The following is a 63,783-nucleotide window of genomic DNA, read 5'->3' as shown; positions in this document are numbered from 1 at the left end:
AATTAACTAGTCCCCTATTAATGGGCATTGGATTGTTTCCAGACCTTGTGTATATGTCATTTTACACCTACATAAATATGTACTTATAGAATAAAGTCCCCAAAATAGAATGTTAGGGTCACAGACCATGATAGAATATTTCCCTCCCTAGAGGCAGTTACTGGTCCTCATATCCACCTGCAATTAAAGACCACACCTGCTAACCCACCCCCGTACCTCTGTAGATAGGGGTTTGATGTTTGCCATTCTGAGTGATACAAAATTACATATCATTGTGTTTTAGTTTTTTTCTTACAAATGAGGTTGACTCCCTTCAACATGTTTAAGATCCACTTGTAGTTCCTTGTGTTCATAATGTTGCCCATTTTTCTACCGCACTGTTGATCTTTTATCAGTTTCTAGGAGTGCTACCTACAGATAGTAATCCTTTGTGACAAGCTCTAATTTTTTTTTTTTTCAGTTTGGTGTCTCTTTTGACTTGGCTTATGATGGTTTTTGTCATGCAATTTTTTTTTTTTAATTTCTCAGTTTCTCAGTGGTTTCCGGACTTTGAGTCATAGTCCGAACACCTTCCTTGCACGGCAGTAATTCACCTACAGTTTCTTTTAGAGCTTTCATGGTTTTTTTGGTCTAAGTTTTGATCCCTTTGGAGTGTATCCCCCAGTGTAGGGTGTAAATTATGGATCCAGCCTAATTAGGTTTCCTACGTGGTCACCCAATTATTCCAATACCATTGACTGGACAGTCTGTCCTGTCCTGCCTGGTTTGCGATGCTACATTTATTGTATATGACATTGCACACGGCGTTAGCTCTGCACCGGGGTTGGTTCTCTTTGTTTCACTGGTCTATTCACTCAGACACCAGGACCACGGCCATTTTAATTACTCGGGGTCCACGTTTAAATATCTGGTTTGCTGGTCCCCTCTTCTCTCCAACCCCTACCGCCCTCTTTAAAAGCAGTTTTCTTTAGCTGGGCTTGAGCGTTCCATATGAGCTTTAAAAAAATTCTTTAACCTATAGTTCATGCTGGAACTCTGCCCAGTCGTGTTTCCTCTTGAGAGTTGCACTTTTAACCACTGTAATGTTTCCCTATTCTCTTAATTTTATACTTTATCAGATAAATATCTACTTTTTACTGCCTGTTGTGTTATTTCAGGATTCTGTTTGCCAGTGCCCAAACACACGAGGGCAGAGACAGGACGTGAGGTGCCTGTTTAGACAGAATTTTATCTCAGTGCTTCCCTTTTAAGATTGAGTTCTCAGATCATTCCCAGAGACTATCCTTGTGTAAAGGCCTTATGTCCTTTTTTATTCCATTATGAATTCTCTACCCAAAAGTTGGATATCTGAGAAAACAGGGATAGGCCCTTACATATTATAGTTGCCTAATCCATACTCAGTGGATGAAAGTGCAAGTGAAAATTACCTTTAAAAAAAAAAAAAAGAGTCCCAGTCTACCACAAGAACAGGATTTGACCATTCACTGTTGTAGACGCTGGGAACATAGAAATGAATAAAACACAGATATCCCTGCCGTCAGGCAACTTATGAATTCTGTAACCGAACTAGCTGGGTGGTTCATAGTGGGAACTCACCAGAGAGGAACAGACCAGCTGAAGAGGAACAGCTAATAGAAAGCTGTTCAGTGGAGACGATGCTCTCAGTGTGAGCGAAATTTAGTGTCAGCTTAACGCTGCCAACCCGTTGTCACAGAGTAAAACCATCCAACTAACACACCTGGGTCAGAGTGTGCAGTTCTTCAGCCAGCACCTGGATGCATTCTGTCACTTTCCATATGGATTTCCTTCATAGACTGTACCTCTAAATGTGTTCTCCCTTGGGTAGGTATTGAGTCTACAGACCTAAAGCCTAGACTCTGGGCTAGTGAATTCAGTATGGGAACAGCCAAGGATCCTCAGCAACACAAAATGGCCCTGACAAACCATCTGTTTAACCCAGACATGCCTTTTTATATCTCAAGTACTGCCTTCAAGGAGCACCATGACTAGGGACCGGAGGGACCGTTGCAGGTTAATAAGATTCGTGGGAAATTGAGGTTCAGAGAAAGGGAAGGACTTTGAGGCTCACATGGACGAAAGAGAAGGAGGTCACAAATCTAGATGCGGTTGGCATCTGCTCTGTCCTGACTACACCAAAGTTCAGAGGCAGGAAATATATTCTGGAGATAGTGTCTAATGTTCCAAGTAGTCGGGCAACCAGGTTGCAAAAGGGAAGACCAGTCTGGAGGCTACAGGGGAATTAACCTGTTTCTGGAAAAGTAGAGGACAGGTTTCAGTCGCAGGTCAAGGAATAGATGAAAGAAATCGGACTTCAGAGGAAACGGGCAGATACCATTAGGAGCTTCTGAGTCACTGGATTTTAATCTGAGGACTCTGATCCCCTCCTTGATGACCCAGGCAGAGCTCCACACTGAAGGAACCCGCCTCAGTGCCCAGGCCCAGAGAGCCGCACGGAGATCTAGGTTGGGGGCTCGGGTACAGCTTTAGCATACTTCCTGGTGTTCTGACCCATCAGTGCAAGGGCTTTCCACATATCCCTAGGCTCTAAGGTAGGGTTAACCGTAGGGTTAACAGAAGGATGTGGCTGAATTTACAGACTGGCAAACCCCTCGTCGTCCCAGCATCTGGCATGAAGTAGGCACTCGGTAGACACTGACCGAACTCCACTCCCTTCATTCCTTTTTAAATGTTTCCTCACTTGGATTCGAGTTTTTGATGAGAATTCCGCTTTTTAGCCTGATCCTTTCCAGCAGCTCCTCTGGACCGTGAGAAGTCTTAAATAGCATTATGCACAGTTAGAACTTTTTTAAATAAAATTCTCCCCTGGGACAAAAATGGAAAAACGCAGTAGATATGTCTTCAATCAGACCTACACTTGCCTAGATTTTATCATACAGTCCTCTGAAGTGAAGACTTTAATAAAGTTTCTCCAGTTGGAAATGCTAAAAAACCAAATATTTAGACCCATTTAATTCTAATGTAAGTTTACCTTTATTAAAAAGATTCATTCTAAAAAAAATTCTAGTAATATCTACTATGTGAATATAAATGAGAACCTTTTTCTCTAAGCACTTTTCATGCTCTGGAATTTAGTCATGCTTGTTCTCCTCTTCCTAAGAATTAAATGTTCAAGGAATTAAAGAGCAGTTCTATTGGATTTGGGGAAAAGAGGGTATTTGGGGACACCCTAGTGAATGTGCCTGATGATCTACACCGCTAGACATGGTAACCAGCATAGTTTTAGCAACACACCTGAAGCATCCAAGAAAGAACTGGCATAACCCTGATGTGTGGACTGTGAGAGTCAAAAACACTCCTTACAGTCCACAGCTCCCTGTGTAACGTACTCCGGATGTGGCCATCAGTGGCTCAGTTAAATGGGTGAACTGTAGAAACAAAGAGCCGGCGCAAGATAGCCACACAAATCAGCTGGCACTTTCAGACAATTACCTGCAGAAGAAGACCCCTTTTATGCCTATTCCCAGCAGGTGCCCAGAACTACTCACATGCAGCCTTCAGTGTTGAATCAGATTGAATCAGACCTAGTACAAAATTTCCAGTGACACTGCCTCTTCCCCATGTATTTTTAACTTTCAAATGACCAAGGTTTTGATTTCATTATGTTGCTTTAAAAAAGGACATTTTCGGTGTTTTATGACCAGTAATCCCTGTTCTTTGCCTTCTTTGAGCCTTTAATATTTCACAGGAAGGAGAAGTTTTGTTAGTGAACCTATTTAACACCGTAACACAATTAGGAAACTGAAGAAATTTTAATTTCCCTTTTCATACCTCCCATACCTGTGTTTCACAGGGTACACATGGTCATTTACTATGAGAAAAAGATTAATACAATCCTATTAATATTCTAGATGTGTTTACAATACTTGTGTTTTAGCAGAACTTTTTAAAAAGGGAAAGAGAAAAATAGGCTCTTAGAACATTTTTATCCTTTCCAATAAAAAAATAGTTCAAATAGTAGCAGCTTTATCATAAAAATAGATTATGGCTTTTATCACTTAATGCTGGTTATTGCAACTTTCCTGCTAATAATAACAGGATAATGTGTTGATACAGAATGAGTATAATAATTGGATGATTTTAGTGATTTTATTACTGCATTTTTAAATATACCTACCCTTGAATGACCTAATTGAAGTACTTTCTGAAAGCATGATTTAAAGTTTTTAAGTCTATGCTTGGTCTGCGTTTAAATTCTCCTAAGTATTAGTAACAAAGATAGCATGACAAGTAGGGTGTTCTTAAAGCTATTTAGAATGATAACAACTTACAATATTTTAAGGCAACCCAAGTAATCAGTGCAAATTTTGCTTCCGTCTAGAATTTGCTCTGACACTGTTTTCAGTGACATATGACCCCAATTCTTCCACACACTGAAAGGCAAGAACACTTTTGTGTTGGATGACGTAGGATAAAGGCATTCTGTACAAATGAAAAACCCAGTCACAAGCCATTTTTTACGACTTGAGATGGCAATTTTAATTACCATCAAGAGAAGTAGACTTGATCTCTGGGAAATCAATGCCCAGAGAGAAATCCTTTCTGAAGACCATAATGAGAAATAAGAGATACTGGCAATGGGTTTCATCCTGAAGGCATAGCATAACTGTCCGTCCATCTGTTCCTCCTCCTCCTGTCCCGAGAGGAGAGATTTCCTAGGCAGAGCAGATCATGTCTCTCTGGTAACCATCCTTCCTCCAGTACCTTCTGTTTTACAGAAAATCCGAGCATTTAACCTCCCTGACAGAGTTTCCCATCGTAGGCAGTGGTACCTGGATAGATCTTGGAGGTTTTAGACTTGCACCGTGGCTGGAGTCCCAGCTGAGTTCACTGAAGCCGTCGTCTGGAACGTGTCTCTTCATGTGGCCAAGGGACAGAAATCGTGCTCCTGGGTCCCAGGGAGCAACTCCCGTTTTAAAGCTGCTATTGCCAGTAGCCTGATTTCAGAGCTTTTTAGAAATGCAGGCAGTTATTTTAAATACGGTGGGAAAGTGCAGAAGACTGAGGACTGCATACAGCCTGCCGGATCGAGAGCGGAGAACCTCTCCTCCGCTCCTGGACTGGAATGAATGGCCCGTGATTGGGAAAGGTGCCGTCTTGGGAAGGACTGAGGTAACAGAGCCTAGGTTTCCCTGGGCTGAAAAACTAGCCAAAGATTCTGAATACAGCAGAGGAGGCTTAGCAGTGTGGGTCAGCTCTATCCATGCTTCTAAGGGATCACTTATGGCTGAAGGGTACACATTAGGGCCCTGCTCAAAGGAGTACCACATTTTGGTCAAAATTTAGATTCTTTGAGACAACCACCGTCTGGGCCTTAAAGAACTTGAAGGAAGGAGCCAACACCTTGTCTGTAGTCTGCTGAAAATGTGCTACAGTAGAACAAGACTGGAGTGGAAACTGGCTTTCTCGATGTCAGCTGGGTTTTGAGTCTACCTGGCTCAGCACCTGCACAGCCTGAAACAACCATGAGACCATGTACTGTGGACTTTTAAAGTGAATTATGCATCAAAGTCTGTGCTAACTACAAACATATATTGCAATAACATTCTCAAAAAATCCTAGTATATATTTTAGCATTATTATTTAAGTTATATAAAATACATCTTTATAAAAGTACAGAGTTTTTTAAAAAGTTTAAATTATACCCACTGAAATAGGCAGCCAGGCTCACTTTTTAGTACTAAAATAAGATTTTATCAATCTAAATTATTGCTTAGTCCTATGGAGCCATTAGAAACCTGTAACAAAAATCAAGTCCTATTTAAGGAAAAGTGCCTTATAAAAGTTCAGCTGTCATGAAGTTAATCTCTTTGAAGGTCTTCACTTGAGGAATCTTCCACAGAATTGTTGACTGATGCTACCCATGGCTTGGTTTGTCAGGATCCAAAACTGGGTCTGGTTGGAAAGTTCCCACTGGTGCCAGGAAGCTGTTAGTTTGTTGTCCCCAGTCATAGTAGTCAGGAGCAAAACTTAAAAAAGAAAAAAGAGATAGTTCGGTGACTTGAAACATTATACTTTCTATCAATGACATCTCTATTTTAGTTGGACGGAACTGGGATTTTGTATAAACTGTAGACAATCCTGGTTTTTAAAGTGGCTTCTTGAAGCCCACGTGCAGTGGCTACAAGTTCACCTACTTAGTGAATTCAGGGCGCCTGGGCGGCTCAGTTGGTTAAGCGTCAAGCATCTAACTCTTAATTTCTGCTCAAGTCCTGACCTCAGGCTTGTGAGATAAAGCCTTACGTCAGGCTGTGTGTGTGGAGCCTGCTTAAGATCCCCCCCCCCCACTCAGGCTTGCGCACTCTAAAACAAAACAAAACAAAACAAAAAAACACTGAGCGCCACAGAGCCCAGAAGCATAGTATTACTAGAACCATAAACCAATCACTACGTGTAACAAAATATTTGGCCAAAAAATCGTATCTGGTACGTCTGGAAAAGTAACTTCTGTGCATCGGCTTTATCAACTGCAGAATACCAGCGATCTCAGCACCTGCCTGGCTGGGCTTCTGTGAGCTAATACCTATGGAGTGCTTAGAGCGGTACCTTAATACACAGGAAGCATCGCTAATGTGCAGCTCCTTATTTTCCTCCTGTAGGGAGTGGAAGGGGCTGGTCTTCTACCTCAGGAGCGAGGGCACTCAGCTCTAGGCTGCCTTGGGCAGATGGGGGGCTAGGGCTGCTCCCGCGGGCCCCAGAAGGACGTGCAGTGGGGTAACTGGGGAAGAGCAGTGCTGGGGTGAGGGTTCGAACAGCTCTGGACCTCAGGAGTCCTTGTATACTGGCCTGCTTCCAGACCTCTGTGTTCTGCACCTCTGCCGGCTTGGTCCGTGCAGGGCTGCATTTTCTCTTCCCCAAGCACCACCTTACATTCTTTCTTGTTCCCTGCTCCCCCGTCCACTGAGAAAGCAGGATACCCTCCCAACTTCTCTGTTCTTGGTCCCCAAACAAGGGCTCTTTTCAGAGCCCTTTTAAAGTTTTCCAAGGACATTTACTGTTTGTAATAAGGAGCAGAAAAGCCAGATATCTTCTCTTGTATCATTCCACCTGGAGGGGGGTAGTTTATATTAAAATGTTAATGATTGCTTTTAAAGGTACAAAGGATGACCAACAATAAGCTTTCACTTCCAAGAAACACAGCCGGAAGCCTCCCTTGCCCAGGAACTGCGCCAGAGCCTGCGAGCACAAGCTGAGAGAGGAGGGGGTTCAGGGAGCCCCGGGTCAGCCCTTGTTGCTTCTGTCCACTCTGCCCACCCTAAAGGCCCAGCTTCACAGGCAGGAGGAGGGGACATAATGACCATTGGGCCATGGAGGGTGGCTGAAGTGTCACCGGAGAGGGCGGGGAACCCCAGTAGCTCCCACCCCGCCTGTCCGCCACACACCTATGGAAGCAGAATCCTGGGAGTGGGGCGCTACTCTGGCGACACTTTGTCTCGTTCTCCGGGGCTTCCCCTCCATGTCCTGTGCCTCACCCCCACCTCCCGACTCCAGGGGTTTTCTCTTGGACTGAATCGATTCCATGGGTGCCGGGCTCGGCCTCCTCCCCGTGCCTCTCTACCACCAGCCAGGGCCTTACCTTCCCTGAGGTCCCTGAGGGGCAATGTTCCAGGCAAGGTCATCATCACTATCGTATCTTCGAGGGTTGTCAAAGAAGTAAGATCTGGGACTGAATCCGTGGCTGGGGACCATTCCAGGGTTGCTCTAGAAAGACAATTAAGTGTTCAGTGTGCTCGAGACAAACATAAACAAGATCTCTCTTGCAGGAGACTGCAGTGTTGTTCTCATCTCAAAGGAGGATGGACAGGATGGACCTGTTCCACTATGGTGCTCGCTTCGGTTGCATTTATATTTAAGAGGTGTTATCTTTTCCTTTTCTCAGGATGGGCAAAGTCTTCTTTCAGAGTTCCGTGTGCAGCCATGAATTACCATTGTTTTAATCCCTTACTGAAACAAGAGGCCATGCCCAAATTAACCAAATTAGATAGTCCCAAATTAGCTATAAAACCATATAGTAATGTAGATATTTACAAGCTAAAATAATGAAATCATCATAATGATCAAGTAGGTTTCCATTTCCTGCTTCTATAATCATTTCCCCCATTTCTGTCCTCAAGCTGAGTTCACCATTCAAAAAATTTCAAATGGTTTCAAGTAAGAAGAAGATCAGAACTGTCTTATAAGGCAAATCAAAGCTGGCATAAAATCCAGAATTTGTTTGAGGACCTTGGACCTATCATCAGTGGTCTATTTTAAAGTTAAACAAGGGTAGGAAACAAGGTTGCTCGCTATACCATGAGTATCGATACAGAAACTCCTCCTTTTCTAAGACTAATCTAGCCAAATACAGGAAACAAAATAAACCTAGATAAGGTCGGATGCCTGAAAATTTATGATTTGCAGCAGTTCAAGAATGTCTACGTAAAAGAAAGAAGTTGGATCCTAACCTCATTACACCTATACAAAAAGTAACTCAAAATGATCAAAAACCTAAATGTAAGAGTAAAAACTATAAAATTCTGGGAAGAAAAATATAGGGACAAATCATGTCCCAGGATTCTTAATAGACACCAAAAGCATGAACAACGAACATAAAATTTACCAAAATTAAAAACTTCCAAAGACTCCATTCAGAGAGTGAAAAAACCGCCACAAGAAGGGGAAAAAATATTTGCAGAATCCTATCTGACAAGGGACTTAGATCTAAAATACATAACATAAAGAACACTTAAAACAATACAAAGACAACTCAATTTAAAAATGGGCAAAAGATCTGGATAAAGATACAAATGTCCAAGAAGTGCATGAAAAGATGCTTGACCTCTTGAGCGATCAGGGCGAAAGGCACAGCCATCCGGGACATCAAGAATCAAAACCTCCATACCAAGTGCAGGGGAAGAGGAGGGGGACCTAGAAGCCTCCGCCGGCCCAGCAGGAGCAGACGGCACCCGGCACGCCCACTGTGGGAAACAGTCTGGCAGGTTTTTTTTTTAAAAAGTGCAGCCCTGACTTCCAGGTAGATGCAGAGAAGGGCCCGACGCACACCTCAGTGCAAGGACACAAGGATAACGCGTCTACCTAAATAGCCCAGAAAACGACCCGAAGACCACAACGCCATGGAGAGAAGAGGACACGTGTGGGAGCGTAGGGAGAGTGGACACGTGGCTGGGAGCTTAAGGGCCAAGGCCACCTGCAGCCAGGACGGACCGGAGTGCGCAGGGAGGGGAGACAGACAGATCCTCACACCTGGGAGCCTGCAGGGCACGAATTCCCATAACATTTGTCTCTGCAAACCAGGGGGCCAAATTCTCCAAGTTCCTACAACAACCTGGAACTTTAAAAACCAACAGGCTCCGTTCTGGAGAGGCCGGAGGGAGAGCGGAGAAGCAGCTCGGAAGGGCAGTTTGAGAGACGCCTGGGGTGGACAGGAGAGTGAGTTCCTCACTGATCTCAGAGCCTGGACCAGAGGGACAGACTTCCCCGGGAGACTCCGGGAACAAAGGAGCTGGTGGGCACCACGGCCCCGCCCTCCCCCATGCAGAGCCTGAACGGAGCCAGCATTCAGTACGTAACTTGCTTACGTGGCACCCTGCCCCCTCCTCCGCAGCTGGGCCTGCCTCAGCCCTGGTGCAGCGGGTCCCCTCCCCAGAAGACCATGCAAACCTTGCCAATGCGCCTCGTTCCTGCTAAGGGTTTTGCAGGGCCTCGGTCCCAGCAGCAGCCGTGGGTCACCTCCCTTGGAGGACGCTCGCTCCCTGCTAAAAATGCACACCCTGTGCATGCCCTGCAGAGTGGCCCTGGCCAGCCTGTCTCCTCGGGGCCATGGGCACCCCTGGCAGAGCGCAGGTGCAGAGCGGGCACCACCCATCCCACTCGCACACTTCGTGGAGTGGCCCGGGCTTGGCGGCAGGGGCGCCACCCCTCTGTAAGAGGACAGGGCCACCTTGTTGAAAGTGTGCACCCCACCTACTACCTTCAAGAGCTGGAGAGGTCGCGGACTATCTGCACAGAGACAGACACCAAGAATTACATAAAATGAGCAGCGGACTATGTCCCAAATGAAAGAACAGGACAAAACCCCGACAAAAGACCTAAGTGAAACTTATCAGTAGTATGACCAATGGGAACTTAAAGTAACATCATAAAGAGACTCATTGGACTTGAGAAAAGAGGGGAGGACATCAACGAGACACAGAGACTCTTTAGCACAGAGATAAAAAAGAACCAGTCAGCGAGAACGCATGAAACTTAAAACACACCTGGTGTGACACGCCGCAGGCTAGAGGAATGACCTGGAGGCAGAGCAATGGAAAGCAAGCTGAGCGGGTGAGGAACAAATACAGAAAATGAGAACAAATTCTGAAGCTCAGTGACTCCATCAGGCCTAGTACCCAAGGCACTACAGGGATCCCAGGAGAAGAAGAAGAGAAAAGGGAGCAGAAAATTTATTTGAAGAAAGAATAGCTGAAACCTTCCCACTCTGAGGAAAGAAACCGAGATCCAGATCTGGGAGGCACAGAGACCCTTCAAAACAAATTAACCCAAGGAGGTCCACACTATGACCCATGGTAATTAAAATGGCAAAAAATACTGCTAACCATTTTTTTAAAGCAGCAAGAGAAAAAAAGACCATTACATATAAGGGAAACCCCATAACACTATCAGCTGCTTTTTTTAGCACAAACTTTGTGGACCACAAGGGAGTGGTGTGACATACTCAAAGTGCTGCAAGGGGAAAGTCTGTAGCCGAAAGGACAAACACTCCTATAATTTGAGTGGAACCACCAATGACCCCAAACAGTCAACGCAATCTTGGAAAAGAAAAACTGTAGGTATCACAATTCCAGACTCCAAGTTCTATACCAAAGCTATAGTCATCAAAACTCCCTTAGTTGTAGTCATCAAAACTCCCATGGGACTGGCGCAAAATACACATATGTTGGGGCACTCGGGTGGCTCCGTTGGTTATGCATCCGATTCCTGGTTTCGGCTCGGTCAGATCTCAGAGCTGCGGCATCAAACCCCACATCAGGCTCTGCCATCTGCCCAGAGTCTGCTTTACACTCTTTGCCCTTCCTCTCCTCCCTTTCTGCTCCTCCCCCGCTCACAGGTGTTCACCCTCTCTTCTCTCTCTCTCAAAAAAAAAAAAAAAAAAAAAAAGATCACTATAACAGAAAATTCAGAAATAAACCCACAATTTTATGGTCAATTAATCTCCAACAAAGAAGGTAAGAACAAGCAATGAGAAAAAGTCTCTTCAATAAATGGTATTAGAAAACTGAACCACTTTCTCACACCATACACAAGATAAGCTCAAAATGGATTAAAGACCTAAATATGAGACATGAAACTGTAAGACTCCTTTAAGAGAACACAGGCAGTCATTTCTCTGACACCAGGCATGATGACATTTTTCTAGACATGTCTTCTTTGTCAAGGGAAAGAAAAGCAAAACTAAACTTACAGGGACTTCATCAAAATAGAAAGCTTCTGCACAGCAAAGGAGACCAACAAAACTGAAAGACAGCCTACTGACTGGGAAAAGGTATTCACAAATGACACATCTGATAATGGGTTACCATCTAAAACATATAAATAATTTATACAACTCAATGCCCCAAAAAACAAATAATCCAATTAAAAAATGGACAGAATAAAGAACTCCTCAAACTCAACACACACAAAACAGATAATCATATCAAAAAATGGGCAGAAGATATGAACAGACACTTCTCCAATGAAGACATACAAATGGCTATCAGACACATGAAAAAATGTTCATCATCACTAGCCATCAGGGAGATTCAAATTAAAACCACATTGAGATATCACCCGACACCAGTTAGAATGGCCAAAATTAGCAAGACAGGAAACAACGTGTGTTGGAGAGGTTGTGGAGAAAGGGGAACCCTCTTACACTGTTGGTGGGAATGAAAGCCGGTGCAGCCGCTTTGGAGAACAGCGTGGAGATTCCTGAAGAAATTAAAAATAGAGTTTCCCTATGACCTTGCAATTGCACTACTGGGTATTTCCCCCAAAGATACAGATGTAGTGAAAAGAAGGGCCATCTGTACCCCAATGTTTATAGCACCAATGGCCACGGTTGCCAAACTGTGGAAAGAACCAAGATGCCCTTCAACGGATGAATGGATAAGGAAGATGTGGTCCATATACACGATGGAGTATTATGCCTCCATCAGAAAGGATGAATACCCAACTTTTGTAGCAACATGGACGGGACTGGAAGAGATTATGCTGAGTGAAATAAGTCAAGCAGAGAGAGTCAAGTATCATATGGTCTCTTTTATTTGTGGAGCATAACAAAGAACATGGAGGACATGGGGAGATGGAGAGGAGAAGGGAGTTGAGGGAAACTGGAAGGGGAGATGAACCATGAGAGACTATGGACTCTGAAAAACAACCTGAGGGTTTTGAAGGGGCGGGGGTGGGAGGATGGGGAACCAGGTGGTGGGTAATAGGGAGGGCACGTATTGCATGGAGCACTGGGTGAGGTGCAAAAACAATGAATACTGTTATGCTGAAAATAAATTAAAAAAAAATGGACAGAAGACATGAACGGCCATTTCTCCAAAAAAGACACAAATGGCCAACAGATGCGTGAGAAGATACTCAACATCACTTATGCTCAGAGAAATGCAGATCGCAACCACGATGAGCGATCACCTCACACCTGTCGGAATGTCCAAAACCAACAACACAAGAAACAACAGATGCTGGCGAGGATGTGGAGAAAGAGGAACCCTCCTATACTGCTGGTGCAGCCACTGTGGAAAACAGTGTGGAGGTTCCTCAAAAAATTAAGAACAGAACTACTCCACAAATCCAGTAATTTCACTACTGGGTATTTACCAAAATAATACAGAAACAGTATTTGAAGGGATACCTGCACCCCTATGTTCATAGCAACATTATCTACAATAGCCAAACCATGCGAGCAGCCAGGTGTCCACTAACGGATGAGCGGATAAGGACAACGTGTGTACGTATGCAGTGGAACATTCCTCAGCCATCAAAAGAGTGAAATTTTGCCATGTGCACCCACATGGATGGAGCTAGAGAGTATAATCCTAAGCAAAATAAGTCCAAGAAAGATAAATACCACGTGATTTCACTTGTATAGAATTCAAGAAACAAAACAAATGAGCAAAAGAAGAAAAAAAAAGAATGACAACCCAAAAAACAGACTCTTAACTACAGGGAACAAACAAAGGGTCACCAGAGGTGAGGCTGGGGGGGATGGGAGCTTCGTGAGGAGAACTGGGAGCCACTTGTCCTGATGAGCCGTGAGGGGTGTGTGGAAGGACAAGTCACTACCGCCCACCTGAAACTAATACAACACTGCATGATAACCACACTAGAATTAAAAAAAAAATTTCAACATAGAGTTACCATATGACCTAGCAACTGCACTCCTAGATATATACCTAAGAAAAATACTTTTTTTACGCTTGATTTATCTGAGAGACAGTGAGAGAGAGAAAGTGTGCCTGTGGGGGGAGGGGCAACATGAGGGAGAGAGAAACTCCAACAGACGCCACACTGAGCAGGGAGCCTGAGGCGGGGCTCGACCCTGGGACCCTGAGACCATGACCTGAGCCTAAATCCAGAGTCCGATGCTCAGCTGAGTCCCCCAGGTGCCTCGGAAGACATGTGCACACAGAAACCTACACATGGATGTCTAGACCAGCGCTGCTCCTAGGAGCAGAGAACTGGAAACACGGTGTGAACCGCCGTTCGACAAAGTATTATTTAGGCGTGAAGAGGAATAAGGTACGAATACATGAACCCTGCACAAGGAGGCAGTCACAGGAAGCCACACAGCGCACGGCCCATGCCCGTGGAATTCCAGCAGGGAAATCCACAGACAGACAAGCAGTTGCCTGGGGCTAGGGAGGGGAGTGACAGCTAATGGGTACAGGTTTCCTTTTGAGGTGATAAAAATGTTCGCAAAACTACAGTGAAGCCCGTGCATATCTGAAAACACCCCAAGCCACTGAGCTGCACACAGGCCATGGGGGAGTGTACGGGACGGGAATTCTATCCCAGTGAAGCTGTTTAAGCAAGAACAACAAAACCAGGGAGGTTCTCAAACCTCACAGCGCACTCAAATCACTGGGGATTCTTCGTATTTAAAATGTGGATTCCCAGAACTGGCCCCGGAGATTCCGACCTTGGCATCTGCCCTGACCCCAAGGGCCCCGGGACTCTGATGTGGATGGCACAGAGCCGCACTCTGAACGGGGTCACACTGGGCTCGGCCGCCGAGGGGAGAGGCATGTTCACACCAACTGCACTGCGCATCCAGACGGTCGATCACAGTGGAAGAACGTCCCCCCCTGCAACGGGCTCTTTTAAAGCCCAGGAACAGGAGTTGGGTTATAAATCCCCCCACCCACCCACGCAGAGGAATATTAGACTGTTTCCTCCAAGCAATTACAGGAATTACAGACAGCGGTAAGACTGTTGCCGAGTCACACACGGCAGCAACTTAGTTTCTCCAGACCTTACGCCAAGGAAAGCCACAGCACAGCCCAGTAATTATCTTTATGGACTCCGGAGCCAGGCTGATGGCGGTGCGATCCCAGCTCTGTCTCTGACAAGTCCCATGATCTGGAACCCGTTTCCTCATCTGAGTGTGATAACAGTTTGCAGCTCAGAGGCTGAGTGTGAGCATTAGAACACGGAATATATCAAAGTGCCATTCCGCATCATGCCTGGCACACGGAAGCCCTCCACCGTGCCTGGCTCACTCGACCAAACTCTACGTGACCAGATGCCCTTCCCTCTGGGAGCCTCGCCTAAGGAGATTTCACGAACACCCCGAGCTCAATCTGACACCCACGTTCCCTGCTAATGAGCGTTCCTTCCTGATTAGAAAAGGGAAAAAGGTTTTCTATTTAGGATGATGCCTCCCTCCTACTGAAGTTACTTCCTTGTGGTAAATCAGGAGAAAACATTGTTCAGGGCATAGAGAATCATTTTAATTCACGACTAAGCTGCTGTCCATGGGGGCTTAGCCTCAGTGTGTCCCTGAGATCTGTTCTGGCACCTGCAAGGCTGTAACTATTTTTGTGATTTGCAGGTTAAGACGTGACTTGCCCTTTCCACGGTCTCAACACCAGCATGGATGGTGCACAAAAGCCTGCCGCTCCGTTTGTTCTGCAATGGTGGCGCCAACCACCCCCGCCGACCCTGGATTCCCCACGGCTACACCATCAGTTAGAGGCCATTTTCCTCAAGAACTCCTGGCTGGCGCCGTCAGTTAAGCGTCTGACTTGGTTTCAACTAAGGTCGTAACCTCAGGGTCATGAGATCGAGCCCCGCACAGGGCTCCACACTCGGGGAATCCGCTTAGACTCTCGCTCCCTCCCTCTCTGCTCCTGCCCACCACCTGCCTGCATATGCTCTCTCAAAAATAAATAAATCTTAAAAAAAAAACAAAACAGCTGTAACAAAGCCCTAAACATTGTTAGTTATATTAAGTCTCAGTCCCCGAGCCTGTGTTTTTTTTTTTTTTTTTTTTTTTTTTTTAAAGATTTTATTTATTTATTCGACAGAGAGAAATCACAAGTAGACAGAAGCAGGAAGAGAGAGAGAGGGAAGCAGGCTCTCTGCTGAGCAGAGAGCCCGATGCGGGACTCGATCCCAGGATCCTGAGATCATGACCTGAGCCGAAGGCAGCAGCTTAACCCACTGAGCCACCCAGGCGCCCCCCGAGCCTGTGTTTTTAACAGGTTACGTGATAACACGGGAAGTACGCACAGAGCACACCTACCGTGCGGAAGCTGTTTTCAGAGAAAGACCTCACGCAGCTGTTGGGGTCGTAGCCACTTTCTTCATGCCACTTCACAACTCTTACAAACCAGGCTTTTTCAGACATGAATGTCTGGCAGACCCTGTCTCGAAAGTATCTGAAGTGAACTGTCAGATGGGTGGACAGTATTTATCATTGATCAAATATGAGCTTTTCAGCAAAAATGAAAAAGCTTTGGAAAACTGGTATCCCCCACCACGAGCCGGAGGGCATCCCAGGACTTCAAAGATTCTCCTGAAATGTTCAGTGGTGATATTTAATGAGTGAATTTTAATGTCTGAAAGATCTGCGTAACTCAGTACGCCAGTATTTTCCAAGTGACCAATATAAAAGGCCATGTGTGCGTAAAAGATCCATTCCAAATGCAAGATAAACTGAGGGATGTTAGTGTTTCACACAGTCTGAGGAGTTTACTGCTATGGTTTTAGATTCCGCACTGCAACTGACTGTTACGAAACCACAACTCGTTCGCCTTTGATGCACTTCAAAGAAAAATATCCACAAGTATGTTAAAGGGTTTTAAATTACCCCACTTTATTGCAAATATGTATTTCTGTAAGGCTGGATTTTCCTCACATACTCCACCAAAACAATGTATCACAACAGACTGAATGCAGAAGCAGACAGAACCCAGCTGTCTTCTATTAAATCAGATACGAAAAAAATCTGAGAATTTTACAACAATGCTACTCCCCTACTTTGTTTTGGAAAATGTTCTTTTTCAGAAAAAATTTTTATGGTAACATAATAATGGGTTTACTTTTTATAGAGAATTAATTTTTTTAATTTTACACGCACACACGCATGCACACACACACACGCACGCACACCCCTCTCCAAACAAGAGCTTCTGCAGGTCCTCAATGATTTATCAGTACAACCCTGAAGAGTCAGAGAATCTTGGAAAAGAAGCACACAGCTGGAGGCATCATGCTCCCTGGTTTCGAACAATATTGCGAAGCTACAGTCATCCAAACAGTATGATACTGGCATAAAAACAGACACACATATCAACGGAAGAACAGAGTGCCCACAAAGAAATCCACACTTCCATGGTCAAGTGCTTTACAACAAAGCAGCCATGACTATATAATGGGGAAAATGACAGTTCTTTCAATAAAGAGTGTTGGGAAAACTGGACAGCCACATGGAAAAGAATGAAACTGGACCACTGTCTTCTTTTACCACACACAAAAATTAACTCAACAGGGATTAAACACTTGAATGTAAGAACTGAAACCATAAAACCCCTAAACGAAAACACAGGTGGTAAGCTCCCTGACGTCCGTACTGGGGATGATGGTTTGGATTTGACACCCAAAGTAAAGGCAACAAAAGCAAAAATAAACACGTAAAGCCACATCAAATGAAAAAGCTTCCACACAGCAAAGGAAACCATAAACAAAATGAAAAGGTAACTGACTGACTAGGAGATGTTTGCAAATCATGTATCTGGTAAAGGGTCAATACCCAAAACATATGAAGAACTCCTACAACTCGACAGCAAATATAATCCAATTAAAAAACAGGCAAAGTACCCGAACAGACATTTTCCCAAAGACCTACAGACGGCCAACAGGTACATGAAAAGGTGCTCGACGTCGCTCACCATCAGGGAAATACGAATCAAAACCACAGTGAGCGATCATCTCACGCCTGTCAGAATAGCTGAACTCAAAAGACAGGAAATAACCGGTGTTGGCTGGGATGTGCAAAGGAACCCTTCCTTTCAGACTCGCTGCCCGTGGGGATGTAGATGGGCGCAGCCACAGCGGGAAACTGTGGAAGGTCCGCAGAAAAGTAAGGACAGACCCAGCCTATGATCCAACAATTCCACTTCTGCATTTCTCTGAAGAAAGTGAAAACATTAATCCGACAGGATACCTGCACCCTCATGTTCACCACAGCATTATTTGCAAGAGCCAAGAGACAGAAACGACCCAAAAGTCCGTCAGTGGATGAAACGATAAAGAACTATACTGGAGGATTACTCAACCACCAAAAAACAAACAAACAAACTCCCAAATCCTGCCATTTGCAACAACACGAATAAACCTTGAGGACAATATGCTGAGTGAAATGAGTCAGAATAAGATAAACACTGTATGATCTCGTGTATGTGGAATCTCGGAGCATGCAGAGAAAACCCCAGCGGGGGTACAGAGAAGAGATGGTGGTCGCCTGAGGTGGGGGGTAGGGAGTGGGCGAACCACGTGGAAGGGGTCAAAAGGTACAGGTTTCCAGTTACACAATGACTAAGTCCTGGGGACCCGTGTACAGCATGCTGACCACACGTAGTAACAGTGTGCTGCATGTCGGAAGGTAGTTAGAGTGGACCTTGAAAGCCCAAGAAGAAACATCATAACCATGTCGTGAGGATGGCAACCGGGCTTGTTAGGATCGCTGTGTAACAGCTACAGACACCCACTCACTACGCTGTACACCTGAAACTAGTATATCAATTACAGCTCAGTAAAAAAATTAATCACAGGGCGCCTGGGTGGCTCAGTCAGTGAAGCGTCTGCCTTCAGCTCAGGTCATGATCCAGGGTCCTGGGATCCAGCCCGGCATAAATCTCCCTGCTCAGCGGGGAGCCTTCCCTCTGCCTGCCGCTCCCCCTGCTCATGCTCTCTGTCAAATAAACAAATAAAATCTTAAAAAAAAAATTAATCTGTGTAAAGTGCCCTGAGACCACCATGTTCAAGAACTATGGCTCTAGAAAATACTCTGAACACCTTGAACTCTATTCAAGCCCAATAACCAAGTAACCGCATCTACATGGAGCGTGTTAAGGAAGACCGGTGCCCCTGGATAATGACATCTGCGAGTACACAGCAGACATTATTCTGTGTTCATTTAGTAGAAGAATGTGAACACTATCACATTAGCCTTCCTCTTGTTAAATCTGGACATCTACTCTGGGTTTTGGGAGCCCAGTTCTGAAGCCTCCGAGACACGAGCTGATAAAAAGGTACACACAGAGGCCGGCGGAAGCCTCCACAAGCTCCCGGAGTCAGCTTCAGCGACCCCTCACAATCCCCTGGTCCCGCAAGGTGCCCAGAAAACTTCGGAGAAGGAAGGAAAATAAGGCACCTGGTCTCTCAGCCTAGAATCTGGGGCCCACCTGTCCCATTTCTGCGTCAGGGAGCCTCCGGCATTTAGGATCTGACTCTACAGATGCCTCCAGCTGTTTCCACGGCAAGTGAAGGTCAGAAGAAGTGCACGGCCAGGGTCCTGCAGCTACAAATAATGGAAGTGGAGGAAGCGGATCCCACGGTCTAGAAAACGCTACCCACTGCCTTCTCTGCAGAGGCCGCATTCAGGCTGGGCTGACCCACACACCCCAGGCCAGGCAAGCTCCCCCCTACCCGTTTCTGGCTCACTGGTGACTATCCAGAGATGAATAAGAGAAAAGAAAGGAAAAACCAGGGTCAGGGTGCTTGAGTGGCTCTGTCAGTTCAGCAGCCAACTCCTGGTTTGGGATCAGGTCATAATCTCAGGGCATGGGATCGGGCCCCACGTTGGGCTCCGCACTCAGTGGGGCATCTGCTTGGGGTTCTCTCTCTCTCCATCTGCCCCTCGCTGCCTCTAGCATTCTCCCTCTCAAATATATAAATCTTTAAAAAGAAAGAAAAAGAAACAGGGTAGAACACAACTGGTTGGTGATTGTACCTGCTTTCCTTGCTGTCCGCCCACACTTGGCTCGCATTGGCCAAAAGCCATTCTCTATACTTTTGTGGGGGCTTCACAGATCAGCGACTCAAAATACTACCCCTTGTTAGTGTGGCTAGAATAATTCATGGAGCACAAGTGCCCAGGAGTTTCCTCACTCTCGCAAGCTGTGCATTTTCTGTCATGTCCTGAGAAAGACACTTATGCAAAGCTGGCCCAGCAGAAATGGGACCGAACCAGGGGAGTGGGGTTAGCAACCCTCATGATGTTTTTATTTCCCTGTCACCGACTTCCCAACTCACTGTCCAGCATAACATGGGGCTGAAGAACTCAAGTACCATTTTCTATTTCCCTTTCCGAAAATAAAAGTTTATATATTTGGTTCACCCAAATCAAGGCTCAGATACCAGTGAGATTTGTTTCACTAGGAAAATAAGTCACTATCTTCAGGCCTTGAGAGGCAACTTTCACTTCTTTTCAAAAAACAAAGCTGAAAAAAATGAATTTCCTTCAAAAAGAGTTAAGGGGAAAAAAAATAAAAATAGATAAATATGCAGTGGAAAAAAGACAGTCTATTCAATAAATGGTGCTGAGAAAATTGGACAGCTATATGTAGAAGAATGAAACTCGACCATTCTCTTACACCACACACAAGGATAAACTCAAAATGGATAAAAGACCTCAACGTGAGACAGGAATCCATCAGAATCATAGAGGAGAACACAGGCAGTAACCTCTTCGACATCAGCCATAGCAACTTCTTTCAAGATATGTCTCCAAAGGCAAAGGAAACAAAAGCAAAATGAATTTTTGGGACTTCATCAAGATCAAAAGCTTCTGCACAGCAAAGGAAACAGTCAACAAAACAAAGAGGCAACCCACGGAATGGAAGAAGATATTCACAAATGACAGTACAAAGGGCTGATATCCAAGATATATAAAGAGCTCCTCAAACTCAACATCCAAAAAACAGATAATCATGTCAAAAAATGGGCAGAAGACATGAACAGACACTTCTCTGATGAAGACATACAAATGGCTATCAGACACATGAAAAAATGTTCATCATCGTCAGCCATCGGGGAGATTCAAATCAAAACCACATTGAGATACCACCTTACACCAGTTAGAATGGCCAAAATTCACAGGACAGTAAACAACTTGTGCTGGAGAGGATGTGGAAAAAGGGGAACCCTCTTACACTGTTGGTGGGAATGCAAGTTGGTGCAGCCACTTTGGAAAACTGTGGAGATTCCTCAAAAAATTAAAAAGAGAGCTTCCCTATGACCCCACAATTGCACTACTGGGTATTTACCCCAAAGATATAGATGTAGTGAAAAGAAGGGCCACCTGTAACCCCAATGTTCATAGGAGCAATGGCTATAGTCACCAAACTGTGCTAAGAACCAAGATGCCCTTCAACGGACAAATGGATAAGGAAGATGTGGTCCATATATACAATGGAGTATTATGCCTCCATCAGAAAGGATGAATACCCAACTTTTGCATCAACATGAACGGGACTGGAAGAGATTATGCTGAGTGAAATAAGTCAAGCAGAGAGAGTCAATTATCATATGGTTTCGCTTATCTTTGGAGCATAAGGAATAACACGGAGGACATGGGGAGATGGAGAGGGGAAGGGAGTTGGGGGAAATTGGTGGGGGAGACGAACCACGAGAGACTGTGGACTCTGAAAAACAATCTGAGGGTTTTGAGGGGCTGGGGGTGGAGGTTGGGGGAGCCAGGTGGTGGGTATAAAGGAGGGCACGTACTGCATGGAGCACTGGGTGTGATGCACAAACAATGAATTCTGGAACACTGAAGTTAAAAAAATAAATTAAAAAAATAAATAAAAATAAAAACAAACAAATAAATAAATAAGAGTTAAGGGAGAAGACTGTCTCAGGCAGACAAGGGAACTTTTTACATCACAACAGGACGAAAGAGGCGTGCTCCTGAAAATCTAAGGTCAAGCCCCACTGTCATGCATTGTGATGAGAAGCAGGAGACAGTTTCCACAACTAGAAGATGGTTTACTTACAAGGTCCTTCGCAGGGTTTCTGACTCGGAAGAAGTAAACGACTAAGGTGGTGGGTAAGAGCTCCCACACGAAGAGGACCACCCCGAACACCACGTATCCAGCGTCCCCCAGCTGGTTCTTCAGATCCGCCTGGTGAGAAGCGAGGGGAGGTGCGGAGTCAGCACACAGGTTTTGCTCTGGTTCTTGCTAACGTGAACAAAGGCTAACTCTAATCGGTGCCATTCCTTCCCCCTGCAACGTGCATGTGGAAATCAGGTGATACTCATGGTCAGGAGCCCAGGTGGGGAGTCATTCCAACCACATGGGGCATAGAATTTTTATCTTCAAAACAGTCAAACATGGGGAACTGCCAATCTCTGAGGGTTATTACTTCACCCTCCAAAACCTCCTCACATCCAAGCTAAGTCTCTCAAACATAAGTTCTCTTTCCTTCAACAATCAAATAGGGAGATGTTAGGTCACTCCCTCCCACATTTTTTTCAAAGATTTTATTTATGTATTTATTTATTTGAGAGAGAGAGAGAGTGTGTGAGAGAGAGCACGAGAGGGGAGAAGGTCAGAGGGAGAAGCAGATTCTCCACGGAGCTGGGAGCCCAATACAGGATTCGATCCTAGGACTCCGGGATCATGACCTGAGCTGAAGGTAGCTGCTTAACCAGCGAGCCACCCAGGCGCCCTCCCTCCCATATCTTTGAGGACAGCTTATAACCATCGCCCTCTGTCTCATCCCTGGGATAAACCCATCAATTTTTAAATTTCTCTTCCTGTTCCTCATATCCTATTCTTTATCCTTTACAGCTGGTTGCAGGGGAGATCACCTGGGAAAAGACTGTTTCGAGTCCAGGATGTTTGTCTGGACCAGTGGGATGGCCAAACGGGCCTGGTGTGTAGTCTGTCCCCCGTCTGCAGGGCCCAGGATGAGTGCGCAGGGTCGCATCTGGGCAGCTCTCCCACAAAGCGCAGCATTTCAGACAAAGTGCACCAAAACCAAGCCACGAAAAGCCGATCACCTAAACAGAACCCTTCTGCCTTCTTCCAGTGCATCGTGTTTGGGGGCAGTAGCCCGAGCGGATCAGGCCCCTCCAGGAAGCCGTCTCCCCATCTCTGCATCTCACTTCCCTTCTCTAACTCAGCTGGGTAGCACGCTGGCCCCTCCCATTCTACGTGGATAACGTGTAGCTTGGGGCCAGCTGTTAGGTTTGCTCCTTCATTATTTTGGTTGCAATACACAGGTCTAGATATTCATAAATAAACATTCCCCCTAAAAACAACAGAATTTTAAAAATTGTGTTATTTTAAGTTTGTTACCATTATAAGCCCTTACTGGAAAGAAACACTGAAATAATTATTTTGTTAAAACCTAGTGTTTATGGTTTAGTGTTTAATGGGTATGAGGTTGTGGTTTGGGAGGACGAGCACATTCTCGAGACAGACAGCGGTGACAGCTGCTCAGCAAGGGGACGGTGCTGAGTGCCAGGCTGCTGCCGTCCGCCCGGAAGTTGTTCCGACAGTAGCCACGACGGACATTTCACTACAATGAAATCCTTCAGGTCTTCTGAGTAAGTCTCTCCTTTATTGTCCCAAGATTCAGTTTTTATGTACTTGATTTTCTCCAAACAGGGCACACCTTTGGCAGTGCCTTGCCCAAATCTCTCCCATCCCATACAGGTGGGATTGGTCTGGGCAGTGGTGGTCTGAACCCTTCCGAATTCTAGCCCCTTCCCCGTGCCCCTTCTGAATTTCATCTTGGCCTCCACTGCTTCTCAGGGTTACGTAATGTCTTCTTCTAGAGTGTGACTCCAGCTCAGGGAGGGAGCACCGCTGGGACCGGAGACGTGTGTTTGATAGAGTGGAGCATTCGGTGTTTTTCCAGGGACAGTTAAGGAGCGTTCTGTAATTCAGTCCAGTAGAGCCCTATTATAAAGCAGAAGTTCTGCGTGTTGTAATGGCTTATCGTGTGTCTGTTTTCCTCAGGGCACATAAACTCCTGCTGTGGGGCGGGGAGGACGTCTGTGTACATTTGTACCCCCAGCGCTCTGTCCTGCACAACAGAGACGAAGAATCGATATTTCTGAAACGAGAGGATGCGACCTCATTCCCATTCTTCTTTTATTTTTGGCTTTTGTGAACAAGAATGCCAGATGACATGTCACTACCGTTGCTCACGGCTTTACAACTTACGACTCACGAGTTTCCAGCGTATATTAAAAGGGCGAGAATATCATGGGGTGACCCCCCAGGCATTTTTGTCTCAATCTCCTCAAATGTTGTCTCCATGCTCCATTTTAAAAAAGCCATAGTTTTAGGGATGCCTGGATGGGTCAGTCATTAAGCATCTGCTTTCGGCTCAGGTCGTGCTCCCAGGGTCGTGGGATCGAGCCCCGCATTGGGCTCCCTGCTCCGTGGAGAGTCTGCTTCTGCCTCTTGCACTGCTGCTGCTTGTGCTCGCTCGCTCTCTGACAAATAAATAAAATCTTAAAAAAAGTAAAGCCATAGTTTTATGTATTTTCTGAAATCTGCATACGATCGGTTTTACCAAGGCAAACTTCACCCTTTAATAAAAACCATCTTACATTTACAAGGAAGCACTGAAAAATGTTTTAAGTACGGTTTGTCAAGAGCCCCAGAAATCTGTGTGTGTGTGCACGCACACGTGGGCACGCGAGTGTGCGTGTGCACCCCCAGATGCTAGTTGTCTCAGAAGATGTGAGCTGGGACAAGCCAGGTACTATGATCCCATCTGACAGAGGCGGACGCAGATACCACACAGGTAAGTGACAGTCAAGGTCACCCAGCAATGCAGCAGCAGAAGCAAGGAGCCTCTCTCTGCCACATGGGGTGCTGTGAAGCACAGGGTCGCTGTTGGGGGGACATGTCCCCGGTGCACACTGACCTGGTCTGAGACATTGTACCAGTCGTAATCAAAGGAATGGACATTCTTGCTCTGGGAGAATGACAAGATGAACAGGTTGTAGCAGGCTCGGGAGGTGTAGAGAAGGATGATGGTCACTCCGATGGCCGTCACTTGACACACAGAGGAGCCCTGGAAAAGAGGGAGCCATGAGGGGAGCACCCATTCCAGGTCCAACACACCAGCCTCATCCTAGAACCTGCCCTGGCTTCAGATCCGGTAAACCTTCAGCTCTCGGGGGCACACGCCACGGTGTCCACTCTCACCGGTAAACCCACATCCAAACCTCACCTCACCCCACACCCCTTCCTCAAATGTCAAAGGATCTCCATACAGACGCCTCCAAATCTGGGAGTTGGTTTGGAAAAGCCTTAAAATAGGGCCATTTGCCTAAAGCCCAGGTTTGTAAGAATGAGAAAGTCAGGTGGTTTATGCTGTTCAATCTCCAGGACCTCCCGACTTGGGAGCCCCCTGCCCAGCATCCGGCCCGGGGACAACCGAGCCCAGCAGGGTGGCGACTGGGGGAGGGGTCCCACGGACCATAGCCCTGGGCAGGGAGTACCTCCTCAAATTCCAGACTCTTCTAGACTGGAAGCCCTGGTCTCACTCCAGACTTGAAATTACATGGAAATTGGTGATTTGTACCCCCATTTATGAAGCTATCAATTTACAGTCCATTAAAGGGCCCTAACCTAGAAACGTATAGTTAACGTCACCAAAAAAAAATGAAACAGGTTTTTGAAATTTGCATTGAGAAATCATTCATCAACAAGATACGATTTTATTTTGCCAGCAGCAGTTTAACAGCCTGTTTGCCACAGGGCTGATCTAAATGGTTATTTGGCAACCGAAATGTAACTCTTCCCATAAAAACCACGATTCTGTTTTTTTAAAAGCCTTGGATAGCCCTCACACGGAAGACAGGACAAACAACAGACAAAACTTAAGGCAAAATCAAGTATGAAATCTGTCAAAACTCATACATGAAAAAACTACTCCTGCCACACTCAAGTCTCGAGGGACCTCGCCAGAGTCAGCCCGATCACGGACGCCTTGCGAAGGCTTGGGGTTTCCGAGGTCAGATTTTAGTCTACTGGTCGCTACTGAAGACACAACACCGTGGGCGACGGAGCTCCCCCCAGTCTTCAGACATAGACTAATTATAGCCAGGTGGGCCGTGCAGCAAAGAAGGCAGACACGGGGGTCGGCCAGACACGGGGGTCGGCCAGACAGGGGGTCGGCCAGACAGGGGGGTCGGCCAGACAGGGGGTCGGCCAGACACAGGGTCGGCCAGACGGGGGTCGGCCAGACACAAGTTCGGCCAGACGGGGGTCGGCCAGACAGGGGGTCCACCAGAGGACATGGTTAGAAGCAAAGGAATGACAGGAATCATTCAATCAGTGCACGAGTGCGAAAACCAAGGCGCCCTCCCCAGCCTCCAGACTTCTCTGGGTTTCCCAACGAAGGGAGACTCGGGGTGAGGCCGATCGGGGGCCCACGAGCATGTCAGCCCTTCCCTAGAACTCTGGGGAAAGGAAGAGCAAACGGGCATTCTAGGGTGTGCAGCACACCGCAAACCAAGCCGGCCTCCCCTCCCGGCCACCTCCATCTCTGACCGAGAGCGCAGTGCAGGGGCCGGCCTGAACTCCAGGGGGCAGTGTCCTCACTGGAGTGTCCACTGTCCTCTCCTGGGTGCATCAGTCAGTCCTGAGGTGAGCCTCCATCCAAATATGCAGAGCCTGCGGCCAGACCGTGAGCCCAAAGCCTGGCTCTCCGTCTCCGGGCTGCATAGGACAACGCCGGGTACTGACCTCCAGGGCCTGGTCTCCCAGAGATCTGGGAGGACGCCAAGAGCTTACGCAGGCCAAATGCGGATCTCAAAGTGCCTGAAACACTGGGGACACTTGGCGAGTGTTTCTACTAGTCTCAGCGGCACAAGCAATCGGCGAGTCCTTTAAAATGTTGGTTAAACACTGTGTCTATGCACAGGCCGCCTCCCTGCCAGTAATTCTCACACTCCCACACATCAAAGCAACCCTTCTCACGTGCGAAGTTCAAGGAAGGACACAGCTCCGGGTTTTGGCAGCCACGGTGTGGCCAACCATTCGCAGAAGGCCACTTGTGGAAGGTGTCAGCTGAGTTCTGTCTGCAACCAAGAAACTATATTTAGAGTCGGCTTAGCAAAGGGATCTTGACCACGCATCCACCAACCTTTGACTCCAAGTAAATGTTGGCCAAGGACATCTTCGAGATTTTGTAGAGACAGACGGAGAGGGAGACGGCACACAGCACGAAGAGCGTGTCGTTGATGGCCACACGCACCGAGACGATGGCCTTCCTCTCCCAGCCGCCTGTCTTCACCAGCACCGCGCAGGTCAAATTCACCAACAGGAAAACAAGGCTGATGAAGAGCGAGGCCAGGTAGAGGGGCAGCCTAGGGAGAAACAGAGAGAGCGGTCAGCCCCACGCCCTGCCTGCTGGCTGTGAGTCTGGATCGACCCGCAAGGAAAGCGCGGCCCGTTCCGTCAACGGCTGGAAGCGGACGCGCCAGCGCGGACCCGCGGAGTGCGGGTTTGCAGAGCAGCTGCTCTCGCACGCGGATCACAGACCAGCTACAAACGGTGCCCTCGGGAAGCTGCCAGCCGAGCCCTGCTTTTCCTGCCTCGGGGAGGTGGTCAGATCTGCCGCAGACCCTGCCGGGGGCTTAATGGACACCACTGGCTGGGTCCCCGCCGTTTGTGACCCGCAGGTTCCTGAAGCTGCCCACTTCCTTGTGACCGGCGCACGGCCAGCGGGCTTCTCGGACCGAATGAAACCCAAGGCCGCAGCCTCTGGCTGCTTCAGGATGGCCCGTGCTGTCTACCTCCTTCGGTAAACACGCCAACAAGGAACAGACGTGCAGGGCTCAAAATCAGACTGGCTCTACGTTGACTATGTCTGTAAATCCAGAAAAAGAAAACTCTCGACTAAAAGCGGTTTTGAGGGGCACCTGGGAAGGCACAGTCGTTAAGCATTTGCCTTCAGCTCAGGTCATGATCCCAGGGTCGTGGGATCGAGTCCTGCATCGGGCTCCCTGCGCAGCGGGAAGCCTGCTTCTCCTCTCCCTCTCCCCCTGCTTGTGTTCCCTCTCTCGCTGTGTCTCTATCAAATAAATAAATAAAACTTTAAAAAAAATAAAAATAGAAAAAGTAAAAGCGGTTTGAAGCTAGAGTGTCTTCTAAAGCTGTAACAGACGGGGACACAAAAACCTGGATGACAGGGCGCCTGGCTGGCTCAGTCATTAGGCTTCTGCCTTCGGCTCAGGTCATGGTCCCAGAGTCTTGAGATGGAGCCCCACGTCGGGATCCCTGCTCAGTGGGGAACCTGCTTCTTCCTCTCCCTCTTCTTCTCCCCACTACTCGTGCTCCCCCTCTCTCTCCTATAATAAAATCCTAAAAAAAAAAAAGACTCCTGAATGATAGTCCCAGCTCTAGACACTGTCATTGATAGGACCCACAGCAGGGGTGAGGGGACACAGGGAGAGAGAGAAGCGTAAGGGAAGTGTGAAGCCAGGCATAACTCGATGCCAACCGTGTGGTGCCCACGACAGCTAGTACGGTCAGTGTCCCCAGCTCCCTGCTGCGCCTTTCCATCTTGGATTTTCACACAATGTCAACCCAGCCTCCATCCCACCCTCCTTCCTTCCCTCCCACTACCCTCATCTCCCCGGTGTGACCTGGAGACACACAGAGCCAAGACATCAGGCCAGTCTCTCATGGCCACTCTGGGCTGCATGTCCTTATCTATAGAAAGGAGATGAGGTCTCCCAGCCTGCCTCAAAGGGCCGCCGTGAGAATCCATCGGGCTCTGTGGCTTCTTACCGCATCATTCCTCTGTCCTCACCCCATGGGGCCTCACGGTCTCACCCCAGCTTCCCCTTTGGTCAGCAGCAGCTCCTAGAAAGTCTTCACATCATCCCATCACCCTTTCCTCCGAGGTCGTCCCCTGCAGACACCCCACTCTCCCAGGTCCCCATGACCTACTCCCAAACCAAAAGGTGTCAGCTCCTGGTCGCCGTCTCTCCCTGCCTTCCCGGAGCCCCCCTGTCCATCACTCCATGGCCCTATGCTTGCCTCCTATTCCCCTGTCTGACCTGCCCCTGGACAGCCCTGGTTCCTCTTCCTCCCCCAAAGTGACGACACCCGAGGCGCTCTCCTCCTCCACCACCGGGACACGCGCTTACTCGTGCAGCCTCAGTTACGGCCTCAGACGCTCAAGCTCCTACTGCTCTTCTAAAGCCACCGCCCTGTCCTACATCCCGACTCACATTCCAAACAGCCTGTCACTGGCCCCTGTCCCCTCAGACCGTGTCCACGCCTAACTCCCAAAGTTCCTCTTCCAGTACTCCTCTCCGCTTTCCTATTTCTCTGAAAGGCACCACAGTTTCTTGGATTACACCCCAGTTTAACCAGCTGTCAAATTCAACAGATTCTTTATTCCGGCTCCCCTTGTTGTGGGCCCCCCTTTCCCATCGTCACCGACTGCATGGCCTCGTGCTTCTGTCTAAAACCAACGTAACGGTGTCCAGACTGACCCCCCACCCTCGACGGGCACCCTCCAGTCCCCGTACTTCGGTCAGTCTCCAGAGCCAGGTCAACCGATGGGCACCCCCCATCCTAATCAGCCGGTCTGTGCTGGCCGGAAGCCCGTCCAGGTGTCCCCACTGCCCCGTCTTTACACAAGCAGAACTTTCTGCTTAAAACCTTCCTGCCCTTCCCTTTCTAGCCTACCCTACTCCGTAAGCCTCTAGGACCACCTGCTAAACAGAATCCTATCCGTCTTGTATTTTTTCTTTTTTAGATTTTATTTATTTTTTTCAGAGAGAGAGGGAGTGCTCACACTAGGCACTTCCTGCCTAGCACGGAGTCTGATGACGACATGGAGCTGGATCCCAGGACCCCGGGATCATGACCTGAGCTGAACTGCCTGGTTTTGTCTCAAAGAAATCAGCTGTGTTGTGAGGCTTGAGACAACATGGGCAAAGTACTTGTAATCCAACATTAAGGTCAATGTCAGAAAGCAAAATCATAAATGTGGCAAAATAACTCTGTTCTGGGAAAGACAGACGAAAACCGACAATGGAAAACATTACTGTGTCTCCTCAGAGTTGGACGGGGTTTCTGTAGGGCGGGGGGTGGGGGTGTACTAGATTTGGTTTCTTTCTTTCCACATGTCTCTATTCACAAACTTCCAATCCTTTTCTATTATATGATTTTTATAACTTTCATAATGAAAAAAAAAAAAAACCTTGCAAAACTTAACTTTTCCCCCAGGGCCTGCAGCTGTGGAGGACGGGGAGAGATCTGGAGGTGTGGAGAGCGCGCGGGGTGGGGGGGGGGTGCAGAACAAATCCTATGGCAAGGGGGCATTTCCATGGCAACACTGTTTGACAACCTGCCCCAGAATGACTACTTCTCAGCTCAAACACAGGGTCAGGATAAACAGCCTATAAGGAGAAAAAAGACCAAAGGAAAAGAAAATCAGTGGGACCAGGCATCAAGGACGATGACTCTGCTTGTGAGCCCACAAGGATCGGCTTCGGGCGGGTCTGCAAGTGGAGACAGTCACTGAGGCTGCTGATGGCAGGGCCTCGGGGCCGAGGTGCCCAGCTTGTGGGCCGCCCACGAATGCCCACGAATTCCATGCACAAGAACCCTGCTCCCTCTGACGGTAAGGGGATGGTGTCAGTGGCTTGTAAAGCGTGGTTTAAATTTCTCTTCTGAGATTCCTTCCAGAATGGGAAAAGTGAAGCCTGGTTCGTTGTGTTTTTTACTCAAAGGTGGTGGGAAAACAGTTAAAAATGCTTAAAATCGAAGTGTTCTTGAGCTCCCCAGGCGCGGTATTCATGCCTCCTAAGCCGAAGACCAAAAACCAGAGCCTGAGAAAGTGAAAAACTGAATCACATGGGCACCGACTCCAGCAAAGCCGAGAGTGTGCGGTGTGTCAAGGGGAGAGGGGACTTCAGGGGAAACGAAGTGGTTTTCGGCGGGGCTGAGTATAAACCATCCTCAAAGACATGGAGCGGCTACCGGAGGAGCTTGGGGGAGAAGCTGCAACCACTTCCAGAGTGGCAGCTTGTGCTTCTTTCCAAGTGAGCTGTGGTTCAGTCAGGGAAGCCGGTCTGTTCAAAAGCCAACATACCAAAGCACCTCGAGGGATAAATCAGGCCTGAAATGTCTGCAAATGGCTTAAGAGAAGTGGGGAATTGGGGCGCTGGGGGGCTCAGTCGCTGGGCATCTGCCTTCGGCTCGGGTCACGATCCCAGGGTCTGGGATCGAGTTCCACATCGGGCTCTCTGCTCTGCAGGGAGCCAGCTTCCCTTCCTCTCCCGCTCCCAGTGCCTGTGTTCCCTCTCTCGCTGTGTGTCTCTCTCAAAAAATAAATAAAATGTTAAAAAAAAAAAAAAAGTGGGGGATCGAACAGAGAAGATGGAAGCCAGGCATGAATACGAGTAACTCTGAGGACTTCTGTCAAGAGGCTCCTCCCACTGGACTCTAACCCTCCTGCTTTCAAGAAACTCTTCCGTCTCCTCCAGCCCGAACATCTCATCCGGCTGAATTTCTCCTGGTGTTCTCTCTCCATCTCCACAAACCCCCTCCCACTGAAAACAGCCCATCCTGGTGTCTGCACTTCGGTTCCAGGAGCAAGAACTGCACCCACACACACCCCCTCACATCTAATGGACCCCACCCCCCCAAGGGCTCAGAGGCTGAAAACTTCTGAACCAGCCTTCCTTTCTGACCAGTGCTTTCATATTCCACGTCTAGAAGACACCGCATTACCTCAGCTTCAACCGACCACGTCCAAGATTAAGACCAGCTCCATGATCCGATCAGAATATCTTATTCCTCCCCAGTCTTCAACCATTCTTGGCTCCCCAGTCCCCGGGTTGATCCATATTTCTAGTCAAGAGGCTGGAGGCTTACATTATGGGTGTGGAGGAAAGGCCAGCTATTTTCTTACCAGAGAAGGGAAGGGATTGTGTACTTGGAATTGCTCCTTTAAAGGGTTCTCCTTCAGACCAACATATTTTCATGGTAGACCGTGAAGTCCCAGCTGAGTAGTCTAGTAGAAACAAGCACCAAACTACCCAAAAAGTAGTGAACAAAGACTTCAAGTTTAGGTGAAAAAAACAAACATGGCACCCTGTGTCTCATGACTTCTCTCTTGGCCCGAGTACTGTCATATTACTTTCTGAATTTCAGTTTCTTTGGATATAAAATGGAGATCAAAATATACATTTTCATGATCTTAAAAGTTCTCATCATAAGAAACAACAAATTTTGTAACCATGTTCGGTAACAGATGTTAACTAGACTTACTGAAGTGGTCATTTTGCAATAGGCCAATATCAAATCATCCTGTGGGATACTGCAAACTAATATAATGTTGTATGTCAATGATATCGCGAGAAAAATACACTTCTAGAATTTTAAATAAAAGAGTGTTTATAAATTTAAAATTATATATTTAAATAAAATACAATATGCACACATTTTTCCATATTTTTAAAGCTACAAAATAATTTAATTTTCATTTTGATTCAAGAAGGTAAGTGGCCAAAATTACCTTCCCAGAAATGTCTGCTCATGCCATTGGAGCTCTCCTGGGCAGGGACATCAGAACGCCACACACCTGCCCCATGTCTTCTGAATGCCTTGTGTCCTTTCCTCTTTGACCAAGTCTGACCATTCTTTAAGCCACCAGTTTCTTTGCTCTTGGGGGTGCTGGGGTCACAGACCTCTGAAATTTGGGGAAACCTACAAACCTTCTCTACAGGAAAAACAAGCCTATCCGCTTCTTCATGTAAACTTGCCACGTAATTTAAGGTGCTCCCTTCCAGGTTACGAGCCTGCCCTTTCAGCCCAACACTAACTGACTTTCCACGAAATTCCCGTGGCCCTCAGAGTACACAGCAGCCCAGGCCGGAGACTGCCCAATCCCCCCGAACACCACCTGCTTCATCGGATTCGGGGAGTTTTGGCATTCTTCCGGACATCTGCACAGGGTGTCTGCTCCTCGAGGACACAAGCTCCATTTCTGCCTCAGGCTGCCTAACCAAGTCCTAAATAGTTGAAAATGTATTTTGCAAATGAGGATGGAAATCCCCCCGGGTACTTACCGGTATTTGAGTAATTCTGGAGAATATTTTGACTTGGCTTTGAAAATCACCTGCAACAACAGACAAAATCAGAGTTGGGACACAGTACACCATCACCAACAAACCAGCACCGTCCCTTGCAACTCCTCTTTCCCTTTGCACCCGGCACCAGGCCCCTGGTTCTGAAACCGAGCTGTTGGCTTTGTAAGAGTGTTATGCTAAAGACTTTTCAAGCCCTCCACACAATTCCAAAAGTAAGGATATTTATTAAGCTTCTGCCTTCAGCATCCTGGGATGGAGGCCCGCATCGGGCTCCAGGCTCAGTGGGAAGGCTCCTCCCTCTCCCGTTCACCCTGCTTGTGTTCTTTCTCTCGCTGTCTTTCTCCATCAAATAAATATTTTTTTTTAAATAATGGAAAGGGTTAAAAATAGGTGGGGTGGGGGGGGTAAAAGGTATTACTGGCCTACCACAGCCAAGTACCTCTCTTAGTATGATTCACACCTGTACTTCCCCTAAAGATCAACAGTCCGCCCTCGCCCTTCCTTAGAATCTTCACTGGCACCAAATCCGTGTTGTTTGAATAGAAGCGTCCACCCACCCAGGTCTCAAGTTCGGCAGCCCACTTCCAACATCTCCGGGCTATCGAAGCATCAAACGACCATTATTTACAGGAGAAAACATCATGTGTCGGAATCTCTCCACATCTTTCGTGTCCTGCCCCATCGCCGCTATGTCCACGCAGGGCGCAGCGGCCAGCCTGGCAGAGCCTCTGAGGAGGCAGAGGAGAGGGACTGTAGGTGGCAGCTCCCACTCCAGCCCCAGCTGCAACTCGGCCTCTATGGCCACAGCACGTGCACATGGGGGCTTCTGAGGCAAACGCAGGAGGCCCCCGGGGGTGTTGGGGGGCTGGCCGGGGGACTGAGATGGGGTAAGGTGGAACAGTAGGACACGTGCTCATGCCTGTGCTCTCCCCAGATCCCTGATGTCCACGGGGCGGGGGCAACCCTGGAAGAAGGGTGAAGCCCCTGCTGTGGGTGGTATCGGGACCCGCGTCCCTTGCTGCCCAGCAAGGCCTCTGCACCGAGTTCCCAGACCCGCTCCCAGCCTTGGCCTGGCCCGCTGGCCCACTAAGGCCCACCCCTCCCCACCAACCTTACACACAGTCTCCCACACGCTCTCCCACTTCTCAGCTCTCTTTGCGTTCGGGGCTTCTCCCACATTTTGCTCCATGCCTGAAAACAGCTAAGGGGCTGACACATTGCCCGAGCTGGATGGAGGGAAGGACAAGGCAGAACAGGGTGGGCAGCGCGAGCATGGTTCCTGGGAGAGGGGAGGAGCGAACAGGCAGCTCTGGGATCTTTGAGGCTAGACGGGAATTGAATATCGTTGCCCCCCTGCTGAAGGAAGACGCAGTGAGAAATCCATGTGCACAAGGGATATCTGAAGTAACCCCAGGAAATGCTTCAGTGGATCCCAAGTACGTAGCTAAGTGTGCTGATGCAGAGGTCACAGCGAGCCTCCGTGGGGGCTGTTTGGGTCAGTTCCCAGAATACATGTGCAACAGGAGAAGCCATTTCCCTCAGGAGCCTCCTAAAAGGCATTCCCCTGAGGACCCTCAGTAGGTTATTCTGACTTTTATGTGCAGAAGAGGCACTGTGAAAAACAGTACGGAGAAGCTTTGAAACATTTAAAGAAGAAAGATCATATGATCTGGTAATTCCACTACCAGGTATTTACCCAAAGACAACGAAAACACTCACTTGAAAAGATATCTGCGCCCCTATGTTCACTGCACTATTATTTCCAACAGCCAAGATATGGAAGCAACCTAAGAATCCCTTGACAGATGACTGGATAAAGAAGACAGGGTATGTATACCCAATGGAACATTACTTGGTCTTAAAAAAGAATGAGATTTGCTATTTGCAACAACGTGGGTGGACCTATGGGGTATTATGCTAAGTGAGATAAGTCAGAGAAAGACAAGTACTATATGATTTCACATTGATGGGGCATCTGGAAAAAACAAACAAACAAACAAAAACAAACAAGCAGACTCTGAAATGCAGCCAACTGGTGGTGGCCAGGGGGGTGGGGGGATGGGTAAAATAGGTGATGGGGTTTAAGACGTACAAGCTTTCAGTTATAAAATAAATAAGTCACAGAGATGAAAAGTACAGCATAGGGAAGATAGTATTGCAGTAACATGGTACGGTGACAGATGGTGACCACACTCCTCATGGTGAGCACGGAGTAATGCACAGACTTGCCCAATCACTATGTTGTACACCTGAAACTATTACAACACTGTGTGTCAATTATACTTAAACTAAAAGGAAAAAAAAAAAAAAACGGAATCACCCGGGGAACTTGCTAAAGATGCAAATCCCACAGCCCCACCTGGGGAGGGGCCCAGGAACCTGCATGTCACTAATTCCCCAGCCCAGGTGATTCTGACTCAGCTAGTCCAAGGACCACCTCTTGAGAGATGCTGCTCCTCTTGAATAGCTTTGCAACCATTCACTTAAGACATGCTGAAAGAGGTGATCACAGCAATCGGATGACACGGAGAGTCAGGGCACAGCGCAGAGACCAGAGATCAGGGGATGCTGGGGGTCCACGGACAGCCCCCCAGCCAGACACACTCCTGCCCTCCCTCCGATGTCTAGTAACGCGCTGCCACGGGAGACTCTCAGGAACAGACTCCGTATCTGGGGAGGGGGACACGCAGATACTCCCACAGATTTACAGGAAGCAAATCTACAATCCCCCTGACCCCACTTAAGTCACACTTTCCAAGCTTCATGGGTAAGCATTCTGAACTTACAAATGATTTTGCTTCTGACATGAGTTCTGTATCTGTCCTAAATTGGTTTTGGAAGGAAGTAGGAAGTAGGAGTTAACATCACAAATAAACTGAAATGTCTGGTAATTAGCCAAATATGTGGCAAAGGACACTGCCCTTACTGTAAAGGGGTCCTTCCTCCGGCTTCACCTGACAATCTTCCCTGGGATCTTAGGCAAGTCCCATCACCTTTGGTGTTTCTCTGTAGCCTGTAAGGAGAAATGTTACAAAACCAACTCTCTTGGGAACAGATTAATGCGTGATTCCAAAAATTTCCTACAAAATATGACTGTTTCACCCAACACAGAACAACGGTTTTGGAAAAATTCTCCTTAAATGATACTTGGGGACTTTGCTTTTAATAACTCTTCATTATTTAAAAATGTTAGTAGTTTTTAACTAAGAATTCACAGATATTGGGCAGCTAAGTTGGTTAAGCATCTGCCTTCAGCTCAGGTCATGATCCTGGGGTCCTGGGATCAAGCCCCACATCGGGCTCTCTACTTGGAGGGGAGCCTGCCCCTCCCTCTCCTCTGCCTGCTGCCCCTCCTGCTTGTGCTCTCTCTCTCTCACTCTTTGTAAATAAATAAATAAAAGCTTTAAAAAAAAAAAGAATTCACAGACATCGAAGTGTAGAGAAGAAACTACAGTATTTTTAAAGTGTTTGACCTTGTCAACATGCAAATATTTTTAATACTATGTCACACTTAGGGGACTTGGTTGGTGGCAGGTAACTTCAGCCCGAGTGACTCAGTTTACTCATACCCAGCAGGCCTACCCCGGTGCTCCCGGGCATGGCCCAAGCACACTCCACGGGACAGCATCCCCCAGACAGGGGACAACGAGGTGGTCACAACCAACTCAGCTCTCTGCAAAGCGCTGGCAGGACTGAGAGAAAACTGTGGCAGTCCTGCCTTCAACAGGCCTACAGCTAGAGAGGAGAGACCTAGAGGTGATGAGGCGGGACGCAGACCAGAAGGCTGCAGCCTCCGCTGGCCCAAGCTCAGGCAGCGAGCGGGTGGGCACCACCTCGTGGGGGGTACCTCGGCCTCCTCTGACCCCTGACCCCTGCCCATCTGCACATGTTCCGCTGGGAGTGGACTGCACAGAGGCGGGTGCGGGAGGCCGGTGTCCAAGGCCAGCCCGGACCCAGAACACCCTTCCTGGAACACGGGGAAGCACAGGGTTCTCGGCTGTGACGGTGAAGTACGCGGTCTAGCATTTAAGCCTTCTCGGCATTCATGCGCTCTGCCCCAACGCCTCCACCTGCACACGCTTACTCCGAGCCAGGGCTTCTCAGGGCGCTCCTACAGAATTGAGAACTAATAAATGCTACTGGAAATTAAGCGTCAAATGATCAAATAAATTTAGAAACTGCTAGGTTACATGGTTTTCCCCACAGGAACTTCCCAGTCTTTAAAGGACTGCTGCAAATCATCAAGGAAACGTAGAGCATGCGGCAGTTTTCGGAACTTACTTGGCCACTGAGTGTTCCAAGGAACAGAGTTTGGGAAACACCCTAGCCACCAAGCACGGACAGACATTGTCCATGTCACCGTTCACCACAGCTTTAGTAAGACTCACGGTGATAACAACACAACAAACAAGAAGGGTAACTTTAAAACAATACTCAGGACCACCCCCCTTACGCAGGGCCACCAGCCTCGCAGCACCCAGAGCTCGAGGGGCCCGTGGGTGAGGCGTTCCACCCTGAGGGGGCCCGGAGCCTCACACAGAGCTTAAACCTGCCCCTGCCTGGAGAGGGAAAGTCATCGCCAGGGAAAGACACAACCTAATCTTCAGTAAATCATCTGATGCTCTCGAAACTAACAGCCGAAGTGACAACCACATCAAAAGACAAGCCTGACCAGGATTTGTAAAACTCAATCCATGGCCGATCATCCGTGACACATCCAGGTCTTAATGCAGCTGGCTCTACTCAAGCTGAGAAAATCCTCCTTTGTTCTTCAAGTTAATCCTTAATGTTAAGGCCCTTCAAGCTGCACTTAAATTCTGGCGTTTCTGAACTGCAATATATGTATGCACACATGCACACACGCCCCCACACACGTACAAATACATACATACGCACATTTTTACAACACCGAGTCCGCCTCCGTTACTTAAGGTGTATAAATATCCGGATCGAGTTTCCAGGAAAATAAATCCAAACTCTCCGACTCACCCCCACCCCCATCTGCGCTTCAAGAGACGTCACTGACTGTTGATTCGTGCCCAGAACTGGAGCTAAACGCGCTGGGTAAGTCCTGATCTCTGGCCTGCGGGGGTCCCTTATCTCACTGCCCATCTCCTGCAGGCTGCGCTGGCTCCCGCTGACCTCCGCAGGGCCTGGGCTGGGAGGAGACAGCTCCTGAGGGAGAGGCAGACGGAGATTAATGACCCGTCCCTACTTTATGCTGCTCCTGACCGCGCGGGCTCTGCCTGTTTGGTACAAAACCAGACCCATCAATTCCGAGAGGACGAAGACAGAGACCGTGAGAGAAGCTGAAGAACACTTGAGGCCAGACGAAAACTCACACCACTCTCGCCTTCAGACCGACGGAGCGCGCACCAGGTCGGCAACGTGGTGCGTGGAATCTGGGCCCGAGAACTAAAGACACACACACACACACACACACACACACACACACACACACCCACCCCCCACCCCCCCCCCCAGAGGTGGGAGAAGGACGGAGAGTGTGAGGTGATCTGAGGAGGTGGGGGGAGACGTGGACAGGTGTGAGGGGGTGTGCAAAGGTGTGGGGAGGTGCCAGGAGGCATGAGATGGTGCAGGGAGCTGCAGGGAGGGGTGAGGGCCTGTGAGGGCACGTGAGGAGGTGTGAGGAGTATGGCGAGGTATGAGGAGGCATGAGTTAGTGTGGAGAGGAATGAAGAGGCATGAGGAGGTGTGACGGGATGTGGAAAGGCATGAGAAGGTGTGAGGGGGTATGAGGAGATATGAGGTGGGAGGTGTGAGGGGGCGTGAGGGTAGGAGAGAGTGTGGGGAGGTGTGAGGGGGTGTGAGGGGGCATGAGCAGGTGTGAAAGACATGATGCGGCACAAGGAGGCATGAGGCAGGGAGGTGTGAGGAGAGGAGGCTGCCAGGCAAGGGGCACCTCAGCGCCCTGGGGAGGGCAGCACCACAGTCACAGGGCCAGGCCATGAGGCAGCAGCCGAGGCTGGGAAGGCCTGTCGGGCCTGGGCAGCAGGACACAGGGGGGTGGGATGGGGTTAACCCAGTCAGCAGTCAGGGCGCAGGGGTGAGGACAAGAAGCAAAGGGCCTCTGTGGGCTGAGCAGGAAGGCGAAACAGGCAAATCGAAGACAGAAGGTAAGCGAGGAGTGGTCCGGTCGGGGAGACACAGGGAGTGACCGCTCGGGCTACAGCGTTTCTACTGGGGGTGATGAAAATCTTCCAAAATCAGCAGCGGGAAGGCTGCACGAGGCTGGGAATACAGCGTCCCTGAAACAGGGCGCCGCCTGGAAGGTGGGTTAAGTCCCCACAAGCACGCAGGAGCAGTAGGGAATGAGCAGTGGAGCAGGGATGGAGGGGGAGGGGAGCACTGCAGGGGGGTTGCTCAGGGGGAACGAAAGAGGGAGGCCCCGCACAGGGGCTGGGACCTTGGTTTTATGACCGGGAGACCCAGACGGTGAGAAGGGGTCTGGGTGTCAGGCTGATGGAGGGAGAAGCCGGACAGCAGAGGGCGGTCGGCAGTGTCCCGGAGGGAGGCGGACAGCGGGAAACTGAGGGCGCCCACAAGGGGGTCACGGGGACAGCCAGCGGCCCTGGGGGACTGTGCGGTCAGGCCGGAACCCTGACGTGAAGGGACAGTCCGCGGGGAAAGAGAGGGCAAACAAAGGGACCAGGCCTTTCCCTGCCATCCCGTGTGCCGTCCCGTTGGGGTGTAGAGTCAGGAAGAACAGTGGGGTTTTCAGGAGCGGTGGCCGTCGTGAGGGCTGGAGCGCAGGGCAGGGTGGGAGCGGCAGCCACTTCCCTCAGAAAAGGCCACTGCCTCTCGGAGAGACAGCATTTCCCCTCGCAGACGCCCGTGGTCTCAGCATCACTTCCCCGCAGTACAAAGTCCTGCCCAAAACTGTACCATGGCAAGAAAGCTGGGTGGTTTCCCGCAAGGTCATCCAGGGCTGCGGGTGCCACCGTGAGCCATCCTGGCCCCTGGGGTTCTGATTTAAGACCAGGTTCCAGGGAGGCATGAGGGGACGCCGGAGGCGGTAACCCCCGACCCCTCGCACCCCCTTTCAGAGGATGCCAGAGGGCCCAGAGGATGACGTCCGCGCTGGGCCAGAAGCAGAGAGTCTCGAGCAGCTGCTGACCTTGTCCCCCTCCCCCATAAATCACAGTGCCCCACCCTCTCAGCAACCGTTCTCCTCTCTGAACTCCCGCCGGCCTGCTTTTCCTCCACTCACTCACGCTGGCATTTGCTGCCTCACGATCATTTTTCCCAATGTCATGTTGGCTGCTTCTGGCAGAATGTCCCTTGCTCTTCTTTGTGGGTATGACAGTGTCCTTTGTGCATTCAGCGAAATTGAACAAAAGTAACCACTGTCCCCAGAGGCGGTGTCCGCAGCTGAATGGAGCCCTTGCTTCCACACTCGCACTCGGTTCAGAGGCTCTGTACGCAGCCGTCCTGCTCCACACACACACACCGCCTGACCCAGGTCCCTGAGTCTGCCCTTCGGGGCCACTGTTCCCTGGAAACGAACAGGCCGAACAGACACTCCCCAACTGTCCCAGCCCGAGCGGGCTCCAGGCTGCACACATCTGACCTGCTGTGCGGGGGGGGCCGGCCCTGGGCTGAGGCCCCGGGGAGACTCTCCCAGCAGCCAAGCAGGCCGAAGTCAAAAGAAACCAGTATGTCGGGGCACCTGGGTGGCTCAGTGGGTTAAAGCTTCTGCCTTCGGCTCAGGTCATGATCCCAGGGTCCTGGGATCGAGCCCCGCATCGCATCGGGCTCTCTGCTCAGCAGGGAGCCTGCTTCCCTTCCTCTCTCACTGGCTGCATCTCTGCCTACCTGTGATCTGTCTGTCAAATAAATAAATAAAATCTTTAAAAAAAAAAAAAAAAAAACCAGTATGTCTCTCCACAGTCTCTCTTTAAATGTATATATGCAAATTCACTTGAAAATGTTACAAATGTGGGTCACCTGGGTGGCTCAGTCCTTAAGCGTCTGCCTTCCCCTCAGGTCACCATCCCAGAGTCCTGGGATCAAGCCCCGCATCGGGCTCCCTGCTCCGTCAGAAGCCTGCCTCCCCCTCTCCCACTCCCCATGCTTGTGTTCCATCTCTCACTATATATATCAAATAAACAAAATTTTTAAAAAAGAAAAACAGGAAAATGTTACAAACTTATGGTAGGTTTAAGCTTCATTATAAAGTATGTCACATATACCCGAAGAAACTACCTAACTCGGGGACTCCTGGGGGCTCAGTCGGTGAAGCGTCTGCCTTCAGCCCAGGTCATGATCCTGGGGTGCCGGGACGGAGTCCCGTACTGGGCTCCCTGCTCCGCGGGGAGTCTGCTCCGTGGGGACCCCTGCTTGTGCTGACAAATTAAAAGTTTTCACAAAAAAAAAAGAAAGAAACTACTTAGCCCACACTCATGTACCCACTGCACAGTTCAACCTACAACAGTCATCTCTGCTCCAGCTCAGTTTTATTTTTAATAAATAAGATATCACGGATGCCCCAGGCACCTCTCTCCCCAGTTCTAATCCCTCCCTCCTCGGCAGAGGTAATCACTTTCGGAATCCAGCCTTAGCATCCCCAGGAAGGCTTACGCTTTTACTGCGCGTGCACACATTCACAAATAACTCACAGTAGGTCAATATACTATATGTAAAAAGTACAGAGCACCATCCTGGGTGGTTTTTCACTTCACCTGAACAACATTAACACTCTCCACACCCTTGTGCAACTTGTTTGCCCATTCTGACGGGTTCACCACGTCTGAAGGCTGGAACACACATTCTCACTAAGGCCCAGTGCCCCCTGTCCACAGGCCACCGCTGTGTGTCCTTCTCTGGCACAGAGACATGTAAAGATGGTTAAGAGCGTGGACTTGACCTGGCTCACCTGGACCTGAATCCTGGCTCCAACAGTTGTCAGCTGTGTGACTTTGGAAAAATTACCTAACCTCTCTGTGCCTCAAGTACCTCATCTGTCAAATGAAAGTAACCACAGTACCCACCTCACAGGTTTCTGAGAGGATTAGGTGAACTAACACACATCCAGCACTTAGACAAATGCCGGTCACCTCACAGACACTCCATGTTTGGGTGTTTGCTACCCCTGCTGCTGTTACTAGTCCTTGGACATGTTCTCAAACCATGACTCTAAATGCACAACTACTAAACAAACCATGACCACAGAGGCCTTCTTGACCATAAAAGGAACTTTCACACTCTGAAAGGTTAGGAACCAAGACACACTCGCTGTTCGCGCTACGGACCTTCCGTGCTGCCCACTTCCTGATACATCGGGGAAATTATGCAAGCCTAAGACGCTGGTCTGCCCAGGTGACAGTCGGCGGTCAGCTGCCTCCCTCTGAGCTTCCCTGTGCTGAGCACCCTGACTCACCACAGCAGGGTTACACGACAACAGTCTCTGAGACACGAAGGGGGCACTTCTTCCCTTCTGCAGGAATCCGAGGATGAGTACAAGCTCTAGGGGGTCAGCCATCAGGTCAGCTCTCTACGAAAGCGGGGGTGAGCCTGGTGTCTTCATGGGTGCGGAGACAGACCATGCATTTAAAGCCTGGAAATCCATGGAGGAAAAAAGCCATAGAGTTCTGTGGCTCAATAGCCTGAAGCCTGAAGACAGGTGGGTTTGGTCTGGGTCCTGGGCAGGCCCCATGTGAGGGACTTCCAGGGAGGTGACTGGGCTCCAGGGTCAGGTCATCCCCATTTCAACTCCTGCCTTTGAACTTGGCCAGCTCACAGCCAGGGGAGCGAGTCCCGCTCACTTCCCGACCTCATACTGCCCGGAAGAACACAGACAGAGTCGCCAGCAATGAAGTGAGCTGCTTTTGCATGTGATTTCAGGAAGGATAGTGACCTTACCTCCCCTCTGAACTCCCCTGAAAGTGCTGCTAGCTGTCTCCCACCCTCCTGATCGCTCTGCCGTCCTGTCCCATCAGGCTGACCCGACACCTGAAATGCCGCACAGTGGGGCAAGGGGCAGGACTGGTCTCGCGCCTGGACTGCCCTGACTCTCAGTGCTCACTCGGGGAGCAGAAGGAAAGGTCTCACGGGAAAGCAGCATCTTCACTTGCTTCCTCCCATCCTCTCCTGTTTCCAGTTTCCACCAGTTCAGCCAAGTTCTGCTCCCACCTCCATGCCCCCCAGTGGCTCAGGACAGCCTCCCTGTCCTCGTCAACAGAACTGGGTTCCACTGGACAGTGCCCTCGCCAGCCACACCGCCCCATTAGGCTCTAGGCTGGCAGGCAGCCCAGGAGGGGCAATGGAAGCCCGGAGAGCGCCCCTCGCAGTCCGCCAGCAGCACACCAAGCCTGGCCCTCCGTCCCTGCTTATCCTGGCTATCAGGCACCTGAGTGGACTCAGGGGTGTGGCTAGCCAGACAACCGACAACCTGCTTGGTTCAGCCCTGATGACTTCTCTTTGTCTTTCTGGGTCTTGGTGTTCCTCTGTGAGACAAAAGGATTAGTCCCAAAACCCGTTCAGGTGCCTTCTACCTTTAAAACTCTAGGACACAAAGGGCCTTGCCAGAGGGCAGCCGGTGGCCTTCACCCCGGGAAGCTCCACCTGGGCCGCTGCAGCCTGTTTCTCAGGGGCGTGGACCCCACCTGTCAGGGGGAGGAAGGAGCCGGGCCCAGCAGCCCCCACCACAGCCCGGGGCCACAGAAGCCCAGTCCCTCCCCAAGCCCACCAACTCCGCTGGGCAGAGGCCACCGGGAGGAGACCCACCATCCCGCTGGGACAGATGGAGACTGACCGTGCAGACTGGCCTCCCGGGCAGGATCCTCTCTTTTCAGCCTCGTGAACAGAGAGGAACTTGACCACACAAGGTGCCACAATCATTACGTTTCCGAACCGCTCCTACGGCAACCACCACCCCAGGTCACGATCCGCTGGTGGAGGCCCTGCCTGCGACTGTCCCAGATGAGCATAACACGCATGTGAAATGACACGTTAGTAGCAGGGAGGAGACCTCTTCCAGCCCGGGAAGCTTAGCCAGGAGGTCAGCGGCCAGCTAGGCCCAAAAGCTCCAGGAAGAAAGGCCCCATGTGACCACAGTGGCCCACGTCTTACCACGGCAACAATCCTTGCACCGAATCCCCCAGAACGACAAAGTAAGATAGCAGAGAAAATGCCTCGGGTGTCTTTCCCTCCCCAAAATAACTCTGCCTCAGAAGTGGGGAGAATTCTGACATTCCCCGGGAACTCTTGCCCTGGCTGGGAGCATAGTGCAGTGCTGGCTACGGGCCGCCTGCGGGTGTCCCCCCAGATCATGTGCTGAAGTCCCGCTGCTCGGTCAGCAGGTGAGGCCTCTGGGAGGCAGTTAAGTCAGGGGGGCTAAGCCCTCGTGAGGGACATACAGTGCTCTCTCTGCTCTCCACCGCGTGAGGACCCAAGGAGAAGCTGCCATCTGCAGCCTAGAAGAGCTCCTACCAGGGACAACCTGATCGCAGACCCTCAGCTCTAGAGCTAAGAGAATAATTTGCTGCAAAACCCCCATGGTCTTTGGTTACAGCAGCCTGGGGAGCCCAAGACAGCGCAGACGGTGCTCCTCATATCCACCCCTAACGGGACGGACCCTCGGGACACCCCACAGAGGAAGCGACATGGTGGGACACAGGGACCAAGGCCTCCTTCTGCTCCCAGAGTTGCCCCGGCTCACCGTGGGCCCCTGGGTGGGGCCCGCAGGGACCAGGACAGTGAGGGACAAACCCACATCCCATCAGAAACAAAGAAAGGAACTGAGAATGGCACAGCCCACGAGGACAGGACCCGGGAGGAGACCTCTGCCACCATATCTGTGAAGGGCTATCCCAGGAGGAGGGGCTGTATCTGCTCAGAAGGGCACCGAGGGCAAGAATGGGAGCCAAGCAGATGTCCCCCAGGCGCCCCCTCTCTGTCCCAGCACTCTGAACCCCAGGAAGCTGCCTCTGGGAACAAACCAGAACAAATGGATTTGTCTCATATTTAAATAGTAACAGATGTCACCCGTTCTTTTAAAAACATGCAACAAGCACCCTATAGTGAGAATCGTAGAGATGAAGGAGGGACCTAAGCCCTCAACCTTCTGCTGGAAACATCCCACTTTGTGTCACCACCGTAAGGGCTGTCCCCAAGTAACGCTGGCCAGTGGCACAAGCGATGTTCGTCACGTGGTCTGTTTTCCCACTCAACACGCACCTCCCTTGAGGCAGGAGCCATGTTTGTCCTCCGTCCTGTCTACACAGCATCCAGAGAGCCGCGGGCTCCCAGAAACACACAACACCCACCTCCACGTCCGTCAGTGGGGGAAAGGGTGGCCAATGGGGGCAGATGCCTACGGAACGGCCTCCAGCCTCAAGAAGCAATGTCATGACAACAGCCACGACACGGGTAAGCCCTGAAACCCCACGCTAGGCGAGAGACGCCGGGCCCAGAAGGCCACTGACGGGGGATGCCTTTGGTGGGAAACATCCGGAACAGGTCACTGCACGGAGACAGAAAGCACACCTGTGGCTGCCCGGAGCTGGCGCGAGGGAAGAGTCTGGGGAGATGGAACCGTTTGAGAAGGGAGCAGAAGTGACAGCTGCAGAGCAGGAGGGGCTAAAATGGCACCAAACTGTACACACACAATGGTTCCTTCTATGTTGTGTGAATTCCACCTCGATTCTAAAAACACGCTCGTTGGCTGAGCGGAGGAGTCTCGAGGTTGCAGTGAAATTGGTGTCACCGTGTGACAGCTGTGCGTGGACAGACGTGTGCACCGTCCCCTGGGGCAGGAGTGCAGCCCTGACGGGGGAGCTCAGCCCCCGTCACTCAGCAGTGAGCCGTGGTGCTCACATTCCGCGCGCTTCGCTCCCTGCTGCGTCTACCACCGGTCACCCACAAAGCCTGATGGGCAACGCAGTCCCCCACAGTTCTTAGGTCTGGAAACCCCCAAAAGGGCAGCAGGAGGTACGGGGCAGCCTGGGGAGTGTATCCCATAGTGTGTGGGGATTTCTGCCCTGCAGATCATGCTCAACAAGTGTCTGCCGTGAAAGGGGTAGAGGCCTGATGATGTCACATGCCGGCCACAGAAGGGAACCTGTCTCCTGGAGGCCAGGGGCTGGGGGAGACACAGACGAGGGCCCTGCACCGGCTTGATGTCTTGGGACATCATGTCTGTCCTTCCCCATAGTCAGTGGCCCTTTGGGGAAAAAAAATCCCAACTTACTGCCTCTGGAATGGCACTCTCTAAGCAGATGAGAACCCAAGCCCGTTTCCAATTTGTCCCAGCAAAGACAATGGGATAAAGATGGGATGCGAGCTTGGTGATAAATGCTGGGTTTGTTCTAACCTTATCCCAAGGACCAAATCCAGCTCACAGCCTGTTTTTGTACAGCCTGTGAGCTAAGAGCAGTTTTTATCTTTTAAAAAATAAATACACATACACACAGAGAACACATAGCAGAGGTCACACGGGGCTCAAAAGGCCTAAGATACAGATGCAGGCACCCTGCACTCCTTCCTTTCTCAAGGCCCTCCGCACGCAAATTTTAGGAAATCAACCCACTTGTAGAGAAAAACCACTTGGACTTCATCTATCCTCACTGGTGAACAGACTCTTAACCTCAGCCCAGGGATAAATAAAAAGTATTTACAAGGCTCTGCAGGCTCCCTGAGTGCCGGTGCAGCAGGCATCATCGTGACCACTGGCTGAGAACATTTCTGTCCCGAGAAAACCTGACCTGCCCGAATGTCAGGCCTGAGACAGACCCACAAACCAGGAGGAGGCGCCTCTCCTCTTGCTCGAGTTACAAGGACAACAGGAACCTACTGACCGAAGCCGTTCTCCAGATCACGTGATCTGCTGTTCTCAAAACCTGAGAGTCTCTGAGCGATGTCGCTGGACGAGCAGCCTTCCACTCTGCCAACGGCCTTCTCTGGGCAGGCCACCCCTCACCACCCTGATGGCGTCACCTCCAGGACACTCTCCTCCCTGGCACTGGAGGCCTTTGGGGGCCAAGATGAGGGACACACAACAGTCCCTGTTTGGGGAGGGCACATGCTGTTGGACACAGCCGTGGACATCCCCCACCCCACTAGGCCCTGCTTGTCTGACCCAGGGAAAGACAGGGGCACTAAAAGATGCCACAAAACCTAGTAGGTGGCAGGGTGTGTGGGACCCAGACCAAGGCTCCCGGAGGGACAGGCGCTGCAGGTCCATGCTCAGCACACAAGGACACAGCCAGGAGGCTCAGCTCTGCTTCTGCTGTTGGGAAATCAAGGCTTCAGGGTCAGGGGAACAGAACTTGGCATCGGCTGAGTCTGACGGCTCCCAAGAGTGCGGAGGGCATTCACAAAACGTGGCTCAGCTTAGCCAGCGCTGCAACAGTGATAACTGGAGCGGAGAGAATTAAGATTTTTTTTTTAAAAGATTTTATTTATTTTATTTGACAGAGATCACAAGTAGGCAGAGGAGGCAGGCAGAGAGAGGAGGAAGCAGGCTCCCTGCCGCGCAGAGAGCCCGATGCGGGGCTCGATCCCAGGACACTGGGATCATGACCTGAGCTGAAGGCAGAGGCTTTAACCCACTGAGCCACCCAGGCGCCCCCGAAGCAGAGAGAATTAAAAGCCTGCGCTCCAGTGAGAGATCTTGGGCAACTGGGCTGTAGAATCAGGAGGCCCCTTCTCAGGGAAATTTTTAGAAGTGAGGCTTGAAAGCTACTTCCTGGGAGGGGCTGGTGGTGGACGGTCAACTGAATGCAAATAAGGAAACTTCTCCTGGGTTCCATGTGTGCCTGTCCTTGCAAAGGCACACACAGAGGAACGCACACTAGCACACACACAGACACACACAAGCGCACACACAGGCACATACACATAAGCCACTGAGTGACCACAAGGGGCCAGTGTCCGGGACCAAGAGGTCATGGGTGTGGCGCACAGAGGTGAGGCCAGCATAGTCCCTGCCCTGGTGTGACTGTTTGATCCCAGCTTTGAAATAAGGTACTTGGGGACTGTCAATGGCCTGTTTGTGTGTTCCCAAGCTTCTTACTTCTTCATAATCGTGAACAGGCCTAGAAGTGTCCCTCCTCACACCTCCAGGATTTCGACCCGGCACACAATAGTATTTGGTAAACATTTTTTTTTTTAAGATTTTATTTATTTGAGAGAGAGTGAGAGAGAGAGCATGAGAGGGGAGAGCGCTGGAGGGAGAAGCAGATCCCTACTGAGCAGGGATCCTGATGCGGGACTTGATCCTGGAACTCCAGGATCATGACCTGAGCCGAAGGCAGTTGCTTAACCAATGGAGCCACCCAGGCACCCCATGGTAAACATTTCTTGATTAAATGGACTGCCCAGAACCCCAGCAAGACTCCTTATTCCTAAGATCAACAACCCCTTTTCCTGGTGGGGGAGGGAGAGATGGCCCTGATTAGACTTCGGCTGCCTCCTGGTTCCCTATCACCAAGGATGGGGACGGGGTGCATTTTGAGTTGGGGGAGGTGTGTGCAGCAAACACAGGCTCACGGGTGCCAGGCCTCTACCCTACTCTTCATCCCAGGCTGGTGACCCTAGACAAGTCCCTAGAATCCTCCGGGCCTCGGTCGGTTCATCGGGAAGAAGCAGCGCTAGGCTGCCAAACCCCCGTCTCTCCCCAGTGCTCGGCTCCAGGCACCGCAGCGGTGAGCGGTTCCCTTCCACACTCCAGCTAAGGGGGGGGCCGGGTGTCCCTGCCACCTTATAAACACAAATGTTGCGGCATAGCACCACAAGTCATTTGGACGACACGGTGGGGGGATAAAAGGCAGAGCAGGCCCCAGGGGTCAGACCTTCAAGACCGTGGTTTGGTGTCTGGGCAAGAGCCAGAGTCCCTCTTGTTAGATGCAGAAAGGGCACTTAACTGAGGTGCAAAGGGTAGGACACAGACAGGCTCTCCTTTATGCAGCTCCCACCAGGGGGATGCTCCCCCGGGGCCGCTATTTCCTGATGAGGAATGTCAGTACCAGCCACCGGAGCTACAACAGGGGAGAAACCGGGATTCAAACTCGGTCCTGCCCACACGCTCCCTCCTCCTTCCATGCCCAGTGCTGCCCCCTCATTTATAGACCTTTGCCGGCACACCCATGTGCCATGACCCCCAGACTCCCATGACATGCTCCAACACCCCCACGAGCCGCAGTTCCCCACCCCCAAAAGCCCTGCAGCAGCTTCCCAGCTGCCCTCGAGACACGCTGTCATCCTGGCTTCTGCGTCAGCAACCATTAATCACACCCCATGTCGCCCGGTCCCCAGAGCTCACTTCTCCTTTTCCTTCCTCAAAATACCCTTCTGTCATGGCAGGAATTCGTCACTGGGCTCAAGACAAAGCGGAACCAGTGAGACCTTGAGCCCACACGGCTCCACCAAACTCGGGTCCCTAAGAATCTGAGGTCCAGACCCGTGATTCCAAGGGAAAACAGCTGGAAGGGACGGCGGCCCAGGCATCGCCGAGCCCATGGCCACACCAGGAGCTCTGCGGACAGACCTGCTGGCCCAGGGGCTGCCCAGGCGCAGAAGCTGGTAGCCTCTGCTACTGGGCCTCAACCCCACAGCCTGGTGTGGAGGGCCCCCCAACAGCCCAAGCGCAGAGACTCCCATGTGCTCTCAGGGTCCTGCTCTGCTCGAAACCTCCATCTGAGAGGCAAACGGCACCAGAAGAGCAGGCTCCAGAGGACGGACCTCCGTTCAAGCCTCGGCCCTACCACTTCTGGTGCAGCCAAGAGCTGAGTGGGAGGGACGCTGGGCGGCTCAGTTGGTGAAGCCTCTGCCTTCAGCTCAGGTCATGATCCAGGGTCCTGGGATCCAGTCCTGCGCATTGGGCTCCTTGCTCAGCAGGGAGCCTGCTTCTCCCTGTCCCTCTGCCTGCCGCCCCCCCTGTTTGTATGCACGCTCCGACAGTTAAAATCTTATTAAAAGAAGAAGAAGAGGAAGAAGAAGAAGAAGAAAAGATCTGAGTGGGAGTTTGGCTGGCTGTCCCCAGGACTGGTAGTGGGGACCAGAGCCAGATACGACAGGTACTCAACACCCCATGTTCCAAAGACAGCCGCAGACATTTGGGACCAGTCACACACCTCACACAGGGCCAGCTAAGAGTCAGCAGAACCAGTCCTACCACTAGCCTCCGCCCCACGTTCCAGGCGGTCCCAGGAGCTGGAGAGCGGAGAAAGGAGTCATCACCCCCAGCAGGGGAGCAGCGCTCATGCTAGGAGATGCAACCCTCACGCCCGGTCACTGAGGAGAAAACCCCACCCCACTCCATGGACAGTGACTGTGCTGATGGGAAGGCTCAGACCCAAGGGGTGTAGAATGACAACAGAGTGGATTCTGGAGAGAGTACCAGCAGAGGCACACCTGTGCCGTGGAAGTCTAAGGGCACCAGGACTTCAGGGCGTGGGTGGGGGCGGCGGTATCTGCCTCCACCTGGGATTTCTGTAGGTGGCAGAGAAGGAAAAAGGGCAGGTGGGGACCGGGAGGAGACCGCGGGTGGCTCCAGCCCCTGACCTGAGTGGCCGCACCTGAAGAAGGGACTGGGTGGAAGGCAGACAGGCAAAGGGAGCCAGGATAAGACAGAGTCCGCCATGTGGATGCAGCCCTGTGACAGGGTCACCCCCAGAGCCCATGGTGGAGCAAGGCCAGCAGTGAAGAGGCAGAGCGTCCCTTAAAATCACCCTGCCCCTCCTCGGGTCAGCCCCAGAAGAGCCAGATTCCGAAGATGGGAGGCGAGGCTAAGCGCTCAGGACACATCCTTCTCCTGCACTCCGAGCCCTGGACAGAAGGGACCATGGTCCTCGAGCGGCCGGGGCAAGAGGAGGTGCCGCGGAGGCTGCGGGGCATGATAGGCCAGCTCCCGACCACCCCGCCCCCCAGAGGGAAGCTGATAACACCTTCTCCCCAGCTGGCTCCACACAGACGCCTAAGCCAGCCCCAGGCGCTGGGTCAGGCACAGAGCACAGGACAATGACAGATGAGACTCCCTCCAGCTCCAAGAGCACCTTCCAGTTCTTCCCCGAACTTCTGCCACGGTGCCCCTCTGCCACGGCCCTCTCCCTCTTCCCACCGGCCTCCCCAGCTGCCACAAACCCGCCTCCTGAGGGCTCGGGTCCCACAAGCCTCCCACAGCTTAAATATACACCACCTAAGTCCCCTGAATTATCGCTTAACTGGGTGGGGTATAAGGTTCGTACCCCCCAGCCAGGGGTTCGGCTCCCAGCAAACAGGGGCTGCAACTCCGGTAGAGTATGTTTCCCCTCTGAACGCTGTACCACAAAGCACGGGCCATCACTCAGAAGCCAGAGATGTGGGGGACCTCCCAGCGCCTCCATGCCCCAACCAGGTAACCCTGAGCGAGCCACTGAACCTCTCTGACCGTCCACAACACGGGAAACGTCTCAGCACTATCATCAGAGGTCCCTTGCGAAGAAGAGGCCAAACCTGGCACCCAGTCGGGCTTCTCCATTATCTGCTGCTCACCCCCTCCCTCCCAGATCTGACGGATTTGTTCTGAGATGGGCCCCAGGGAAGCAGTCATTCTTGAAAGCTCCCTGGGCTATTCCAGAGGTTGAGAATCTTGTCTAAGAGAAGGCATGCGGGAGAAAGAGGTAGGGAGAGACGTCAGAGCTGAGAATCAAAGGAAGGGTGACCCCCTTTCTAGCTCCCCAGAAATATCAGAGTATTTGTCAGGAAGCCAGGGGATGGCTTTGCTCTACAGAGTCTCGAAGACCAGCACTTAGGTACCCTCTCTTCCTGACTGCCACCCCGGAGATACGAAAAGCAATGAGAGGTGGAAGATACAAAGAAGCCTGGGCCAAAGCTTGAGGCCTCTTGGCTGGAGTGGCTCTGTCTGCCTGGTCACTTTCCCTTGCTCAGCATTTACTTGCCAACCAGCAGACGGTGCAGAAAATGTGCTGTGCGGCCCTGCCCCTAATCCAGCTAGTGCAGAATTTGCATGTGATTAGCGGAGAGCCATGGCCCTGGCCTGCGTTTTCTTTCTTTTTTTTTTTTTCTCTCTTAAAAAGGAACACAAATACCTAAATACAAAACACGATCACAGTCACAGTTCTTAAAGTAATGTCAGCCTACCTGACCTTTGTACCTTGCTGGAACTACCCCCTTTGGATCCAATTAAAAAGCTAAAGTGTCAGCAGTGGAGCTGAGGACTGCCTGAGTAACCAGCTTTTGGGCTCAAAGGTAATTTTCGGACAGATAATACCTATGACTCGTGCACTGGAAAATACTTGGCTACACCAGACTTACCAGAAGGCTGTGAGCGCAGAGCTGTTTTATAAGACTATCAAGACTACTAACTAGTACCTAGCTCTTCTGGAGCCAGACCTGTATCCTGCTGATTCTCTCTGGGGCTCCCACAGCACGGCAATCCTTCTCTACTTTTTCTTGCCTTTCTTTTTTTGAAGTAAAGACGTTTTCTTTAGAGAACAGGGACACTGTTAAAAAAAAGAGAATGCCGGGGCCGTGGGTTAAAGCCTCTGCCTTCGGCTCAGGTCATGATCTCAGAGTCCTGGGATGGAGCCCTGCATCGGGCTCTCTGCTCCTCAGGGAGCCTGCTTCCTCCTCTCTCTCTGCCTGCCTCTCTGCCTAGTTGTGATTTCTCTCTGTCAAATAAATAAAATATTAAAAAAAAAAAAAAGAATGCCTGCCTGCATCGGGCGTCTGTCGGTGAGAAAGCTCTTCAATTACCCTCCCCAGATGACACGGGCAGAGTCCTCGTGAAAATGGACATTTCAGGGCTCGGAAAGCTAATGAGAATCAGAGATGATGATGAGGGCGTTGTGTAATTAAACCTTTTTGCAATATCAGACATGGTATTTACAAGCACTTTACAATCACTGTCCTTTCCTTAAGTCACAGCAGCCCAGTCAATTCACATGTTCTGCCATTAGCTTATTAAAAATACGCCTCATAAACTAGCTCCTCTGTGCCCATAAAAGAGCCCCCGTAAACTTTATGGCTTTTTCTTGGGGCCTCTCCATCCAGCTCAGAGAGCAAGCCTTGACCTCCCACCGAAGCAGCTGGGGAGCTGGGTGTCACCCCCAGACTGTTCAGCAGCCCTGAGAAATGAAGTCGGAAGCGCTGGTTCATTCAGCAGGGCTGGAAGCTGGAGATCAAAGACACCTCATCCCAAATGGGGCAGTCCCGTCCTGCCATTACTCAAAAATATCAGCGTCTGACCCCAATCTGGAGGCCAGCGTGCACATGACCTTTCCAGACTCAGGTCAGGTGCTCTGGCATGACGGACGGAGGAGTCAGTCTAGAGATCGAGCCTCCCTGGTGGGCACAGCTCCTGGCAGGCCCCGTTCTAATGTGTGCGGGAAGCAGCCCCTGTGCCCGGACCACCCACCCACCGGTGGCTACCGGGGCAGGCCCTCACTTTCTCTCTCTCTGTCGCCTCATTTGGGAATGGGCGGGGGGGGGGGGGGGGAGGAGGAGAACCTGCAGGAGGCCTGCAGGTAGGACAGGGCTCGGGCAACCCCAGAGCCAGTGCCTTCCGCCCACCCTCTGGGCTCCGCAACCGACCCGGCAGCCGTAGCCCTGCAGCTGGCGCCGCGCGCGCGGGGCGGGGGGCTCCGCCAGGTGAGCGCCCTCCCCGCCCGGTGAGCGCCCCCCAGGTGAGCGCCCTCCCCGCCAAGTGAGCGTCCCCCCAGGTGAGCGCCCCGGCTCACCTGCGTGAAGTAGAGGTTCATGAGCGTGAGCGTGAAGAACTGCAGGCACACGGGGAAGCAGTAGAGCAGCCAGAAGACGAAGGGGCCGAGCGCGTTGGCCGCCACGAAGTCCTTGAAGTAGAAGGAGAAGAGGACGGTCCGCAGGGAGGCCCAGAGGAGGCAGAGGAAGAGGAAGACGCTCTGGTAGCTCAGCCGCTTGTGGCCGTAGCGCAGCACCAGCCAGAGCTGCGCGTAGATGAACACGAAGAGCAGCGAGTAGAACGCGGTGTAGACGACAGTGAGGCCGAGCTTCACGTAGGGCGGCACGGCCGGGGTCAGCGTGGGCGGCAGCGAGTCGTTGCGGAGCGGGTCCCACGGCGGAGCCGCCATCGGGCCCGGGACGCCGCGGCGGGGCCGGGGGCGCCTCATCTGCGCTCGCGGCCCGCGCCGCCCCCGGGGGGGTCTCGGAGCCGCGCGCCCCGCCCGGAGCCCGGCGCCCGCAGGAAAGAAAACAAGCGGCACTTCCTCCCGCCGCACCACATGATCCGCGGGCGGCCCCGGCCGGGAGGGGCGGCGCTGCCGCCCCCGCGCGCCCGCGCCCACCCGCCTCGCCCCGCCCCGCGCGCCCCGCGCGCCCCGCGCTTCCCCGCGCTTCCCCGCGCTTCCCCGCGCTTCCCCGCGCCGCCCCGCCTTCCGCCCTTCGCCGCCGCACGTCTGACCCCGAGCCGCACGCGCCCCCGCGCCCCCGCCACACCCCGCACTGCCCCACGTCAGACCCCGAGCCGCGCGGCCCGCACCGCCCCGTCCACCCCGCCCCCGACACCACGAGTCGCGCACTGCAGGGTCCAGGCGCCGCCCCGCCCCCTCCGCCGCCCCCGGACACCGAGCGTCCCGCCGCGCTCAGCACCCGAAGCCCCCGCCCCGCGCGTCCCGCTCTCCGCCGACGATGACTGACTTGTTTCGCAGAAGTTAATTCTTTTATCTCAAAACAACAAACTTTGTTAAGTCCTTTTTTTTTCCATTAAAAATAAAACTGGCTGTGAAGGTCCGGCGCTTTTCCGCGGACTCTAAATCCAGAAGTGCCCGGGACAGGAGTCCGTGTCTGTGGGGTCGCGCACGCCAGAGCGAGCGAACTGGTTCCTGTGACCACGGCCCCGTCTCGGGGGACAGGGTGCTCCTCCCGGAGACCCGCCAGAGAGGAGATGCCAGGCTGACCTCTGGAAGCGAGTCTGGACAAACAGGAAAGAGGCCCGATCTGCAGGGCTCCAGTAATTTCTTGTGACTCCTTTTTTCATCTTTATAGTCAACTTCGTGCCTAATTGCATGGTTTTTTTTCTGAAATGGGCCCCGTGGAGCCTGGATCCAGCTCTATGTTTCCTCCAAATTAGTGTTTACACGTTGCCAATACATTTCAGGTGCTTTGTCAAGGCCAAGTGTGGCTTTGGTGTCAAGCTCCTTTTCTCCTTCCTCTTTCTCTTTCCATCGCCAAGAGAAAACAGTCCCCCCACCTTTGATCTTGTTCCCTCAGTCCCTTCTGCACCGGGCAGCTGGAGTGATCTTTTTTCTTTTCTTTGTCATTCCCATGCTTAATTCCTTTCGCTTGCGCCTCATCTTCCGGAGAATATAGTCCACATTCCTACCCTAGCTCACCTCCCTGACTTGTCTTTCTTAAGAGGTGTTACAGAGTATTAAACACCCCTTAGCTCCCCTACACCTAGAAAATTCTTTCCACCCTTTCCTCCAACAATTCCTCCAAATACTATTCTTCTATAAGGAGGTTGCTTCCTCCAGAAAGTTTTCCCAGACTTCACCGCCCACCATCTGCTCAGGGTTAGTTCAGAGCACCTGCGTGCTCTCCAAGCAACCTTGCATAATTGGCCTGCCGCTGGACTTGTTTGTAAGTTTCCTCAGGCTAGAAACTATGCCTTGCTTACCAGCGTCTTCCCTGTGCTTGCCTTGGGCGTTCAAAAAATATCTGTTTATGTTTTCTTATGCTGAAAGAATGTAATTTGTCCTCAGAGGCTCAGGCTCTGATACTTCTCCGCATCTGTAAACCTCTATTCACAACGCTACCTTACGATCCAAGATGGCTATTGCCTCTCCAACCATTACATCCACCTCCCAGGCTGGCATTAGGAAAGACAGGAGAGAACTAGCAGGCACTTGTCCCTCCCTGTTTATGGAGCCTTCCCAGAAATACCACAGAATGCATCCACTTTCACCTCATTGTTAGAACTTAGTTACCCTAATGAGACAAATGCAAGAGAGATTAGGAAATGTAGTTTTTATTCCATATGGCTAAAAGTCGAAGTTCTGTTATTATGGACAAAGAGGAGACTCCATCTGGGAAGGAACTAGCAGTCTTTATCAGCATCAAATGTGCTTTTTACTATTCTGACATATCTGAAAATAAAAACCATATAAAATGCTTCCTCTTAATATAATGCAACATACCTTGTACACTTGCAAAATACCTTCACTCCTCCCCACAAAGGGGTCACACTGAAGGATCATTTTCTGTGTCCAGCTTGAAGTCCAGGACCTGTGGATGATAGTCATCGCTCCTTCAATTCTGCCACGACCCTGTCTCAATATTCTGATCTTCTGGATTAAGTTATCTATTACTAATTTATCCTATATAAACAGAAGAAAATTAAAAGTAAGAAAGGAATTAGTTAAAATAGACATATATATATATGACACAGCAAGAAAGAAAACGTAAATAGAAGTTAGAGACCTTATTTTTGCAAGTGGTCACAAGACTATAAGTGTTATAAAAGTATATCAATTTAGGACTCCTCTCTTTTTAAGATTTTATTTGACAGAGAGATAGAGCACAAGTAGGCAGAGCAGCAGGCAGAGGGAGAGGGAGAGGCAAGCTCTCTGCAGAGCAGGGAGCCCGATGCAGGGCTTGATCCCAGGACCCTGGAATCATGCCCTGAGCTAGATGCAGCCAATTAACTGACTGAGCCACCCAGGTGCCTCTAGGACTCCTCTCTTAAATGCATGTTATAAAATCTTCTTTTTCTTTTATTAATCATCTCAGCTAATCAGACAATAACCCTCATGCCTGAGGGATCTGGGTATGTTCATTTTTTTTAACAAAATACATTGTTTCCCATTGGACATACCAGTACTACAAAGGATCCTCATCATAGCTAGATTCTATTGGCTCCCTTTTGCCAATATAATAGCAATCTTACATCCCCCTTGAGAGTCACTATCATCAAAGTCAACACTAACTCCCCATTTTTGCAATCTCAAACCCTGGGATGAAGAGTCTGAAAGAGCCAGTGTGTTCATTTCAATCTCAAGGGAAATGTGCTTGGGTGCCTGTTAGAAGAACTCCTCCTTGCTCGCTGTGACCTTCAAACTACGAAAGCCCAAAGGAGAAGGGAAAAGAACCAAACACTTTGTAAATGGGTCATTTGGCATATTAGAGAGGTCATCCTCTTGGATCCTGTATGGAGAAACACCATGCATTGGCCTTGAGACCAGAAGATACCCTATGAACACAGGACAGTCATATCGTCTTTACAGGTGTGTCTTCCGGCAGACACTATGTCTACAGTCAATCATTCCATTATTCTGTAAGCCATCTGCTACTAAGGGACAGATATTAGCCTACTTCATTTCTCCTTTTGATGTATCGTGAGGTCCTTAGTCAGAGGCAATATTGTACGGAATACCATGATGACGAGTGAGGGATGACAGCAGAGGCGTGGTGGGCAAAGACAGTAAATCCAAGTTCAGAAGCATTGTCTGTTCCTGTGAAGACAAATCACTGATCCCCTCCATGAGTGAAGAAGTCTGTGTGCTCGGCTTCCTGGTGGCTGTGTAAGACCTCTGACTTTGGTACATTTCAGAACACTCACAATTGGTTAGTGCTGCAGGAAAGAAGCTAGATTGGCCTGGGGAGGGGAAGTCTAAGTTGTTAAAAACATAGATAATTTCAGTCTCTACTTACGTGGTCCATGTGTCCACGACCCACTGAATAAGCTGGGGAGAGAAGCTGACTTACACCCATGGGACAAGTTAACCTGTCCTCTTGAATATTGAGTGTCTCTTGTGTCACTAGGTCTTTTGGTGGCTTGACTTAATGGCTTGATGGATTAAAGTAACAGCAAGCTGCAGATGGGCAGCTCAAATTGCATGGTAAACGGACTTTCTTGATAGGCGTTTGGCTTCTTCCATGGCCCAGGAACAAGCCAAATACTTCACTCAAAAGGAAAAGAGTCACTTGAGAAAGAAGCCAGGGTATTTTTTCCAAAACACTGATAGTTGACACTGTGATTATCCTAATAGGGCTTGTCACAAGTCCCACACATGCGTCCAATCACCATTGACACTCAGAGCACCATTGGATCCACGAGCCAAAGGTGACAGAGCAGACTGCACTGCGGCCCAAACAAGATGGACAGTCTTCTCTATCTCTGGGCCATTCCTCAAAATTAGCTCCCTTTGAGTCACCCAATAAGTGGGTCAGAGAAGCACACCTAATGTGACAAATGTTGCTTCCACAGGGAACTTTGAAGCATTGTCTCTTTTTCCTGTGGGAGGTTGTGTGAGGTACAACAGCTCCTCCTTTGCTTTGGAGAAGCTACCGTAACCTACCTAGATCGCTAGACTCTCTCAAATTGTCTCCTAAGGTCACAGGGCCCTGGAGGCTCATGAAACTTACAGCCCACGCTATGATGTGCATGTTTCTCATTAACGTATCTAGAATAACTATGATGCGTGCTCTTTAGGTCCTCAAGCACGATATCATCAATGTAGTAGTCACTGTGGTCACTGTGATGTCCTCGAGAATGGTGAGATGATTACAACTTCAATAGACCAAACCGTAGCGTGGAATCAGAGTTGATATAACTCTGAAACGAGATGGGCAGCCGTCCTTGCCAGATGAGACAACGCTGCATTTGGAGTTCTTTGCTTAAAAGAAATGAGAAAGAGCATTTCCTCCATGGGCTGTGTGGATTTGTTGTACAAAGTTACCACCTTATAAGCTTATGTTAACCACTGTTACTCTCCAAGACCTGTCCACCTTCTACACCAACTGGACAGTTAAATGTAGACGTTGTAGGAAGTTACTACTTCTGCAGCATTCAAGGTCAGGCCTAAGAATTGCATAAGGATACAAGCTGTCGGTTGAGGACTTGTCAGATCTGGAGCATTTTGGTTTGCTTCTGTCATATGGATTATATAAAGCCACAGAGAACCACCCATCTATTTTGGTGCTAGGGCTCGTGATCAACTACTTTCTTCCTAAGATATCTGATGTGCAGATAATTCTGATTTCCAGACTCGCCTTGAGAATGGTGACAGTCAGCATATGCCTTCCACTGAGATGACCTTGCCTCTCCCGGTGGTTGTGCCACCACTGACCTCTGGCACCTGGAATCCTGGCAAATGGGAGGGAGTCTCTTGAACTCTGGCAGCTCTCAACAGAATCCCTGGTATACATGAACCAACCATGACAGTGCTTCTGAGAGATGGTGGCATTTCCCCCACTAGTGGATTTCTCAATGCCTTGAGGAAAGGAGCATCTTTCCGGCCCCTCTCAGGGAACCGAGTTAGGAGACTGGTGAATGGATCATACACAATATAGCCACACTGGCATTCCTATTTCCTTGGGTCCTGCTTCTCCATTAGGCCAAAGGAATTCATGCATTTCAACTTCTCTTGGTGTGGGCCACCAGGTTTCACTCGACCAAGTAAGCAAGCAAACAGAACCACTACCCCTGCTCCAGGAAGCTCAGTGAGCTAGAATCTCTTGGGAAGGAAACATCCTGTTCCTCCCTCCCTGGTTTACCACCCTCAGAATTGATTCCCACATGTATCCCCAAGACTTTTGCCAATATAAAGAGCAAAATCTTGCACTTACTTTGGTGTGTAAATCTCCCCCCATCTAGATTTGGCTTTATAACATGAGGGACATGTTGACATTTAGCTCTGGTTTTGGTCTGAAGACCAGTGAGACCAAGACAATGACAAGAGAGGAGATACAAAGGGACTTGGACCACCCCCCCACCACCACCGGCAATGCAACTTCCTCAGACAAGAACATTATAGGTCTTCAAGCAAGTGAAGAACAATAGGGAGAAGGAGCTACTTCCTAACATTAGGGAAGATTTGTCCGCTGTGAATCCTCAGTCCCATATGTCCCATATGTCCCATTTCCAACTCTTTCCAGTCAGTCCCCTAACCACCAGTGAGAGACGAGAGGAGGCTGTGACTCTAACAGATGTTGTGAATCAGGAACCCACAACATCTGCCTTTTGGTTTCAGATGCTATTGCAAAAGATAAGATATTCTTTCAGTAGTCATTGAAAGCCCCTTGTTTTCAGACTGTGCCTTGAACTATCATTTAAGACTTGGTCATTTGCCGCTTAATCTTTCCAGCCATTGGGATCAACCACTCTACCCCACAGTTTGTGACTTCTTTGTGCCCTCATGCTGTGCTCTGGAAGCAACCACTAGGTTTCTCAATGCCCTAACTTCAGTGGGACCTTCATTGTCCTGGGTGATTGCTACAAGCGACCACAAATAATCATTTATGCATGAGCTGTCTTAAAATGACTTGAATTTTCATCATCATTAAATCTAACAAGGCTGGATGATCAAGCTCAAATTCTCCCCCATTTTCTGAGGGGGTGTTGTTGCTAGCCCTCTTGGTGTCAATTTCTGTATTTCTCAGGGTTCTTGGTTGCAAGCAATAGAAATAGTTGGGCATCTCTGTACAACTTTCCTCCTTTTATGTGGACACCTTCATATTGGATTAGGACCCATGCTAAGATCTCATCTTTTTTATTTTTTATTAACATTGGTTAGTTTAAGCAGAAAAAGAATGTATCAAAAAGTGCATTATGTGGGGATGCCTGGGTGGCTCAGTGGGTTAAAGCCGCTGCCTTCGGCTCAGGTCATGATCTCAGGGTTCTGGGATCAAGCCCTGCGTCGGGCTCTCTACTCCGCAGGGAGCCTGCTTCCTCCTCTCTCTCTGCCTACCTCTCTGCCTACTTGTGATTTCTCTCTGTCAAGTAAATAAAATATTTTTTTTTTAAAGTGCATTATGTGGCTTACAAAATCTTCCGGACTTCTGCAGGAATGTGGAATGTGGCGGCTACAAGAGAGGAATGATGCCCAAAACCATGCTGCGGAACAACCGAGTAGTACCATCACCAGCTCTCACGTGCCGCTTTGCATCACAGACTACACCCGCACTGGACACTGGAAACTGCCTGTTTCTGCTGGGAATGAAAATAGTTGCAGAGAACAAAAAACCTGGTTAATAAATAGGTTAAAAAGAAATGCTTCTTTTTCTCCCATATCTAGAAGTCAGTTGCTGCCAAACATGGATTCAACTGTCCAAGAAATCTGCCTAGGACTCTGGCTCTTCTGATCTGCTCTACCACTCTGGGCACTCTGACAGCTCCTCAGTGCTGTGCCCTCATGGTGGCCACATGGCTGCTGTAGCCCTAGATATGACATTCACGGCCAAGGCAGAAATCGGGAGAAGACAGAAAGGGTGACTTCCATAGCAGGAAGGCCAGAGTTTTTCCCAGAGATCTCAAGACAGACCACCACCTGTAGTGTGTCATACACTTCTCTAGTGATGCAAAGGGAACTGAGAAAACACACATCTGGCATGACCGAGCTTCATAGTGGGGGCAGGCGAGGGAAAGGGGTTGCAAAGAATGTTGGGCAAGGGAATCTCTCTCTGGAATGAGAGGATGAAGTTCATGCTTCTCTGAATCAAGAACTTCCAATGCAAAGTCTGGGGCAAGGCCATCTGATTGACAGAACCCAGACCAAGTTCCCATATCCTAGCAGCCATGGTGGCTGGAAACATAAGCATTTAGCATCTTCACTGTCTATGGTGGGAGCTCCTACTTCCCAACGTAGGAAGTTCCCCAGTGTGGGAAGGGAGTTCAGATGCTACACGGCCAACATGGAGACAGAGATCGTCCTGCATTGTTCTAGACCTTCCCAGATCGTCGTCTCCACGTGGTTAAAAGTTTAGAATCGAGAGGTGCCTGGATGGCTCAGTGGGGTAAAACCTCTACCTTCAGCTCAGGTCATGATCCCATGGTCCTGGGATCGAGCCCCGCATCGGGCTCTCTGCTCACCAGGGAGCCTGCTTCCACCTCTCTCTCTGCTTGCCTCTCTGCCTACTTGTGATCTCTGCCTGTCAAATAAATAAATAAGTATTTTTAAAAAAAGTTTAGAATCGACTTTTGGGGAAACAGATATAACATTTGCATGACGTCATCATTTTAAAAAACTGTCAGCTGCCCTCAGAATTCTTTCAAATATTAAAGGGTAAGAACAAGGCATCCAAAGAAGGAAATATGTTTGCCCCTTGACTGGTTGCTGAGGTCCGGCTGCCATGAGGCATCTCTCCCAGCTCTGAACTTCCTGTCCCAACTGAGGGTACAGCTATCCAGATCCCCCCCGGCCACTTGCACAAGTGCCCGGGCCTGTAGACCACAGTGTGCCCACCCTGCAGGACTTTACATACCCTCCGCATGCTCCATGCCCCCTAAAATGCATCTGTCCAGAGGACTAGGACTTCCAAGGCAATAAGGAGCTCATTGAGATAAACAGATCTTTGCTGGTGCTCTCCTGGGGAAAAGCACCCTGTCCTAGTCCGTAGGACAGGCACCCTATTCCATGCTGATTCCAGCTGCAGAAATGTAGGATAATTAGAAACCACACAACCCCCACAGCCTGCTCCATCTAGAATATTAATAAACGTGTCCAGAAGGCCCACACTCACTGGGGGAAGAAGTCAGCAGAAGAAGTGGCTCACCAGCACCCCCCTCCCCGCCCCGAGACAGTCACTTATCAATATTCACAGGTGTCAGTTGTTAGACAAAACCTCTCTTGGGGCACCTGGGTGGCTCAGTGAGTTAAGCCACATTTTAAAATGTAAACCAGCTTGTTTGTTTTTTTTTTTTTAAGATTTTATTTATTTATTTGACAGAGAGAGATCACAAGTAAATAGAGAGGCAGGCAGAGAGAGAGAGGGAAGCAGGCTCCCTGCTGAGCAGAGAGCCCGATGCGGGACTCGATCCCAGGACCCCGAGATCATGACCTGAGCCGAAGGCAGCGGCCCAACCCACTGAGCCACCCAGGCGCCCCTAAACGGCAGTCTTAAACTTTCAACGCTAAGGGCTTCAAAGATTTCAGGAATGCTGAGAGATTCAAGGGGGAGCAGGTGAAGCAGCATGAGTGAGAAGGGTTTTGCCGGCTGAGATTTCTCTGGGGTAAAAGTTCCTGTTTCAACAAATAAATCTGACCTGTTGTGAAATATGAATCACTTACACACCTATTTTTTTTTGTTTTTGTTTTTTGGGGTTTTTTTTCTTATTTTTTTATAAACATATAATGTATTTTTATCCCCAGGGGTATAGGTCTGTGAATCGCCAGGTTTACACACTTCACAGCACTCACCATAGCACATACCCTCCCCAGTGTCCATAACCCCCTCCCCCTCTCCCAACCCCACCTCCCCCCAGCAACCCCCAGTTTGTTTTGTGAGGTTAAGAGTCACTTATGGTTTGTCTCTTTCCCAATCCCATCTTGTTTCATTTATTCTTCTCCTATCCCCCTAACCCCCCATGTTGCATCTCCACATCCTCATATCAGGGAGATCATATGATAGTTGTCTTTCTCCGACTGACTTATTTCACTAAGCATGATACCCTCTAATTCCATCCACGTTGCCGCAAATGGCAAAATTTCATTTCTTTTGATGGCTGCATAATATTCCATTGTGTTTATATACCACATCTTCTTTATCCATTCATCTGTTGATGGACATCTAGGTTCTTTCCATAGTTTGGCTATTGTGGACATTGCTGCTATAAACATTCGGGTGCACGTGCCCCTTCGGATCACTGCATTTGTATCTTTAGGGTAAATACCCAGTAGTGCAATTGCTGGGTCATAGGGTAGTTCTATTTTCAACATTTTGAGGAACCTCCATGCTGTTTTCCAGAGTGGTTGCACCAGCTTGCATTCCCACCAACAGTGTAGGAGGGTACCCCTTTCTCCGCATCCTCGCCAGCATCTGTCATTTCCTGACTTGTTAATTTTAGCCATTCTGGCTGGTGTGAGGTGATATCTCATTGTGGTTTTGATTTGTATTTCCCTGATGCCGAGTGACGTGGAGCACTTTTTGATGTGTCTGTTGGCCATCTGGATGTCTTCTTTGCAGAAATGTCTGTTCATGTCCTCTGCCCATTTCTTGATTGGATTTTTTGTTCTTTGGGTGTTGAGTTTGCTAAGTTCCTTATAGATTTTGGATACTAGCCCTTTATCTTATATGTTGTTTGCAAATATCTTCTCCCATTCTGTCAGTTGTCTTTTGGTTTTGTTAACTGTTTCCTTTGCTGTGCAAAAGCTTTTGATCTTGATGAAATC

The 63,783-nt window shown here is 49.9% G+C and overlaps 1 protein-coding gene across 1 annotated transcript; it reads right to left on the bottom strand.

Annotated features, from left to right (window-relative positions):
• Positions 1-3,272: 3,272 nt before the first annotated feature.
• GPR137B (G protein-coupled receptor 137B) lies at positions 3,273-53,975 on the bottom strand. The gene is given in 8 exon segments (XM_046027056.1): positions 3,273-6,008; positions 7,616-7,740; positions 21,588-21,716; positions 24,481-24,630; positions 26,710-26,932; positions 32,660-32,709; positions 53,380-53,813; positions 53,816-53,975. Coding segments are annotated over 8 exon segments (1,308 nt in total). The 5' UTR covers positions 53,901-53,975; the 3' UTR covers positions 3,273-5,896.
• Positions 53,976-63,783: the final 9,808 nt, after the last annotated feature.

Source organism: Meles meles, chromosome 13 (assembly GCF_922984935.1).
Source record: "Meles meles chromosome 13, mMelMel3.1 paternal haplotype, whole genome shotgun sequence".
Lineage (NCBI taxonomy): Eukaryota > Metazoa > Chordata > Mammalia > Carnivora > Mustelidae > Meles > Meles meles.
The sequence above is the reverse complement of the archived record's forward strand: the minus strand, read 5'-3'. Positions and strand labels throughout refer to the sequence as shown.